Here is a 72,089-nt window from a genome sequence, read left to right as displayed (position 1 = left end):
ACTATGAGTGTCGGGTAGTGCGAGGCTTCTTCCTGCTGTCCAAACTATGTGTAAGTTTGGGAACTTCATTAAAATTAGTCGAAATCTATATATTTTATGGTTTGGGTTTGGTTTTTGTGTAAAAAGAAAAATTATGGGTTTATGATCTGTAAATAAAACTGTTGGATGTTGTGATCCAAGTATTAAAAATTCGTATTCTATGAGTGTATATATTATAAATTTGTGCATTCTCTCATATGGTCAGAGAGTCTAAGTTCAGCTTGTGTGAATAGTCTAGAATTTGCTGAAATGAGGTTCATTTTATTTGTTCCGTTATGAGATAGTTTTTAATGCTGCACCGATGCCAAAGTTAGAGGCGTCGCACATGGCATAAAATTGTTAGTCTGGATCTGGAGTATTATTTGATATTTGTTCAGTGCGAAGAGTTTTGATTTCTTCAAATCGTGTTTGATGTTCTGTTGTCCATTCGAAATTATTCTGTTGTCTAAAGATGTTGTAGAATGGTCTAAAGTATAACTGCATTTTATATACGTTTTTACCTAAGAAGTTTAACATTCCAAGAAATTCTTCTGTTTTCTTTTTAATGGACGGTGGTTGACGTTCTTGGATTGCATCTATGCAAGATTATAATGGAGTTATAGTGTTTCTTTCTATAATATGTCAAAGAAATTTAACACGTGTTAGAAAAAAATGCGTTTTATCCGGGGCTGCTTTCATGTTTTTGTGTAGTAATACCTGATGATATTTTTCTAAGACAAGGAACATTTCGTCTTTTGTTTGTGGTTGCATAAAAACATCGTCTAAATATGTGATTGCATTTTTATTGAGTATGAGTGGTCGGAAAATTTTACTCATGAATGCTGAGAATGCTGCTGGTCCTATCAAATTTCCATAGAATAATCTATAGAACTCTTATTGCTGATTTCCAATAACGAATTGTGTTAATCGTCGTGATTGTTCGCCTAACGGCATTTGATTATAAGCACTAATCATATCTGCTGTTGGGAAATACTTACCGTTTATTTTTGTGAAAAATTATTTGAATTGGTTCAATAGGCCAATTACATTTAGATTCATCAATGTATGAATTGAGGTATCTTGCATCTAGAACTATTTTCAATGATTCTTCTTTTGCTAAGATGATAACGGGGTGTATAATTGTGTTACCTTTTGGCTGTTCTTCTTTATTTACTGGAGAAATGATTTCATATTTTTCTAGTATGTCCAGAAATTGGTTAAATTTGTCTTGTAAGTGAATTGGTACTTTACTTGCTCGTTGTTTTTTGAAAACTGCATCAAGTTTTAGAGGTAAATGTAGTGGTGAATTTACGTAAACTTTTGGCGTAAACTTCTGGGTATTTCAATAGTAAATCAGCTAATTGTTCAAATTCTTTTTGTGTTATCTGAGAGTGTTGAAAATTGAACATTGTTAGGAATTTTGGTTGTTCTTCTGTGTATTTTGATATTTGAAATGTTTATTTAAAGTAAGGTGTTTTCGTGAAATAGTCTGTGTTTCGTTTTTCATTGCTTATTAGATTATTTATCGATAATTCTTTGTCAAGAATTGTTGATTGACATATATCTAATAAATGTAAAATATTATTTACTCTATACGCTACATTACGTCGCCAATCCGTGTTATTTGGTTTTTGCGGAATCGGTGCCAAAAAGCTAGAAATCGTGTGTCCCGGATTCCGGAACACACACATTTTCTTTGATAATTTTAGATTCCGTGGATTCCTAATTCAAACCAGTTTGTATGTGACCAGCTTTTGTCATAGATTCCGGGACAGCTAAAACCACCGATTTTGTGGCCAATCCCGGAATCCATGACAAAAACCATGGAATCCGATACCATATTAAAACGCATTAAAAAACGGTTTTACCATGGGTTCCTGGGCTTTTGGCTTCTGCGTGTTCTGGAATCCGGGACTTTACCAAGATGAAAGGGACCGGATTTCATGACATTTTACAACAATTATCAATACACAAAATTAGAAATGTTTAGTGTTTTGCCATGGATTCCATGGTTAACACAACTGTTAATGATACCATGATTAACAAAAGAAATCTTTTAGTGACTTAAGTGACTTCTTTCGAAAAGAAAGAGGTTAAAAAACTATTGTATACTCTATACAGTTCAACTGTATCACTCTATACTGTATACTATATACTCTATACTGTATACTGTATATACAGATTTTTCAATTAGTTTAGTTTCACTAGTTTTACATGTATTTGATGTTCATGTTGTAGAACAACAATATTCATTCTTCTAGAACATTTAAAATGTACAGGATTTCGGCATGCATTTTTTCAAAACAGGTAATTGTAACCGTTACCGTAACGTGACAATGGGGACCATTTGTCATTTACAGGATTTCAGCATTCTAGCAAATTTTATAATTAGTTTAGTTTAACTAGTTTCATTTGATGTTCAACATTTGAAGTTCAGAAAAACAGCCTGTGAGTTGAAAATGAATACTACTCATGATTATTCAACACTAAAACTTGAGTCTCATAAACTATTCAACACTTAAGCTTGAGTCTCATAATAGGATAAGTTAGTAACTTGTTGTCAGAAAAAGTTTGCACGCGCGTGCGCTTAACTCAGTGTCAAGATTCACACTATATCATATAGTAACTATGATAGTTACTTTAAATCACCATTGCATAAATTCAATTCATCATTGTTTTGAAAAAAGTCCTTCATCAAAAGATTCAATAAAAGTTACTCACAATTGTCAACAATGGAATTATGGAATAATTTTTTAATTTCTGGCGCCGACTCGGACATTAACCGTCAGTTTGTTGACTGTAACATTCTGGATGCAATTGCGGAAAAGTTTATCCAAAAAAATTACGACAAGTTATCAAAGATTCTTGAAGAGATGCTCGCAGGTACGGATAAGTGGATCGTTTCTGATGTTCTTCGTCAGATATCTGTGCGGGGACAATCAAAAAAAGCTACAATTTTAGCAGTAAGTAACTCTTCACAAATTTATCGTTTTCAGTCACCAAACATTCTTTACGTTGATTAATTCAACTTCAATTACGTTCAATTACGTTCATCTTTACGTTCAATTAAAATTCAACTTTCAATAAAATTTATATCCAATTGGGACAACACAACACTGTTTAGGCTCGCGTAATGCAACTCGTAATTCTTCGTGGTTCAAGAGAAATGCCTTGGACCAAGACTCGGAAGGAGCTAGTAAAATGTTTCTTCGGTCCAATGTTCATACCTGACGAAGTTGATCCTTATAAAGCGCTCAAAGCAACCGAAACTTCATTTTCATTTGAACAGTGCGGCACTCAATCAAACCTACCTCAAACATTGGAAGAGTCAAGACACGTTTCCAGGATAATGAAACGATCAAAATTTATGTCTATAACAGCTGACAACTCCAAACAACTATGGGGACAAGTGTTGAAACTGATCCGACAAAAAAATTCAAATAAGCACATTTGTTAAATTGATTCGACAATCCGCATTCAGCCGTAAAATGACGTATTCTGGGTATAGAAAGAATGACACAAATGTCTTACGAGTTTTGGCGATGGAACTATTTTCTAAAAGAGGTTCAACGAAGGATTTTGAGTTTTGCTTGGGCATCGCTTGTAAAACTGGAAACGTAGAAGAAGTGATCAACATTATCCGGAATAGACTACAACTGATTGGCCTCGGACATAATTTAGTACCCTCAATGAGAAATGTCCAACGATCAACTGCAAGCCTTGTAAATCACTTTTTGGCCTTGTGCAAACCACAGAAGTCCTTCTCTGGATTCAGAACGGACTTGGTTGCATGTATACAACTAGCTGTTTTTCTATTGTTTAAAACAGAAAACATCAACAACGTTAAAGTCGATATTTGGGGTGACGGTTGTGAAATTGGTGGCACAGAAGTTACGAGAATGGCTTTTAGACTACTTTCTGAAGATATTAGCGCCCAATCTGCTACGAGCGTCTTCTGCTTCGTAGGTACTCCTTTTTCTAAAATCATTTTAAAATCATTTCTTCACAAGTTTTTTTCTCAACTTGAGTCTAAATTGATTTTTTTTAGCTTATCGAGGAAAAGACTCAAGGTTTGCGATGGAGTTGAACTTGGGACCGAGTGTTGTCGGATGTCAAGAGTCAGGGTGGTTATTCCAGCAAACAAATCAGTTGAAAAATTTGGGAGCAAAATTGACGTACAGTGGAGATACCCCGTTTCTCCATCGACTGATACTGGGCTCCGGAAACGACCTGTCTACAGATTATCCTTCTAAGATGGCACTTTATGTAGAAGAATCGGGGACAATTTCATGGAATCGGGGACAATAAAAATTCGGAATGTTTCATTAAAAAAAACTTTACCTTGAGGTAGTCTTCACAAGCTAGCTGAACCAAGAGTGCAGGCATCCTTATAGAAATGTCCTTGTTATTTATGCATGTCAACTGTGCAAAGGCCTTTTTTGTCCTTCCTTCAAACTCCAAGCTGTCTACTCTGCAATTTTCCCCTCCATAGAAAGCAGTTGATCCAACCTGAGAAACAAAGAATTGAATTTTATACAAAATATTTTGATCGGGCGCTGAGACATATATTCCTAACTTTATGACATCTGAAAAAATTGCGGCACACACTTCCAATGCTTGTAATAATTTTGTTAACAAACCATGAGGACACCGTTGGAACAAGGGACAAAGGTCAAAGGCACTATGTCTTCTGTGGCTTCGAGAAGTGTCAGCATGTCAATTTCTTTTTCGTCTTTTTTAGCTCTTTTTGTAGGATTACGTTGATGATCCTGAACCTCACATGGCTCCAAAACTAAAGTAGCCGTGTCACAAAAAGATGTCTGAAACAATTCACGATTTCAAACAGATTATGAATGAAGTTAAAATATGTTTTTCAATTTCAGCTATTCAAAAAAACTTCTTTTGAAGTTGAACTTCTTTCCGAATGATGTTTTGAAAGATGTTTTTTAAAGCGAATAAGTACCTCAGATGTAAGCGTATCTTCAAAGAGCCCTTGATTTCGAAGTTGATTGTATTTTACAACCAATATGTTAGCCTCTGTTTCTTCTCGGGGGTTTTCATCGTGCTCCGAGTCCAAAATTCTCAATGTACATTCCCGTTTGAAAGGATCGTTGTACAGTACAACCCCTGTCATCAGAATGCATTTGTCAACGCAATCTGTTTCACAAGCAGCACAGAAAAAAACATCTGTATTGCGAGTTAAACGTCTTGGGTTGAACAGAAGTGGATCTTTTTTGTTTCTTCTTTTAGCCCTATCTGGCTCTTCAACAACTTTGATTGTCTTTCTTATTTTCCAATGTTTCATCCTCCGATTGTCGCGAAGGTCTTCTGGAATTGTTATCTGTACGGGTGGACCCTTCCATTCAGTCCATTTGACACTCACACCCCAGTTACTAATGAAACCCAGTATTCTAGCGGCTTCCCAAATGTACGTCACAGCATCAAGAACTTGCACTTCTTCTTTTTCCTTGAACAATGATGGAAGCATCTTGTAGGAGCGATTTTATCTAAATGAATAATATTTAGTACAATCATTGTACTCATGATGAGTAATTGTCATGATGAGTATATTTTTTAACAACCAATTTAAACCTTTATTTTAACCGCATAAAACGACTATTGAAACGATAATTGAAGTTCAATTGGTGTTCAATTGGTACTCAAATTGGTTGTGATAATATGCCATATTATACTATATTATATTATTGCAGTAATTCAGCAATTAAGAGTCAATTATACACTGTATAATATAATATAGTATAATATGGCATATTATCACAACCAATTTGAGTACCAATTGAACACCAATTGAACTTCAATTATTGAAAAAAAAACTATTATTAGTAAGTTGTTAGTAACACCCTCCGAGGGTGATTCATTCGATTCTGCAATCCTTTCTAGTCACTTCTCATTTCATTCCAAGTTTCGTTAACCTGAACTATGGACTCCGAACTTCCTGCTGTGAATACTGCGCAACTTGAAACTCCTGTTTTCCATAGAGATCATAATGAACCTCCATCTAGTCAACAGTCTGTTACTAACAGATGTAGTACATCTCGGAGTTTCGACCAAATTTTTGCACAGCTCCCATCTGTGGAAGTTCCTTTAGGAACCCCCATCCGATTCGGCCCTATGCCCTATGCTGAACCTTGTACAATTATTACAGATGTTAATCATAATGACAATACTTACCACACATTGGAGACTCCGCAGCAAGTGTCTTCTCGAAGTGAAGGGTATTCAAACTTCATTAGCCCAATGCCAGTGGTGTACCCACACTTTGATCCCGCGTTTTTTCATAGAAATCAAATTGCCAGCCAGCCCACTGATCATCATGATGATTACACTGCCAATGGAACAGAACTCAGTCGTTTTTTTTCTCAACCTTCAGAATCAACTCCTTCAAACCAGCATTCATCAACTTTGTCAAGGGGAAATACCTCTGTTCACGCCGCAGTCGGCGACTGCTACTCAGGCTGGCAGTTCAAGTACAGAGCCTCCGACTGAGTCTTCATCTGAGAATATGGCAAAACGAGTTATTCCAACGAACAATGACTCGCAAACCGAGGTAAAATTCCTTTTGTTTTGAAACAAAAAGCATTTTTGCTGCTCAAACCGTGAAGAGTTGGAAACCTTCAGCTAATATTTTTGTTCACTTTTGTAGTTCAACTAAAGGTTTTTGTTTTGAGTTTAGATAGCTGCAAAACTTGCACGCGTTCAAGAACAACTTGAAGCTGCTTCGTCCAAAGACGACCAAAATGAACATTGCGAGAGGCAAGAAATCGAAACACTTGTTAAAGAGCACTTGGATGTTTTCCAAGAATCGGGTTTTTTAACCCATTAACAACGTGTTTCGTTATTTCAACTTGTGACAGCCTTCTTATACTGTTATGTCGTGCCATCAATAATAGAAAAAACCATAAGCTGCATGTCTGTTCATGCAGTTGCACAAGCGTTTGTGGCATTGTCAGATGAGGACGATACTTGTATAACGGTTTCAATTGAACCAAGTGAAAGTGAGTCATCTTGAATTTCTTCCGTATAACTTTTTTTCAAAATTGTGAAACTTTGTTTAGTGTCTACTGAACGTTCGAATCACATTTTGCCGCGATGGCTCGTACAGGGTTTGAAACTTTATCACACTGAAGTTAGACCACATTTCTTACCTCAGAGTGTCCCGGAAGAAAAGATTTTTTTCACCCGATCTTTCCCTGAGCAACCAATCCAAGTCAAAACAGAACTTTTTTTTGTGAACTCCAGTGGAAACACCAAGTTTCGTGTGAATAGAATTGCCGCCACAGTTTCTGACATGGTACGTTTCAACTTTTAACTTATAAGTCTGTGGAAGTTGAACTTCCTAATATGATTTGAACACAACGGGGAATATTCGTTCTAGAAGGATCTGTTTAGATTTCTGCTCAAATGGAGCCTGCTAAGCGACCCAAGACATTGCTCGATCGTCAAGTGGCAAAATTCATGCCTTTGTCAAAAGATCCTGCATTTCAACTGGTGAAACACAAAACGCAGGAAATTCACAAGGTACTACTTTGATTTTCCAAGAATTTTTTCAATTTAAAAAACGTTTCGACTCGGAATTTTTCGGAAAGTTTCGACTGTTTCAGCTGATTTGTACTTCACATTTTTTTTATACAGTATCACAATTTATCAATTGAATGTATGAAACAATACGCTCACGTTTTTCCAGATTGTCAATCACACCTACAAAGATGTTGAAAAAGCTGTGCGATGTAGACAAGATCAACAAAGATACATTAGACAGACAATTAGAGCACAAGCTTTTGTGAAACAGTATCCAAACTTTGTTGTATCGGAGACGCGCGTGTCGGGTTTTTTCCAGCGAAACAAATGGGAAACTCATCACGACCTAAAGAAAGTCATGTCCCAAATCGCCATGCTGCAGAAAGAGAAAAGCAAGCGACAACAAAAGCCGCTTTCTGATTCCAGCGGCATTAGTTATAAAGGCACTGGAAACTTTCTTTCATTGGAAGCACAAACGCTTCTGGCCCACAGATGTGATACGCAAGAATGGGTTGGCATTTGTGATGTTGTTTTCCCTACCTTCGGAAGAGGTAATCTTGCGTTTCTTGAAAACGTTGACGACAAGTTTCCAAAACTTTCAAAAGTTTCTTTTTCAAAAAAATTTCTTTTTTGATTCAAACGTTATAGTTTAAAGTTTTAAAAAGTCATAAAGTTTTCAACCAATACAGTTTTTTGAATTCCATTCAAAAATGCCATGTAACAGTGTTACATAATATAGAGTAAACTTTAAATGTTTAACATTTTCTGATTCAGGCGTTGTCAGCACACAGGCCTTCCAGAAGGATGATATTATCATGGACTACCATGGGGTTGCTGTGACAGATAAAACATATCAAGATTTGATAAGGAACCGTTCTGTTCCGACTGAATTTGTGCTGGAAATTGGCGCGCCTGTGAAGCGTTTCATCGATGCTTCTTCAGAAGTGTGTGTTGAACATCCAACCAACCGCTGTCTTGGTCGACTGGCTAATCACAGCACGCTAAACTCCAAGAAGAATTTGGATGCGAATATGAAGATCATAGAAGTTGTTCTTAATGCCTTCGATCCGCCAAAACGATTAGCTGTATTCAAAGCCCGAAGAAACATTGAGCCTTTCGAACAGCTACGATACGATTATGGCGATAAAGTTGCTCGATATATGTTCAACATGTGAAGTTCACAAGCTCAGCTTTTTTACCTTAGAAACTTTTCAAGTTGTGTTACACCCATTCAATTGAAGTTCCATATATTTTATGTTCAACATACTGTATGTTACATACGTGTAGTTACTACTAGTAGTAGTTCAAACATTTGCACCCACAACTTTTTTCATACGAAGTACATGTACAGTATTTCGGCACGCTCGAAATTACTAATTACTTAGTAACTAATTAGTTAGTAGTTGCAACTACAAGAAGCCTACTTATAACAAAGTTTGATCAAACAAGTTCAGACACTGGCAGTGTCTTAACCTCAGTGCAGTATTTCGGCACGCTCGAAATTAACTAATTAGTTAGTAGTTGCAACTACAAGTAGTTATAACTAAGTTTGATCAAACGATTGTACCCACAACTTTTTTCATCGGAATACAGTATTTTAGCACGTAAGTTAATAGTTGCAGTTATAATAACTTGTAGGACAAACTAAACAAAAAAGATGGAATAAAATTGCTTAAAAACTGTAAACTTCTGCCAGATAAATTCAAAAATATAAAAGTCTTGGATTCCATGCCATTTTTCTCACTGGATTCCAACGTCTTGGATTCCATGGTTATAGTGTATTGAATTTATCAACTATTTGTTTAGCAACTATTTGTTTAGTGGTTGAGTAAAAATGGCTCGGTTTCCGGGACCATGTCCTAGATTCCGAATTCAAGTAATTGTTCGCTATACCATGGATTCCGGGATTTTGCCAATTTTCGGTGGTTTAATTGATTGTCCCGGATTCCGGGATTTTGCGTTTATGCCTGTTCGTGCCGCCATGCGAGTATTTGAACGCGGAATCCATGGCATGTGCATGTTATATCATTTGAATTCGGAATCCATGTACACTAATAGTCAAATCTGACTATTGAAATAACACGGATTGGCGACGTAATGTACTTCCTTTGTGAGAGAAATTGTTGCGTTAGTTTCACAATAACCTAAGAGTCCTAGAGGTAGGGTTATTTTATATGGAGAATTGTTATTTACGGAATGGTTAGTTAAGGAAATCATGTCTGAGTTTGAGTTTTTCATGTATTTGATAGATGAAATTGTTACTCGGAAAAATTTATGAATTGGTCTGAATTCAAGGTCAGACATATAGAGATGTTGTATATTTTGTTCTTTATTGTATTGGTGAACTTGTTTGATTGAGAAGTTATAAATAAAACCCGCTAGTGATTTCAGGTGTTTTCGTTCCTGATTGTATATAGGGTAAAATTTGGAGAAAATGGTGGTTGATTGTTTTTTCTTTAAAAAAATGTTAGAGCTGTGTTTTTCCTTCTTGTGTATTTATCTTTTGAATGGGTTCTGCTGTTTAAGATATTTATAGTTGGTATATATTAAGTAATAAATGGGATTCCAATGATATTATGTTTTATATCTGTGGTATAGAAGGTTTGTTTAAATGGCTTGCTCAAAAGTTTACTCTGTTCCATTGTTCGAGTGGGAACACGGAAAAGTTGGATTTTTCAATAATTTGTTAGGGTTGATCCTTGTGCTGCTGCTAGCCTGCATGTTGTTTTGAAGGGTATTATTTTCATTCCAAGTGGGGATGTTAATGATGTTTGGATCCGCTTCGGAATCTATTACAAATTCAATTTCGAGGTCTGGTGTTTGAAGTTCATTGCATTTTGGACTTTTTAAAATGAGTGGTATTGTCCAAGTTTTTTTTTGGTAATTGCGTTTCTTTAGGTATATGTTGGTAAATGTTACTTGTGCTTGAATATTCTGTGGGTTTTTTTTTTCTGTTATTTCTTCTACTGTTTTTTCTATTGTCTTGTTACTGCTTATAGGTCTTGTATAATAATTTAAGAGGAAGTGATCATGATTTTGATAGATATGGGAACGTATTGGTTGTTCGTATATAATAGGTTCGTAGCCATTTTCAACATGTATCATGTTAATTGAAATTGTATTGTCTGTGTCACTTTCACTGTCTGTGGATTCGCAATTTATTTGATTTAATTGCAGTTCTGTGCTTTCAGTATTATCAATACCAGGGGGGTCTGGTTGAGTTTCTTCAGTTGTTTGTACTTGATTGATTGGCCTTTGATGTTTAGGTGTATTACTACTACATTTTTGTTGTGAAATTTGATAACGTGTGTTATTCCTATGTGGTGACTGAGAGTAGTTTCCTTGTCTGTCATATAACTTGAATTTCTGTTCTGTGAATTGTTGCGTGATCTATTTTGATATTTATGATTTCGATCATTTGAATAGTTTCTCTTCCTATCGTTAGAATAATTTCTATTTCTATTATTTGAAGAGTTTCTAGGTCGATCATTTGAATAATATCTATTTCTAGAATTTGAATGGGAACTGGTATCAAACAAAAATTCAGGTCGGTTTGAATTTGATCTTGTATAGCTATTTTGATACTGATTATTTCAACTGTTTGATCGACTATATCTGTTTTGTAAGAAATTTTGTGAATTTCTGTAGTTTGCTGATCGTCCTCGATAATTCAGATTAAAAGGTGATTGTTGTCTAGAGTAGATTGAGTTATTTGGAAGTCGTTTTTCTGAACTATTATTTCTATGAAAATTTTTCTTGGGTAAATTTTGATCTTTTTTCATGTACTGACGAAATAATTTATTTGGTTCTCTATACTTTTGTGGCTTATTTTGATTGTCTTGTTGTTTTTGTCTGCATACGGCAATGATCTGTAGGTATCTTCAGCAAAAATTGCACCATTTTTTTGAATGATGGTTTACCTTTGAAATTTTGGTTTTTCTCGTAGGTGTTTAAAATTTCATTGATTTTTTCAGATAATTCTGTATCGGAGTCATGAATATTGTTTATTTGTGAAGTAGTGGTTTGGATGTTGTTGACATATTGTAGCTTTAGGTTTTCTGTTTCTTCTAGTTTCATAGTGATTTCTGCGCGTTCCAGTTTATCTACTAGTTTCCTAAAATCTAAATCTGGTTCTCGGATTGAGGAAGGATGTGATGCTCTCTTTTTTATTGCTTCTATTTTTAATTGAGGTGTTAGAGTCACCATTAAGATTTTTGTCATCTTTGTGTTTTTATAATCATGGTTATTTAGTGAAACTGCCTTTTCTGACTAAAGTATCAATTCTTATTGCAAGTTGTTGAATTTTTTCATTTGATAGTCTACGAATTTCATTGCATAAAACTCTTTGATGTTGCTTATTTCTTTCAGAATCAAACATTTTTGAGAAATCTTGTGTGAATTTTTTCCAATCTGATTTTATTTCTATAGATAAAACTGAAAACCATTTGAAATTAAATTTGCTGTGACTGCATTTAGATAATCTTCTACAGAGTATTCAGGATCTGTGCCTGTAAATACCATTAGTGGCTTAATCGATGATATTGATGTTTCACCCATAAGGTATGGATTAATAGTCATTTGTAGTGATTCTGCGGCATTTGGTAATTGGGAAAGTTTGTAAGTTGACTTTTTGTTATTTCATTTTGTTGTAAAAAATATGGCAGTGGGATTTCGTTATGCATTTGGTTGGTAAGATTGTGTGTTGACTGGGTTTTGTGGTTGAAAAATTTTATTGTATGATGTTGGACTATTTCTAGGTTGTCGTATTTGTTCATCTCGTGTGTATGGTTCGAAAATATCTGGTTGATCAAAACTGTAAGATCGATGTCTTTGGCCTAAATTAAATCTTTGATGACTTTGATTATAATATGCCTCATCATCTGATGGGAAATAATTAGCTGTATAAAAAATAGGTTGATTTCTAGTATGGTATCTATTTGTATTTTTTTTATTTTGTTGAAAAAATGGGTAATTTTTACTTTGATCTTGTGAATATCGTGGTTGATCATTAAAATTTACTGAGTTTGAAGTTGATTGTGGTATATTTTGACTTTGTGAATAGGAGTAGTTCTGAGTATTCAAATTAGAAGGTTTTGTTGTTTTTGATCTATTTACATAATTATAATAATGTTCTGCGAAATTATTTCTATAAGATGTTTTTTGTTTATATGATGAATTTTTTTTACTGATCGAAACGTTTGGTACTCCATTTGTGAAGGTTTTTGAGCAACATAGTGTTTTACTGTGGATTGTATAATTGTTTGTTGTAACGTTGGGTTTTTTTGGTTTGGAGTTGTAAATTTGTGTTGAATAGGTGAAATGCTTTGTTTTGCTTCTGTTGTTATTGTTTCCTTTATTTCTTCATTTACAAAATATGATGGGGTTTCTATATCTTATTGGTAGGGTTTCTTGTTCCGTTTAAGTTATCCTGATCTATAGAAGTAGAGTTTAGACTATTTTTTCCTGCTGTTTCAGGAAAGGATGAAATATAGTTTAAATGTGTTGTGTCAATTGTAAGTGGGTATATTTTAACATAATCTTTGTGAATAGAGATTTTGTTTTTTGCTTGGCTTGATATATCTGTCGGTATATCAATAATTGATTCATGAGGCCATTCAGGGTCCCAAACATAATCTGTTTGTTCTGCTAATATGGTTTTGTCGTCTGTATTTTTTGGTCTAAAACTTTTTCTTGCTAGTGCGAGAAGATCAATATTATGATCAAAATAATTGAATATGAACCATGCTAAGATTTTTTGTGAATCGTGTTTAATGTGTTGTGTTATTTCGTTACTAGTTAGATTTTCACTGATTGCATTTCAAAAATTTGGAAAATAATTGTATTTCTTGGCGTACGGTTGTATATCGAGAGTTTTGAGTTGGTGAATCGCCTTGAGGTTCTTTCAATTCTATTATAGATAAATACCGATAGATAAGTGAAATTACATCGTTTGTGAATATTGAATTTGCTCTTTGTGAGTTTTGATGTTGTATATTTTTCATGTATTCTGTAAAAACTTGTGAAGTTTCAATATCTACGTCATCAGTTTGATGAGATAATTGTCATGAAATGCGTTTGGCGAACTGATTTATTTTGTGTAGATTCCATATTGAGACTAAATGTAGACTCCTTTTTCGAATAATTTTATGATCAAATTTGGGCAAAATTGTACCTGTCCTCGAGCTTCAGCTTGTGGATGTATTAAAAACGGGAGTGTTGAATCTTCTAGGTTTTCTTCATTTCGAGTCATTTTTGTATTGTATCACTGTTTTGCGCTTGTTTTGCGCTTGTTTCTGATTATGAGAATGCGTTTCTTCGTTTTTGAAAATTGTTTCCTAATAATTTGTTTTTAGTTGTTAAAAATTTTTTTTCTTAGTGTTTGTCTTTTGTTCTTATGTATCCTATTGTTTCTCTGTGGTGGTGTGATTACGAGGTCGTATCTTTCGTCATTTATTATACAGTTGTGTAATACAATTGTTTGTTCGTTTTTTAAATTGTCTCTTGACATAAGGCTTAGGATGATAGATGCAGAATTGGGGTTAGTGATTTCTAGTGTCTTAAACTGTTAGTCCTTACAATTTTTTGTGGTTAGGTTAATTTGGGGCGTATTTGTCGGCTTGGAGAAAAAAGTATATATGGATTCGTGAGAATGATTGTTACTTTCTCGTGAATAATTCTAAGTTAACATAGACTTACCTAATCTTACTTAGGGGTTGTGATTTGTGATCAAGGGTTGGAGAATAGAAATCGATCAACAAGGTTCAGGTATAATTAGAACGCAAGTAGTTCGTTAGATACTTTTTTATGACTTATTAAGTTTAAGTTTAAGTGTTTTAGCCTGGATCATTTAAGAGGAAGGGGATCGAGTGAAGGATGAGTAACCGATGTTCTTCATTGTTTATCCTAATTAAAATGTTTAGCTATTTCAAAAATTTCTGTTAATTCTGGGTCTTTAATAAGGGTTGGGTAGTGAATCGACGTTTGAGATCGTTAGACACTAATTAATATGTGAGGGGGAGAACAAAATTGTTATATTTGATCCAAGGATAAACCTTGATGATCAGAAATTTAGATTTAGCTTAAGTTAAATTAATGATCCAAGTGAAGCCTTGATGATCTGCAATTTTAAATGAAATTAATTCGAGTGAAAACAATTATAAGCCTTGATAGTTTTTCGATAAAAGCTTAAGTTAAAAAGGTTAAGTTTTTAGTTTTGATGTTTGATAGTTTTTGAGATTTGCTGTTGTTTTAGATGATGAAGCTGTGATGAAGGAATTATTTATAAATAATAACAATTTACGCTTTATACTAACTAATTTTTGTACTTTTTTATTCAATAAACATTTTTTTTTCGAGATGTTTTTAATTTCCTGCAGATTTTTCAAGGAGAACGACTAGTGATGTTTTCACGGTCGTTATTGTATAATTATTAGGTTTAGCGCCATGAAAAGTTATTGAAGTTGTTCCTTCAAAATTTTATGTCAGTAAATGAAAACTTAAATTTACTGCTGAAAGTATTCTAAATGTAAAAGTGTTTGATCTAGTTTTTGTCGTACAATCATGAAATTGATTGGTAGATTTCTTTCTAGTCGTACCTCGTCTCTTGTCCGAGGTCTTCTTTCAATACCGGGTAGTTCTCGTTCTGTTCGGAAAACTGGCTCTGATCTATTGAGTCGTAGGGACATTTCTACTAAATTTTGTCGTATAAAATTTTTTTAAGTGTTGTATTTGTCTAATTCTAATCTGATGTTCTGGTTATTTTTTCTAATCTAAGTTGGTTAAGGTCTTGTTTGAGACTTTTGGTGGCACCAGATGAGTTTATATGTTATTTGGTAAACTCATAGAGTAATTTCAGATAAGGTACACCGTCTGCTCGTCACGCTATCTTTTTTTTGTCCGGATAGATTCGTGCAAGTCTAATACCAATCTTAATCTTACTCTTACTTCTCCCAGTTTCAATAGATCTAGTGTACACCGGTTTATGCGAGTTAGTTTCCAGAATGAGAACAACTGTATTCTAAGTTTAATTCAAATTGCTCTGGTGCTGAAAGTAGTTTCAGCACTTACAAATAAGTGGGTTGTTAGTTTGATGGAGTTTGATTGGTTAGTATTCAATAATTTATAAAGATAAAATATCAGAATAATATCCATTAATAAATTCTAGTTTAGATCTGGTTCCAATACCGCACCTAAAAGATATTTGAAAAGTTTTTTTTTCGCTGTCTTGTATTTTTCAGATCACGCGTGCGTTACACAGAAAAATGCAGTTGTTATTTTGCTCTTGAGGCTTCCTTGATGGGCTCACTGCCTTTTGACGCCCTCTCACGCGTGCTAACTCTGAGATACTTGGAAACGAATTTATTTTGACTGTTATAGATATCGGATATTTGTCTCGAACATAGTCTAAAAAATACAAATGATCTTTGAAAAAGTCACAAAAACCTTGCTACAATGATCCAATTTTGACTAAAATTTAGCACCAAAAGCAAATTTTTTGCAAAAAAGCAGGTCAAAAACGAAAAATTAAGACAGTTTCTGGGTATTTTCATCTTTGAAAAAAACTTTAAGAGCCAAAGGTGACCTTCGAAAAGTTTCAGGGTCGGGAGGTCGTAAATAGTAGCAAGAGGTATCCTCTGGGTCGTTAAATAGATACCTCAAATTCCTTCTCGCCCCACCGCCTTCAGTTAGATACATCAAGACATCAGTTAGATTTATATCATAGAAGCTCAAGCAAAATTCCTGCAAAATTCTAGAACTGAAAAATGAGTAACAATCAATTTTAATGTAATTCCCTTCATGGATTTACTGTTTTCTGCTGAAACTATTAGACATCCAAAACTTAAGTTCAAGTTTCGTCATAAAAATAATTCAATTGTTTGACTCTTAATTGCTAAAGCTTTTGTTGTTAACCACTAAATTCAAATCTGAAGGCAAATATGTTTGAACACAGATAAAAATTAATGGAGAAGGATTAAAAAGAGATACTAATAGCATCATCAATCAATTTAAAAATGGTCCCGTCTCGATCAGCAGAGACAATGTTGTGCAGAAAAAGAATTAGTTGGTTTTAATGATGATCATATTTTATGATTATTTTTTTATGACATCTCTGATTGAATGTCACATTTCTGTCCCAGAACTGAAACTCAAAACTGGTTTTGTTTTTGTTTATAATACATTTCAAAGGCTAGCTTTCAGTTCAGTACTAGCGCTGACCGAGCAACTGCAGTTTAAGGTCAAAAGTTTTACACAATTTGCACACTTTTCCCAACGTTTACACATTTTTACTTTATTATCCAGAAAAATAAGTTCCCAGGTAAGCTTTATTTTCAAAATGTAACGAAAAAGAATAAAATTAGTGTTGAGAAAATTTTCATGACTAAGCTCAGTTCCAGGTACAGGGTGGCGTGAACTTCGAGTTACCCCGTTTCAATCATCTTAAAACTTTTATTGCGTCAAAAAACAAAAATTACAAGTCGTTAAAGAACATAGTCGTTATTGTAAAATTATTAGGTTAAGCGCCATGAAAAGTTATTGATGATGTTTCCTCAAAATTTGATGTCAGCAAATGCAAATTTAACTTTACTGCTGGAAGTATTTTAAAATAAAATTTGATCTTGTTTTTGTCGTACAATCATGAAATCGATTGGTAGATTTCTTTCTAGTCGTTTGTCAATTTGATGGTTTTTTTTATTGAGTCTTCTAAATTGTGAAGTTATTGTTTTGCGCTTGTTTCTGATTATGAGACTGCGTTTCTTCGTTTTTGAAAATTGTTTCCTAATAATTTGTTTTTGTTTGTTAAAATTTTTTTTTCTTAGTGTTTGTCTTTTGTTCTTATGTATCCTATTGTTTCTCTGTGGTGGTGTGTTTACGAGGTCGTATCTTTCGTCATTTATTATACAGTTGAGTAATACAATTGTTTGTTCAATTTCTAAATTTTGTCTTGACATAAGGCTTAGGATGATAGATGCAGAATTGGGGTTAGTGATTTCTAGTGTCTTAAACTGTTAGTCCTTACGATTTTTTGCGGTTAGGTTAATTTGGGGCGTATTTGTCGGCTTGGAGAAAAAAGCATATATGGATTCGTGAGAATGATTGTTACTTTCTCGTGAATAATTCTAAGTTAACATAGACTTACCTAATCTTACTTAGGGGTTGTGATTTGTGATCAAGGGTTGGAGAATAGAAATCGATCCACAAGGTTCAGGTATAATTAGAACGCAAGTAGTTCGTTAGATACTTTTTTATGACTTATTAAGTTTAAGTTTAAGTGTTTTAGCCTGGATCATTTAAATGGAAGGGGATCGAGTGAAGGATGAGTAACCGATGTTCTTCATTGTTTATCCTAATTAAAATGTTTAGCTATTTAAAAAGTTTCTGTTAATTCTGGGTCTTTAATAAGGGTTGTGTGGTGAATCGACGTTTGAGATCGTTAGACACTAATTAATATGTGAGGGGGAGAACAAAATTGTTATATTTGATCCAAGGATAAACCTTGATGATCAGAAATTTAGATTTATTTTAAGTTAATTTAATGATCCAAGTGAAGCCTTGATGATCTGCAATTTTAAATGAAATTAATTCGAGTGAAAACAATAATAAGCCTTGATAGTTTTTGGATAAAAGTTTAAGTTAAAAAAGGTTAAGTTTTTAGTTTTGATGTTTGATAGTTTTTGAGATTTGCTGTTGTTTTAGATGATGAAGCTGAGACGAAGGAATTATTTATAAATAATAACAATTTATGCTTTATACTAACTAATTTTTGTACTTTTTTATTCAATAAACATTTTTTTTTTCGAGATGTTTTTAATTTACTGCAGATTTTTCATGGAGAATGACTAGTGTTGTTTTCACGGTCGTTATTGTATAATTATTAGGTTTAGCGCCATGAAAAGTTATTGAAGTTGTTCCTTCAAAATTTTATATCAGTAAATGAAAACTTAAATTTACTGCTGAAAGTATTCTAAATGTAAAAGTTTGATCTAGTTTTTGTCGTACAATCATGAAATTGATTGGTAGATTTCTTTCTAGTCGTACCTCGTCTCTTGTCCGAGGTCTTCTTTCAATACCGGGTAGAACTCGTATTGTTCGGAAAATTGGCTCTGATCTATTGAGTCATAGGGACATTTCTACTAAATTTTGTCATATAAAATTTTTTAAAGTGTTGTATTTGTCTAATTCTAATCTGATGTTCTGGTTATTTTTTCTAATCAAAGTTGGTTAAGGTCTTGTTTGAGACTTTTGGTAGCACCAGATGAGTTTATATGTTATTTGGTAAACTCATAGAGTAATTTCAGATAAAGTACACCGTCTGCTCGTCACGCTATCTTTTTTTCGTCCGGATAGATTTGTGCAAGTCTAATACCAATCTTAATCTTACTCTTATATCTCCCAGTTTCAATAGATCTAGTGTACACCGGTTTATGCGAGTTAGTTTCCAGAATGAGAACAACTGTATTCTAAGTTAAAGCAAATTGCTCTGGTGCTGGTCTTGTTTTTTTCAGATCACGAGTGCGTTACACAGAAAAATGCAGTCGTTAGTTTGCTCTTGAGGCTTCCTTGATGGGCTCACTGCCTTTTGACGCTCTCTCACGCGTGCTAACTCTGAGATACTGAGATACTTCGATATCGGATATTACTCTCGAAGATAGTCTGAAAAGTACAAATGATCTTCGAAAAAGTCACAAAAACCTTGATACAATGATCCAATATTGACTAAAATTTAGCACCGAAAGCAAATTTTTTGCAAAAAAGCAGGTCAAAAACGAAAATTTAAGACAGTTTCTGGATATTTTCATCTTTGAAAAAAACTTTTAGAGCCAAAGGTGACCTTCGAAAAGTTTCAGGGTCGGGAGGTCGTAAATAGTAGCAAGAGGTATCTTCTGGGTCGTTAAATAGAAATCTCAAATCCTTTCTCGCCCCACCGCCTTCAGGTAGAGACATCAAGACATCAGTTAGAGTTATATCATAGAAGCGCAAGCAAAACTCCTGCAAAATTCTGGAACTGAAAAATGAGTTACAATCAATTTTAATGTAATTCCCTTCATGGATTTACTGTTTTCTGCTGAAACTATTACACATCCAAAACTTAAGTTCAAATTTCGTGATAAAAATAATTCAATTGTTTTGACTCTTAATTGCTAAAACTTTTGTTGTTAACCACTAAATTAAAATCTGAAGGCAAATATGTTTGAACACAGATAAAAATTAATGGAGAAGGATTAAAAAGAGATACTAATAGCATCATCAATCAATTTAAAAATGGTCTCGTCTCGATCAGCAGAGACAATGTTGTGCAGAAAAAGAATTAGTTGGTTTTAATGATGATCATATTTTATGATTATTTTTTTATGACATCTCTGATTGAATGTCAAATTTCTGTCCAAGAACTGAAACTCAAAACTGGTTTTGTTTTTGTTTATAATACATTTCAAAGGCTAGCTTTCACTTCAGTACTAGCGCTGACCGAGCAACTGCAGTTTAAGGTCAAAAGTTCCACACAATTTGCACACTTTTCCCAACGTTTACACATTTTTACTTTATTATCCAGAAAAATAAGTTCCCAGGTAAGCTTTAATTTCAAAATGTAATGAAAAAGAATAAAATTAGTGTTGAGAAAATTTTCATGACTAAGCTCAGTTCCAGATACAGGGTGGCGTGAACTTCGAGTTACCCCGATTCAATCATCTTAAAACTTTTATTGCGTCAAAAAACAAAAATTACAAGTCGTTAAAGAACATAGTCGTTATTGTATAATTATTAGGTTAAGCGCCATGAAAAGTTATTGAAGCTGTTTCCTCAAAATTTGATGTCAGCAAATGAAAATTTAACTTTACTGCTGGAAGTATTCTAAAAATAAAATTTGATCTTGTTTTTGTCGTACAATCATGAAATCGATTGGTAGATTTCTTTCTAGTCGTACGTCGTCTCTTGTCCGAGGGAGGTCCTCTTCCAATACCGGGTAGTTCTCGTATTGTTCGGAAAAATGGCTCTGATCTATTGAGTCGTAGAGACATTTCTACTAAATTTTTGTCATGTAACATTTTTTAAAATGTTGTATTTGTCTAACTCTAATCTAATTTTTGTCTAATTCTAGGTTAGTTAAGGTCTGTTTGAGACTTTTGGTCGCACCAGATGAGTTATTAGTCTTGTACTATACTCATAGAGTAATTTCAGATAGGGTACACCGTCTGATCACCACGCTATCTTATTTTCGGCCGGATAGATTCGTGCAATTTCTTTGTCTAATACCAATCTTAATCCTACTCTTATATCTCCTAGTCTCAAAAGATCTAGTGTACACCGGTTTATGCGAGTTAGTTTCCAGAATGAGAACAACTGTATTCTAAGTTTAATTCAAATCGCTCTGGTGCTGAAACTACAAGTAGTTTCACCACTTACAAATAAGTGGGTTGTTAGTTTGATGGAGTTTGATTGGTTAGTATTCAAAAATTCAAAAAGATAAAATATCAGAATAATATCCATTATTAAATTCTAGTTTAGATCTGGTTCCAATACCGCACCTAAAAGATATTTGAAACGTTTTTTTTCGCTGTCTTGTTTTTTTCCGATCACGAGTGCGTTACACAGAAAAATGCAGTCGTTAGTTTGCTCTTGAGGCTTCCTTGATGGGCTCACTGCCTTTTGACGCTCTCTCACGCGTGCTAACTCTGAGATACTGAGATACTTCGATATCGGATATTACTCTCGAAGATAGTCTGAAAAGTACAAATGATCTTCGAAAAAGTCACAAAAACCTTGCTACAATGATCCAATATTGACTAAAATTTAGCACCGAAAGCAAATTTTTTGCAAAAAAGCAGGTCAAAAACGAAATTTTAAGACAGTTTCTGGATATTTTCATCTTTGAAGAAAACTTTTAGAGCCAAAAGTGACCTTCGAAAAGTTTCAGGGTCGGGAGGTCGTAAATAGTAGCAAGAGGTATCCTCTGGGTCGTTAAATAGAAACCTCAAATCCTTTCTCGCCCCACCGCCTTCAGGTAGAGACATCAAGACATCAGTTAGAGTTATATCATAGAAGCGCAAGCAAAATTCCTGCAAAATTCTGGAACTGAAAAATGAGTTACAATCAATTTTAATGTAATTCCCTTCATGGATTTACTGTTTTCTGCTGAAACTATTACACATCCAAAACTTAAGTTCAATTTTCGTGATAAAAATAATTCAATTGTTTTGACTCTTAATTGCTAAAGCTTTTGTTGTTAACCACTAAATTAAAATCTGAAGGCAAATATGTTTGAACACAGATAAAAATTAATGGAGAAGGATTAAAAAGAGATACTAATAGCATCATCAATCAATTTAAAAATGGTCTCGTCTCGATCAGCAGAGACAATGTTGTGAAGAAAAAGAATTAGTTGGTTTTAATGATGATCATATTTTATAATTATTTTTTTATGACATCTCTGATTGAATGTCAAATTTCTGTCCCAGAACTGAAACTCAAAACTGGTTTTGTTTTTGTTTATAATACATTTCAAAGGCTAGCTTTCACTTCAGTACTAGCGCTGACCGAGCAACTGCAGTTTAAGGTCAAAAGTTCTACACAATTTGCACACTTTTCCCAACGTTTACACATTTTTACTTTATTATCCAGAAAAATAAGTTCCCAGGTAAGCTTTATTTTCAAAATGTAATGAAAAAGAATAAAATTAGTGTTGAGAAAATTTCCATGACTAAGCTCAGTTCTAGATACAGGGTGGCGTGAACTTCGAATTACCCCGTTTCAATCATCTTAAAACTTTTATTGCGTCAAAAACAAAAATTACAAGTCGTTAAAGAACATAGTCGTTATTGTATAATTATTAGGTTAAGCGCCATGAAAAGTTATTGAAGATGTTTCCTCCAAATTTGATGTCAGCAAATGAAAATTTAACTTTACTGCTGGAAGTATTCTAAAAATAAAATTTGATCTTGTTTTTGTCGTACAGTCATGAAATCGATTGGTAGATTTCTTTCTAGTCGTACGTCGTCTCTTGTCCGAGGGAGGTCTTCTTCCAATACCGCGTAGTTCTCGTATTGGTCGGAAAAATGGCTCTGATCTATTGAGTCGTAGAGACATTTCTACTAAATTTTTGTCATGTAACATTTTTTAAAATGTTGTATTTGTCTAACTTTAATCTAATTTTTGTCTAATTCTAGGTTATTTAAGTTCTGTTTGAGACTTTTGGTCGCACCAGATGAGTTATTAGTCTTGTACTATACTCATAGAGTAATTTCAGATAGGGTACACCGTCTGATCGTCACGCTATCTTATTTTCGGCCGGATAGATTCGTGCAATTTCTTAGTCTAATACCAATCTTAATCCTACTCTTATATCTCCTAGTCTCAAAAGATCTAGTGTACACCGGTTTATGCGAGTTAGTTTCCAGAATGAGAACAACTGTATTCTAAGTTTAATTCAAATCGCTCTGGTGCTGAAACTACAAGTAGTTTCACCACTTACAAATAAGTGGGTTGTTAGTTTGATGGAGTTTGATTGGTTAGTATTCAAAAATTTAAAAAGATAAAATATGAGGATAATAATCAGTAATAAATTCTAGTTTAGATCTGGTTAGAATACCACACCTAAAAGATATTTGAAACGTTTTTTTTTTCGCTGTCTTGTTTGTTTTTCAGATCACGCGTGCGTTACACAGAAAAATGCAGTTGTTATTTTGCTCTTGAGGCTTCCTTGATGGGCTCACTGCCTTTTGACGCCCTCTCACGCGTGCTAACTCTGAGATACTTGGAAACGAATTTATTTTGACTGTTATAGATATCGGATATTTGTCTCGAACATAGTCTAAAAAATACAAATGATCTTTGAAAAAGTCACAAAAACCTTGCTACAATGATCCAATTTTGACTAAAATTTGGCTCCGAAAGCAAATTTTTTGCAAAAAAGCAGGTCAACAACGAAAATTTAAGACAGTTTCTGGATATTTTCATCTTTGAAAAAAACTTTTAGAGCCAAAGGTGACCTTCGAAAAGTTTCAGGGTCGGGAGGTCGTAAATAGTAGCAAGAGGTATCCTCTGGGTCGTTAAATAGAAACCTCAAATCCCTTCTCGCCCCACCGCCTTCAGTTAGAGACATCAAGACATCAGTTAGATTTACATCATAGAAGCTCAAGCAAAATTCCTGCAAAATTCTAGAACTGAAAAATGAGTAACAATCAAAAGTTCTACACAATTTGCACACTTTTCCCAACGTTTACACATTTTTACTTTTTTATCCAGAAAAATAAGTTCCCAGGTAAGCTTTATTATCAAAATGTAACGAAAAAGAATAAAATTAGTGTAGAGAAAATTTTCATGACTAAGCTCAGTTCCAGATACAGGGTGGCGTGAACTTCGAGTTACCCCGTTTCAATCATCTTAAAACTTTTATTGCGTCAAAAAACAAAAATTACAAGTCGTTAAAGAACAAAGTCGTTATTGTATAATTATTAGGTTAAGCGCCATGAAAAGTTTTAAAGATGTTTCCTCAAAATTTGATGTCAGCAAATGAAAATTTAACTTTACTGCTGGAAGTATTCTAAAAATAAAATTTGATCTTGTTTTTGTCGTACAATCATGAAATCGATTGGTAGATTTCTTTCTAGTCGTACGTCGTCTCTTGTCCGAGCGAGGTCTTCTTCCAATACCGGGTAGTTCTCGTATTGGTCGGAAAAATGGCTCTGATCTATTGAGTCGTAGAGACATTTCTACTAAATTTTTGTCATGTAACATTTTTTAAAATGTTGTATTTGTCTAACTCTAATCTAATTTTTGTCTAATTCTAGGTTATTTAAGTTCTGTTTGAGACTTTTGGTCGCACCAGATGAGTTATTAGTCTTGTACTATACTCATAGAGTAATTTCAGATAGGGTACACCGTCTGATCGTCACGCTATCTTATTTTCGGCCGGATAGATTCGTGCAATTTCTTAGTCTAATACCAATCTTAATCCTACTCTTATATCTCCTAGTCTCAAAAGATCTAGTGTACACCGGTTTATGCGAGTTAGTTTCCAGAATGAGAACAACTGTATTCTAAGTTTAATTCAAATCGCTCTGGTGCTGAAACTACAAGTAGTTTCACCACTTACAAATAAGTGGGTTGTTAGTTTGATGGAGTTTGATTGGTTAGTATTCAAAAATTTAAAAAGATAAAATATCAGAATAATAATCAATAATAAATTCTAGTTTAGATCTGGTTAGAATACCACACCTAAAAGATATTTGAAACGTTTTTTTTTTCGCTGTCTTGTTTGTTTTTCAGATCACGCGTGCGTTACACAGAAAAATGCAGTTGTTATTTTGCTCTTGAGGCTTCCTTGATGGGCTCACTGCCTTTTGACGCCCTCTCACGCGTGCTAACTCTGAGATACTTGGAAACGAATTTATTTTGACTGTTATAGATATCGGATATTTGTCTCGAACATAGTCTAAAAAATACAAATGATCTTTGAAAAAGTCACAAAAACCTTGCTACAATGATCCAATTTTGACTAAAATTTGGCTCCGAAAGCAAATTTTTTGCAAAAAAGCAGGTCAACAACGAAAATTTAAGACAGTTTCTGGATATTTTCATCTTTGAAAAAAACTTTTAGAGCCAAAGGTGACCTTCGAAAAGTTTCAGGGTCGGGAGGTCGTAAATAGTAGCAAGAGGTATCCTCTGGGTCGTTAAATAGAAACCTCAAATCCCTTATCGCCCCACCGCCTTCAGTTAGAGACATCAAGACATCAGTTAGATTTATATCATAGAAGCTCAAGCAAAATTCCTGCAAAATTCTAGAACTGAAAAATGAGTAACAATCAATTTTAATGTAATTCCCTTCATGGAATTACTGTTTTCTGCTGAAACTATTACACATCCAAAACTTAAGTTCAAATTTCGTGATAAAAATAATTCAATTGTTTTGACTCTTAATTGCTAAAGCTTTTGTTGTTAACCACTAAAGTCAAATTTGAAGGCAAATATGTTTGAACACAGATTAAAATTAATGGAGAAGGATTAAAAAGAGATAGTAATAGCATCATCAATCGATTTAAAAATGGTCTTGTCTCGATCAGCAGAGGCAATGTTGTGCAGAAAAAGAATTAGTTGATTTTAATGATGATGATATTTTATGATTATTTTTTTATCACATCTCTGGTTGAATGTCACATTTCTGTCCCAGAACTGAAACTCAAAACTGGTTTTGTTTTTGTTTATAATACATTTCAAAGGCTAGCTTCCAGTTCAGTACTAGCGCTGACCGAGCAACTGCAGTTTAAGGTCAAAAGTTTTACACGATTTGCACACTTTTCCAAACGTTTTATACATTTTTACTTTATTGTCCAGAGAAAAAAGTTCCCAGGTAAGCTTTATTTTCAAAATGTAACGAAAATGAATAAAATTAGTGTTGAGAAAATTTTCATGACTAAGCTCAGTTCCAGATACAGGGTGGCGTGAACTTCGAGTTACCTCGTTTCAATCATCTTAAAATTTTTATTGCGTGAAGAATTCAGTTACTAAATTTCTTACAAAATTTGAAAAAATTAAGAATACCGCTGAAATAATTATCAGGCTCTGGATTTATTTCGTTAAACTAAGTTGTTACGTTACTAAATAAGTTTGAGAAAATGGAAGAAAGCAACTGATCGGAAAGTTTGCGCTTTATTTTGTTTCTGTAAAAATTCTTCCAAAATTAACGAATACTATTTCAAAATTAATAGAGTTAGCTTACTGTATCCTTTGGTATTATTTCATGACATCCATTTTTGACGGCCAACCCTGAAATTTTTCTGAAGGCGCCTTTGGCACCGATATATATTAATTTTGAAGGGGAGCTCACGTCAAAAAATAGCGTTTTTTGGTCAAAAAATTACCAAAACGAGCCCATAAACTGCATTGACATGCTTTTCCAAACATTTGCCTTTGACGCAGCACAATTTGTCATAATAGGCTCTTTATAATGTTCCGGGAGCTCTCGCAAAATTAATTTTGAGTTTTGGGAGCGCTCGGAAAATCAATTTTGGAAAATCAATGACCTGAACAAAGGTCGACAAATTTTCAACTTTTTAAAACTCCGCTCCTCCCTCTTCGAGAAAATCTAAGATCCGCCCCTGCTCGCTTGCCATAGTTTTTGAATTTCTTTCTGACTAAAAAATTAATTTTTTGATCCATGGTTATACCTTTGTTTGTTGCTAGATCAATTATTCAAACAGGTTGGGCGTGATTTTACGCAGTAATGCCAAATAAATAAATTGCTCAGCCTTATGGCGCCTGCTAGTGGCTACTGACACCAGTGATTGCAATTTTAGTACACTCAAAATCGACAGCAGGTGCTCGAAAGCCGGAACAAGGCCATTAATATTGCAAATCATTTTTTAAAATTTAAACAAGGAAAAGTTTCTGGAGATGAAAACAGTCAAGTTTTTTGAACTTTTGTTGGTCAGAACCACGGATAAAAACTTAAAAATTTGGTAGTAAATTCATATGCAGAATGCGAGCATTTTAAAATCTTCGATTTGTGCTCGGGATATTTTTTTCTCCAGACAAATTTCGACCTTTAAACTTGCCATTTTAATCAAATTTTTTTCTACATAATCCAAAATTAAGGGGAGCGGTGGTGAAGTGGTTACGTCTCCGCCTCTCAATCGAAAGGTCGGATGTTCGAGGCCCACCATGATCCGTGCTCGTTGCTTGAGGGTGAAGCAACATTACCCAGCCCAGAAAAATAACCAAAAAATTGCATGTAGTTCTTGAACAGGGGCACAACAGCGGTTCGCCGTGATGAGCTGTACAGCTCTTGTGTTGGTCCTTTCCCCCGTGGATAAATGGTCTTAATTATAAAAATAAATAACTATTGTTGTCCTGAGCTCAAATTTTAAAAGATATTTTTAGCTGTGATCATTTTTCGTAAAATTAAGGGGGTTCAAATGTTGCCAATATGGTGAACTTGGTATCATTAACGCGCAATAACTTTTGCGCTATTAACGCGTAAGCGGAGATTTAATCTCTTTTAGAAACTGTTTTAAATTAAAATTGAGGCATGCTTTTTGGTCTGTATAATTCTTTGTTTTTTTTTGCAATTTATATCACTATGCTATTTAAATGTTTTTTCATTTTTTTGCTGAAAATTTTATCATTTTTTAAAAGGGAACTTGACTTCATAGAGCTTAGATGGCCGTCGGAACATTCAGGGCTCGCCCTGATGCGAGCAGTGTCGTTTGCATTTTCGTTTCATAGATTTCAAAGATGAATCATGGCACTGTACAGTAAAAGTTTTGTGGATGCAATTTCAACCCGGGTTTTGCTCAAAATTTTGGGTCTTCAAAACCTTTTGGGTCGATGAACAAATTCAACTATTTTGTCATTTTTCAAATAAATTTTCTAAAACTGAATTTCGTTTCAAAACAATATTTCACTAAATATATTTTAGCCCGACCAATCTACCAAAGTTCGTTTTAATGAATATGATAATTTAATTTGTTACAAAAAATTAGTGCAATTTAGATTCAAACTTAACAATTTGGTAAACACAGCTGCCGTAAAGCCAAAAAACTATACTGAAATTGCACTCGAAAGCACATAATAAATTATTCACCACAAAGACATCTGTTTATTTTTTCTGTTAAATTCCAGCTTGAACTCTGACAGTTTGTTGGTTGCCAAAAGTTTAACGAAGAAATCACTTTTGAGTTTTTTTTGGATCTTTGGATCTCGATGTGTTCCATTTTTGACCTGACAATTGACAAAATGCTGATTATCCTTTCAACTCTGTTTGATTTTGAACTGTTTTACAATGTCTTCGCATCACCGGCTAAAGTTCCAACAGCGATCAGGTAATTCTTGCTTGATAGGGCTTTATCCCTGTCGCCGCAAAAAAGGAGGATAGCGAAAATTTTAAGGTTTTCAATTTTTTTATGATTCGCATAAAGTTTGTCGCAGAACGAGAGTATATTTTCTTGGTTATATACTTGGCCAAGTTATATAGGGTGTTTGGCCAAGTGTTTGGCCTAGTTATATAAGGTGACGGGATTGCTCTTCCAGAACCTTAATATTTTTTTATCTACGATCAATCTCAATTTAAATTTCTTTCTAACATGAATCATATTTTACCATTTTGATATTACTTTGCTTCTGAAATAGAACAATGCCCTTTGACGACATGAGGTCCAGAATCAGAATAGTGGGGCACATTGCAGAACTCAAATTAGCCGATAGGATATCCAAATGTTCAATGCACTGCACTAGAGCATCAGGGTGCATATCGTACAATTTCTGCCAAGGGAGGATCTGCGAGTTGAACTCTGTGGATATGCATGGGGCGGAGGTGCAACAAGAGGGGGTTGTGGTATTTGATGAGAATTGTGTCTATGGAGGGATGAAGAATGGGACCAAACCGAAGTGCAAGGAGGAGGATGCATTCAGCGGAGGTAAAAAACTATTAAAAAATGAGATTTGGTGAAAGAAAGTGTGTTGTTATAACACTTTGCAAACAATTTGTTTTGCCATTTGTTATTTCGTTGCCAAAGTTTCTGGGAAACACTCTGAGTTCGAGCGTGTTTTTACAAACTGGTTGGTGACTGCAGCAAGGTAGCTTTTTGTTGCGACCATTTGAAAAACGGGAACATTGTATTCGGGTGTATTTTAGTTTTTCTAATTTTTTTGCGTGTTTTCCATGCAAAATCAGACACCACAAATGATCATCGGAGAAAGTCAAGTGATATATTGACATAGGGGTACAATTTATATAGTTTATGTTTAGATAAAGTTTTGGTAAAGTTCTTGAATGTCTGGCGACCGGTCTCTATTCTTATCACTGTTCTTTCTACGTCTGGACTTACGTCTGGACCTGAAATAAAAAGTGCAGTTTGCCTTACATTTCGATATAATACAGATAATCTTTACGATAATTAAACTTCTACCTTCTATGCATTCTACTCTTTTTCCTAGTTTAAGATGGCACAGCCAGCACAAAAAAAAGCGGGAAAGAACCCTTTCAATATTGTTTCTGTTTGGGACTCTAAAACACTTGACCCACCAATTTACTGGGAGGAGTGGATCGTGAAATTCCATTGGGGATGACATCGAAAAACAAAATTGATCCGGATGACTTCTAATTCGCTGCCACGTTAACAGCTCCCCAAATCGCCGCATTGACGGAGGAAGTAAACGGAAAAAATTGGACGGAGTCGGAGAAGAAACTTAAATCGAACCTTTATCCATGTATTGGACACGAAGGGATTTTTAAAGCCAGGCAACCAGGAGTGGCTTTCAAAACGGAACGTATCCTCGAGTGTTGGACTACATGGACCGCGTTTTTAAAAGAAAACGTAACGTGACGCCAGAAAGGGGTTTGTTTTATGGACGTAAAAGACGAGAGCACGAAACGTTCGAAAAATTCAACGCGGAACTCAGCACCCTGACGGGACGGCGCGATTTCTCAAAAAAGGTGAAAAAACGAGATAATGAAGACATCTTTATAATGATAACGAGATAATGAAAAAACTGGATTGCCAGCGGTAATTATCGCATTCAACGAAAACGCCGGAAGATATATGTAGGATCGCCTTATCCTATGAACGGTGGGGATAGAGCTTACAGGTCGTACACAAAAATTCCACAGGGAGCAGGATATTTCCGAAACCGATGGCGTGGCAAACGCGGAAATATACCGGGGGGTCAAACCCCCGAAGATGCTACAATTGCGATGCTCCTAATTTTACGTTGGAACATATCAAAGTTTGCCCAGCAAAGAAAGCTACTTGTAAAACATAAAAAGTACAAAAAACGGAAGAAAAAGAAAATTTGCAAACAGAACGCGCCAAAACTGAACGGCAGAGGGCGAAAAAACATGCAATTACTATTCAGCCAATAGCAGCACAATATTCCGTGAATATACAAATTCATCAGGTATAGAAACGAACCGGCCGACAAGTATAGAAAACGAACCGGTTGAGTCATGCGAGAGAAATTCAGCCGTGGCAGGACAGATATTTGCATATCGCGTTATGTATGCACGAGCGGAAAACAGAAAAACAGACTTCGTTCTCAAGATTTAAAAGCAAGTTGCTCTATTTCTTCTCAATTCATCAGTTTTTTCAATAATTTCAACTGCGAGGATATGGCCCAAAATTTTTAATTTCAACCCCAGATTAGCCGGATAAGAGTACAGCAATAGAAAGCACCTCAACTCAGGCAGTAAACATCTAACTAATCCAGTCTCAACCCTGGGCTCAAGTAGCTCCGATTCCGATATTGAAGTACTTACACAGGAAAACTACCCCAAAAAGCCTGTGGATGGATCGGAGACCCGCAATAGCGAGGGCGCTGGCAACACCAATAATGAACCGACTACACTACTACCACCATGGCCATGACAAGATGTATGCCGCCTCCAAGAAAATCTGGATGCCCATGATGTACATGAATCTGGCAGTGACGGCCAAATTATGCAAGCACTGCTTAGAAGTAGGTAAAAGTCTGAGACCAGACATAGCTAAGGGTAATTTAGGTGAAACATATATACCGACGGAACCTAACGAAATAGTCCAATTGGATCTTTTGGGGCCGGTTAACTACGTAAAAGGTCGAAGAAAAAACGGCTTTATGGTCGTCTATGTTTTTTCTCACCGGCCGTCGGATTCTGTTTGTTCTAGCAATAACTCAAGGAAAGTTTTAAAATTCCATAAAAATATATAGCCACTATCGGAAACCCAAGAAATCTTCACATAGAACAAACTTCCCAGTTCTTCTCCAATAAAATACAAAATTTTTGCGAAAAAAAGAACATCGAATTGTTAAAGTCGCCGGTTTGAGACCATCGGCAACTGGTATGGTAGAAAGTACAATCGGTTCTCTACAAAACATTTTGTCATTACATGCCTGAAGGAACGGGGGGAACAGCGATTCGAACCGCTCCTGCTCTGAGCATTGGGCACCTCATAATTTGCCTTTCACAGTAAAACAAACGTTACTCCATTCGAAGCACACCATGGGAGAGAAACCAACACGGTGCTGAGAAATCTAGCGAAACGTCCAAGTTTGAAAAACTCAATTCGAATAAAAATTTTAACCAAAAAAAATTCTTTAGACGAGAAGAGCGGGAGATCAATCGAATAGTTTTTCAGGACAGGGATAAGCGAAGCGGCCTCACAATGGAACCACAAAATTGACGCGGCCCCCGGATACCCGACGAACATTGAACTTCACAACCCCAAAACACCATCAAATTGCGGCACAAAGCAGCCAAGCCACCTAAGAAAGCGTACACAATAAACCAGCAAACAAGCCTTACAGATCCAAATAACCCAGCCAGGTACTAAAAAAAACTTGACCAAAAAATCGAAAAATTAACTCCGCATACTGTAAAAATCGAAAAAGGCAATTTATTACTAAGAAACGGTGTCGCGTTTAGATACGAGCCAGAAACCGAGAACATGGTCGCATCATCAGAAACTAACTGGACAGCTCAGCAACGGTCAATGTTGCCAACGGTCTGCCCATTGGGGCGGGTAAGCCAAAGGAGCAAAGTGAAAGACGGGCACGAGCCAAGCGAGCGGCGAGGACAACGATTAGAAAAAACGAATTGCTGAATCGAGCAGTGACTCAGGCGACACGGCAGACGAAGCAAGCACGCCAACGGCGAAAGCAGAAAGTCAACCGGAAACACAAACGGCGACGGAAAGTGATCCACGCGGAAGCGAGGACACGGTCGAATGGATCCAGAAACGAGTACAAAGGACAAAACGCCGCCACGCCAATCAACGCGAACACGTAAAGCTGTCACAAAATTGGGCGTAGTGTTGACGCGACGGATCCAAAAACGTGAGGGAACCAAATACAAACCGAACTAGAAACAGGAGAGCTGAGAAAAGCCTATCAAACTCAAAAGTAAAACTGACAGACACAAAAATTAGTTTTCTATGATAAACATATGTACAGCAACTTGAAGTTGCAATTTGAATTCTTGAAAAATCAAAAAGAGTGTTTAAATTTCGTTGGTGACCTTATATAATTGGGGTACAATTGATACAGTTTATGTTAATGTAAAGTTATGGTAAAGTCCTTTAATGTATGGCCACCGGTCTTTATTCTAATCACTGTTCTTTCTACGTCTGTACTCGACTGAAATAACAAAAGCAGCTTGCTTTATATTTCGATGTAGTACAGTTGATATTTACTATAACTTATCTTTGAAACCTTCTACTCTTTTTCCTACTTTAACATTATCATATTGAAGCCCTTAAAGTCGTGATTCTAGGTTTTTCGTCTTCTTCGAACGAATAAAGCATGCGAGCAGGCTTACAGTAGCTTATTTTGAAACAAAAAACTTAGTTTTACTCGAGTAACGTTAGTTTTTCGGTACTTTAGCGCTCTTTTGTAAACTTAAAACTCAAAGTTTCAAGAAATTGCAAAAACCTTTGAAAAAGTTTTCGATTTTTTTTTTGATTTTTTTTCTCGTTTTTATTGTCATTTTTCGACAAAATTTGTTTTCCGTTGTGCTTATTTTACAAAGACTGTCAAATATGCCTAGTTTCTAGTTTTTCTTTTAGCTCATATTATCACACAGCGCCGAAAAAACAACATTTTAAAAAAAAAATGTTATTTGTTGTACTTTCTAAGACGATGGTCAGAACATTCTCTGCTACTTTCACAGTAACCAGCTATCCTTTTTTATTTGAATTAAATCGACGCGGTATAAAAAAAACGTGCAGTTTAAAAAAAGTTCGACATTCAAAACCATTTAAAACTAAATCTAAAACTATTTATTAGTGTTCGTGGAGAAAGATATAACAGATGATTCTTCGCCTGGACTGTGTCAGATCAACCAAAAGAGAGTAGACGGGCTCATAGATGGGGAAGGGGAGACAGTGCTAATCGACAGCTCCACAGAGTACAAATCCGAGACATCAGGGACGTGCATCGGACCAGCTCATGGAGGTCAAAACTAGTGCATGAGTCTTTGTAGAAAACTAAATTAGCAAAAGGCGCTCCAGCGTTTTTAGTTGTAATTTTTGCAAAAGCTGGTTGGAATCATTCTAGCAAAATATACATAAAGGGAACCTATTTATGAAACTGAATGAATTCAGCTTTACCAAAAAACAAACTCTATGTATAAACATAGAAATCTGTGGGATTGTCTCTTTTTTATCAATTTTGACTGATTTTCAAACTCAACGACTTTTTTCTAGGTGACATTAATGATGTTTTGGTTCGAGCTGGAGTACTAGGAAAACAAAACACATTTTGTTAATGAAACTCAAAAAAATATGCCTATCATAGCTCAGCTTAACGTAAGATGTCGACCCCTAAGATTCATCAGTAAAACCTTTCATCTGCCCAGAAGTTATGAATAAACAGGAATAAATTGCATTCAAGAAGAATCACGTTTAACAATGCTTTGAAAAAGAAGTAGACACCGAATAGAATAAAAAATGTAACTGGAATTTTTAAAGTTAAAATAGGATATTTTTACTGTATTCAATTCATTCAATCAAAATAGTAGTTCTTTTTCATCTGAAAGTGCTGATAATTGTTTTAGAATATACTTTTTCTAGTCATTTTATTTTTTTTGTTCATTTCAATTAGATATACTAATGATTTGCACTAATATTCAGGTCATGACTGCGTGAATGGAATTTCCCATTGGTTCAGGTGGGGACGCTTCGATTCAGGAACTTACGAAGCGAACAAAGCAACATGCGAGTCGTTCAGCGGCCACTCCGAACTATACTGGAACCCTCGGAACTTTCGAAAAGAGTTCGACTTGATAGCCGAGAAGTTCAGTGAAGCCACAAGATTTAACTTCGGACTTCACGACCAGTCCGGAACAGGAGTGTACGAGAATCCTGATGGTGAAGACAAAACTGACTTCCTGTGCTGGTATGTCGGATCAGGAGGCCCTGTATACCCATGTGTGGCTGCTAGTGTCGCTGAGTATCAACGAACCAATGGTACTTGTGTGTTCCAAACATACGTTTGTACCGACAATTTTTACTACATCTGCGACAGGAGACCGAAACTATGAGCTAAATATGACACGAAATTATTATGTTATCCGCATTATAGTTATTTAATTAACGCAAATTAACTTTTAAAGTTTTTGCATCAGACAATTTTTGAAGATTCTAATCAAAGTTTTTTGATATAAAGTTATTTCAGACGAAGCTTCCGGCTGAAAAAATTTCTAAACTTTCCTCATTTTAAATTGAATTTTAATGTTGAAAATTTTAAAATTGAATGAAAGTCCTTTTGGACCGGACCGACCACTACTTCATATTGTTTGAATAGAACAAATATAGTAATATTAGTTTTTAAATCGGAAAAACTGTCGTCTGTTGACGCTTTAAAGCTTTAAGTAACGAAGTTTAAAGCCACACCCAAATCGTCCCGGAGCTTCTTTTTCAAGAAAATAATGTATTGAAAAAAAAATTCACTACGTTTTTTCACGATCCATCATACTTGGAAAAAGGATCAAGGCCTCTAAAATCGAGTGATGGCAGCTACGTAAATCAATTTATGATTTGCTTCAACTGGAAATCCAAAGTTTGATCTACAATTTGCACTAGAGCAGTAATAATAATCATAATAAATTGTTTTGAAGCCAAATATATACACAAAATTAAGGTCAGTATTTTGTGATTAAAGTAGGTTTGAGAAGATATCCTAAAGATTTCAAACGAAGCCTGCCACGGGTTGCCTCGAAAAACAGAGCACTTGCGAGGAATATCTCAGTCTTTTAACTAAAAAGTTTTTTTTATAGTCTTAGAAATTTTTGTTTCCTAAGAATCTAATGGCCCATGCCTCGGGAAAACAGCACTACAATTAAATTCAAAACAATCAGACTTTTTTCGGGAAATCTGTTTCTGAAGCTACCGAATACATTGAAACAGAAGCGGATTTAGAGGAAGGGGCAGGTGACGCTTCTCTCTCAATGATTCGACCCACTGCCGCCCTAAAGCGATTGTACTATTTTGAGATATATATTGTCAAATAACTGACCCTGATGTTTATCAAAAACTATTGTTTCAAAATTTCATTGTTGAAAGTCTGCAAGCATTGATAAAAAATTGAAGTGAATTCATCAAAAACAAAATTATAAGAGATTCTAGGAAGATTAATTTTGAAAAGCTCACTCCTGGGCCCTCGCTGAATAACTTTTTTTGCTGCAAAACACTTTTCGTGCTCAAGCGCAACAAGGACAGTGCTGATTTAAAATATAAAACAAAACGCATAAAACTAGAAATTTAAAACGCGTTTTTCTATAATTGGGTTGACTTTAAGTCAAAAATGATGCAGACTGTATCATTGAAAGCGTAAACCACTGTATGTTTCACCGTGGGTTGCAATGGGTCCCGCCAAAACTTAGCTTTTTGTGGATCACTTTCACTTCGCTACCAAAACCATGTGTTCGTTTTTCCACCAGTCAGAAACCAAGTTAAAGCTTCAGGAAAAAATTATTATTTAACCTTTTGACAAGCGGTCGATTTTTAGGCCAACGGTCAATTTTTTTTGTTCGTATTATTTTTCAAAATGTTCTACCTTTCATCGCCATTTTAAACAATTTTTTTCAAAAAAATTTTTTAATGTTAATTAGAACTTTTTTGTCCAACATTTGCAGCATTCAGCATTGGAAAAAAGAAACTGAACGTTTCTTCTCGGGTCGAGGTGTTCACTTTATGTTTCGACTTTCAAAGTCGAGCACATGTCAGTGCTCAACCGTAAAATAAAAGTCGAGACAGGATGGGTCAGCACAAATTCGAAAAATACCTCGAGCACGGTCTAGCACGATTAGAACACTTCTCGAGCACGGTCGAAAAAAATCGATTTTCCCGCGGTAATTCGGAGTCCAAAAAATCTTTTTCTTCAAATAAACATATTTTCTGAACTTTTTCTACTCAAATTACAAACCAGTATTCCAAAGGATTTTTTGAAAAAATAGCTCAAAAACAGTTCATCTCTGCAAAGGAGTTATACTAAATTGCAAATAACTCAAACGATCATTCTGATAAAAAACATCAACAAAAATTACCCGAAAAGCATAAACTAAAACGCTTAAACTTGAATAATTCATAATGTTTGAAACTGAATTCATAATGTTTGAAATTGGTCAAGCATGGTCAAAACATATATTGCTTCGATCAAGCACATATTTTTTGGTCGAGCACGGTCAAAAATACCTAATTTTCGTCGAGCACAGTCGAAACTAGTGAGTTTTGGTCGAGACGGTCGAAACTTACTAATTTTCATTTGAGACGGTCGAAACTTAAAATGAGCACTTCGACCCGGGTAGTTACAAAGTTTTCAATGGACAGCTGAATCTTTTTTGGGGATCAAAGTTCCCAAATTGTGCCCAGGCTTAGAGGGTTGCACTGCATGTCAACCTCACACCAAATTGTAAAGTCACGACCGGATGTTTAGTTGTGAAAGTCAAAACATAATGTTGCAAAATAGAAGCCGGGTCATGAAACTCTAGACATGCCAAATATAGGTAGCAAAATTCTGAAACAAATTTGCAAAAGTCTGTATATCAATAAGTTTATTGCAGAACCTGTGCATACCTACCGACTTTTTATTGCAAAACCTTGGACACAGTCGTAGAAATCTGAAACTGTCGTCAAAACTTTTGGTTATATAAATCGAGCAACGCAAAATGGCAAGATAGTTAAAACTGAGACAGTAATCTGGACACAAAATTTTGAATAAAAGAAAGAATCAGTAACCAAATTTATAGATAATCAACGAAACACTGAGAAAATCTGAAACTGATGTTAAACTATCAGCAATGCCCTTCTTCGAAAAAGTTCTTTACTTAGCAAGATATCAAAGTTTTGGCTTGCACAAGATGAAGCGCATTGAAAAAAAAAACATCTTTTTTTTCAAAAATCGATCTCACCATTTTAAGATTCAGAGTTAGAGCAACTAGGATTAAGAGCTGGGTTTAGATACTGAGAGTAATTCTGAGGTTTCAACTGAGACGGTTGAGAAGAAGTAGTGACTGTTGTAGAATGAATTGAGAAAATGAATTTAATTGATTGGACAAACGAAGAATCAAAGAAGTACTATTTATTTTAAAAATTGACTAATTAATTATTTTGTTTTTAGTGGCTGACCTTATCTGAGTTTATTCATTTTTGATTTCTGTAATCAATTTTGATCTCACATCTGAATCTCTCAAGTAATCAGTCTGACCTTGAAAAGAACTAACCCCAATCAGGCTGAAATGGCTTTGTCCAAAATCAGGCTGCAATCATCAACTTTCGACAAAATTGATCCATTTTAGACTGGCTCAGGTTTTTTTTCAACTAATCAGTTACACAATTTTGGTAGTTCAAAACTGGAGTTCAACTGTCTCATCTTCCGCTCGTACTCAAACTAAGTGGTATTTCACAACTACGTGCTTTGTTTGCTTTTCTTGCGAGATTCTTGCACATCTTCCATGCAGCTCTGGTTCTTTTCCTGAGTGATGTTCGTCATTCGCAACGCTCACCTCAGCGAAAAGTGATCGCACACATAGAGTCTCTTGAAATGCTGATACCAGCGCTTGCTATTCAGTTTGATTGTTAGATATGGCCGCAGTTGGTTGCTTCTTGGTGCTCTAACCGATTGCTGCCCCTGTCTTCTACAACTGATACCAGTCGTTGGCCTTCTACCACCCATGTCTCCCACCCGGTCAGCATCTGCAGATCCATAGAGTCTTACACCATCAGCTTCCTTGGTGTAGCACAGCTCCAGGTTTTTGTCCTCTTCAGGTAGCAAAGAACCCTCTATGCAGCAACCCAGTGCAATCTTCTTGGATTCTTCACTGTAGTGAGACATCGGGCCTTCTTTGCTTAGATTTGTTCAGTAAAGAGCCCACAATGCCTCTGCAGTCCTCAGCTTTCATAGACACTGCCTCTGCTGAGCAAGCTTCAGGGCAGTCATTTTTAGATAGTTGTGCGCTGATCTCCACTGGTTTGAAGTCATCAACTCTAAAGCGCTGTCAATGTTGAGCCTGATTAGTTCACAGACACTGACCCAGGCGACTGCATCATCAGGAACTAGGTTGATCAACCTCTAGTACCCATCACAAATCTTTCTGAGAAACGGCTTTTCAATTTCGTCTTGACATCTGCACGCAAGGTTGATGTCATCTAACCAAACCAGCTCAAGTATCAATGCATCATCTGTTCGCCTCGCTGAACAAACAAGAGTTATTGCTGCTTCTACAGAAATCGTCTTCAAATAGGAGCCACTGCTGCTGAACAACTTTGGCTCCTCCATATACACTGTCTCTACTGGAAAGTTGAGATAAGCTCATCGTTTGCCCACAAGAGCCTTCGTTTCGGGCTTACAGATCTGACAGGTCGGAGCAAACGTATCAATGAAATAACGTCATTCCACTTGCATGAACCCTTTCACCATCCATTTGCTCCACTTGTCCAATCAACTTTTCTTTCTTAGCAAGATCTCATCGTCCAGGAGAAATCATGCGAGATCGTGATCTTTCAATAAGTGTCTAAGTTCCCATGGCTTCTAGAGACTTCAACTCCGAAGCTATGGCTGCCAGCCTTTGCTCATTTTCCGCTCCAGACACGGCTTATGAATAGCCCACTGGCTATTGGTCTCTTATTGCTGAAGCATGGTTAATTTTCAGTCTGTATCGAATGGGAGGGTTCCTCGTCCTAACTGACCTCCTCACTGGATGCTCAGTAGAACTTGAATCTAAGGGTTCCTCCTCTACCTGATTCACTTTAGTAGCGCTAACCGAAACTGCAGTAACTCCTATGTTGGTGCGCTTGGTATTTTGTTGGCGAAAGTCGTGCTCGGTTGCTCAATATCAATTTATCCATGGCTGAATGGCTCCACGGTTTGAAAAAAGTCACTGTCAACCAAGGGGTTGTCTTGAATAATGTCCTCCTTGAAAGTCAGTCTTCAAACTTGCACCACCTGTATTGTCTTAAGGTTCATCAGCAATAAGGCTTTGCTCCCTCGTCTAAGCCGATGAATTTTTTTTATTGCCCGTTAGATCCAATTTCAGCGTGTTGCCTGGATCAAGATAGTACGCCAAGCAGCTAAACACGCGAAAACAGCTCACTTTTGATGGTTTTCCTGTCGCCCCTCAGTCGGTGAGGAGCATTTCTCTTTGTTGGTTGGGGGACACAAGTTGCGAAACCTCAAAGCTGATGAGATTCCTCGGACCCAGAACATTTTCGATAGATTTGCTTCGATCAGTGACCAGCAGACATCGATTCATCTTGGTAATTGCTCTGTTGTAACGCTCTGCTAGACCATGTTGATGAGTATTAGAAACAGTGAACTCTTGCTTCAATTGGGTTTCTCTACAAAATCTCCAGCTTTTTGGTGCTCCATGCACTACCACATTTTTCTGGAACTTCAGTAGAGCACTACTCTTCTTCACCAGGTATTTGCCCATGTCAGCCGACTGAAGTCATCGATGAAACTCGAGGCATGTTCTGTAGTTCGAAACGTCACAGGATGTCACTGAAGACCCGTTGCCTCACTGCTGATGTACTGCTGTCAGATTTTCTTGGTAGTACTGCAACAGCATGAAACTTGAAAGCTCTAGCTCTCACATTGACAAGTAATAAAAGATGCTGCTAGTTGAAGTGACCCAGTCGTCAGTGCCAAAGCATTGCATTACTAATCTTGCTTTTTGTCTTCGTCACTGGACTCATTGGTTTCTCCTGAATTTGTATCCAGAAAAAAATTGCCCTACTGCTTCACAGGAAGTTTCCCCCAATCTGGTGCTAATAGCAGAAAATCTTCTGCATCAAAACTGGAGATTAATCATCCAGCTACCACTGAGCTCTCACTCATCAAGCGGCAAGTTCACCCTGTAGATCGGCACAAACAGCACGTTGTGGAAAATGTAACTACTCACAGCATCTTGGCAGTCTTTGATCTCTACTTCCACAGATCCTTTGCTCTGAATCATTGACGGCGCGCCATTTTTGGGCCCAATACGCCCAAAAAAAACCTCCGAAAAGCGAAAAATTCAAGTTTCTTGCTTTTTTTAAAATTTTTTGTGTAGTCTACGTTTCCTTTAGTTTACTTTGAAAAGTTGGCGGAATTAACTTTAACAAGGCACGAAAGTAACTTTAACAATGCATGAAGTAATAATAGCTACAGTATTGGTTAATATCTATTAGTGGTAAATCGTATCGTTTCAATTTAGTCTGTAAACAAAAAAAAATTCAGACCACGTTTTCTACATACTGAGACAATTTCTTGAAAAACTACCGAGCTTCCGCAACTACAAACTGTTTTTGATGTACTCAAAATCGGGAAAAAAAACTACACACCGCCAAGGTACCTTCACATGTCTCTGTTGGCGGATGATCGGAACAAAAACAATTAAAATTTCGTTAGAATAAATTTCTGTTTCAGCATATTTCATATGACCAGCAAATGAATAACATATGATTAATTAAAATTTCAGTGGCAAAATTTGAAAGTGATTGAATGATGATAAGCTAGACTGACGAATGAACCGAATTTCATCCAAATGTCTAACTGCTGATTTCGTACCGATAAAGCTTTCATTATTTTTGGATATTTTGCGCAATCACCCTTTAAATTTAGGGATGGAGATTCTGTTGTAGTTACCCAAAATGTGGAGAGAAGAATCGATAAGTTTTTGATTTAAATCATGGGACAAAAGCTCCTGGTATATTTAAACAGGACCACATGTCAATTTTTTGTAGGAAGAAATCTACAGCATATTATACATACGTTAAAAAAGCATGTTAGTCATATTAACCTCAGCCTATCTTTCAATCATATTATTCTATCGATCAATTTGACTTTAAAAGGTTTCGGTGCTATCCCAACAAACCCAAGAATTGGAACCAGCGAGGGTTTTCCATCCCCGACAGCCTCAACTTTGAACTTCCGAACGATAGACGCAAAGGAAACGAAAACTTCCATTCGAGCCATATTTTCTGCGATGCATGAACGAGGGCCTGAACCAAATGGAATCAAGCATGGATGCTTCTGGTACTCCCCTTTCTCGTTCAAAAAGTTTTCTAGACTAAAGTTTTCTATATCAATGTTTCCAAAGAGTCTAGAACCTTTCGGTATCCGGAACCCATGCAAATTGTCGACGTCTTCCAAGCCGTGTGATCCAGAGTCGAATATACGACGGTACATGCGCATGGTTTCAGAAATTGTTGCCAACGTATAATGGCAATCGCCTGGAGTACAGAACGAGACTAGGGGATGATTTATGTCGGTTTTTGATGACAGCTCCTGGAAAATCTTTTCTTGGACTTCTGGATAATGAATCATAACTAGTAAAAGCCAACATAAATTGTTAGTTACAGTTTCTTGGCCAGTGAAAACAAGGTCAGCCATGATCGCTACTACTGAAGTTTCAGTGATGATCGAGTCATTATCGATCAAAACTTTATTCCATAAATAGTCAGAAACACACTCCGGTTCTCGGTTCCGAGCGGCTTCGACTGAAGGCGGCTTTCGGCGAAAGAACTCGGCTCGCAGCTTTTCGATGAAGTTTTTCTGCATGCTTATTACTTCCTCAAGCACAGACATACGCTTGGCTATGCATAAAGGTAACCAGTAGTGAAGTGCTCGTGGATTTTGAAGTCAAAAACTTGCTGTAAGTAGTATTAAAATTCAAGGTACAAGGGGTCATCATAATCGAACGTCTTGTCAAATAGAAGGTTGAAAACGATATTGCTGGACATGTAGCCAACGTACTTTTGAAACAAAACACCTGTAAACATAATGGTTAGCTGGTTTTTTCCGCCTTAGTGTGAAATTTTTTCGACAATTAGGTAAGATTAATAGATTTCGAAGTTTGTTGGTGTACTATCACTTTTATTTCGAATACTAATAGCTGAAACGTACAGATCTCCAATGTGTGAGCTTCTGCTTAAAGATTTTTGCGGGAAGGATTTTAAGGGTTCATGTAATGAGTTTTTTGTCCGGTTTTTATAAGTCGACCAAACTGATTTTCTACCTTCACTCAAAAAAAATAGCTTTGTTTGACCAAAAGTTTCTGCAGCGCAGGAAAATTTTAGAAAAACTGGGCCTATTTTGGCTCATTTTCTTGGTGTGTTCCCCTGTCAAAGTAAAAGTTTTTGCTGCTAATTGCCCATTTGGAAAATTTTAGAGTTATCCACTAAAAATTTCAGCTCTATCCTTTTATTTATATCCACTTATGCTCCGAGCCAAAAAACAGCTTTATGTGAAACATATAACTCATACTCATCCTGATATCAGCCTCATCTTTTTCCAGCTTTTCAAAATGCAACATAAACTTTACCGCTTCTTATTCAATCATCTAACTGAGAGAACTGCGCCCAATGCCCATACTTCGGAAAATTTGGTTCATCACTTTTCTCTTGGCCTTCCACCTCTCACCAGTGTCAAAAAAAGGCTGTTTTGAACTCCGAAAAGCTCGAAGAAGCCGCTAATATTACGATTGTTGAACCGTGGATCATTCAGAATCTGTGTTTAGGGGCGGACTTAGGATTTTCTCGAGGGGAAGGGCGGATTTTCAAAAAATTTAGAAAATTTTGTCAACCATTTTTTCGATTAGATTTTTTTAGCTCTTCTAAAGTTCTAAAAAGCCCCCGGATTCGCCAAATGTTCTGCGCCGCAGGCAAAATTTTGACAAAACATGCCAAAAAAAGAGTTTTTAGGCACTTTTTGGAAATTTTTGACCAAAAAATCGCGTTTTTTTTGGTGCGCGCTACCCCCTCAAAATTAGTATATATTGGCGCCTAAGCCGCTTTTTAAAAAAAATTTGGGGTCCAACAGCCAAAAAGGATATCTCAAAATAGCCGTACTGAAATCTCAAAATAGCCCTCTAAAATGGATATCTCAAAATTTGCCCTACTGCTTCACAGGAAGTTTCCCCCCTTCTGGTGCTAATAGCAGAAAAGCTTCTGCATCAAAACTGGAGCTTAATCATCTAACTATCTCTGAGCTCTCACTCATCAAGCGGCAAGTTCACCCTGTAGATCGGCACAGACAGCACGTTGTGGAAAATGTAACTCCTCACAGCATCTTGGCAGTCTTTGATCTCTACTTCCACAGATCCTTTGCTCTGAATCATTGACGGCGCGCCATTTTGGGATTATTTTAATGAGTTTTGCAATTGGTTAATGAGAGACGGAGAATTAAGTAGAAAAGAATGTTCAAAAAAGTTTCTGTGGGAAAAAAAATTGAAGGTTGTTTTTTTAAAAATAAGCCCAAAAAAAAAACTTCCGAAAAGCGAAAAATTCAAGTTTCTTGCTTTTTTAAAAATTTTTTGTAGTCTACGTTTCCTTTAGTTTACTTTAAAAAGTTGGCGGAATTAACTTTAACAAGGCACGAAAGTAACTTTAACAATGCATGAAGTAATAATAGCTACAGTGTTGGTTAATATCTATTAGTGGTAAATCGTATCGCTTCAATTTAGTCTGTAAACAAAAAAAGTTCAGACCACGTTTTCTACACACTGAGAAACTGAGACACTTTCTTGAAAATATTCCGCGCTTCCGCAACTACAAACTGTTTTTGAGGTACTCAAAATCGGGAAGAAAAAACACACAACACACCGCCAAAGTACCTTCACATGTCTCGGCGGATGATCGGAACAAAAACAATTAAAATTTCGTTAGAATAAATTTCTGTTTCAGCATATTTCATATGACCAGCAAATGAATAACATATGATTAATTAAAATTTCAGTGGCAAAATTTGAAAGTGATTGAATGATGATAAGCTAGACTGACGAATGAACCGAATTTCGTCCAAATGTCTAACTGCTGATTTCGTACCGATAAAGCTTTCATTATTTTTGGATATTTTGCGCAATCACCCTTTAAATTTAGGGATGGAGATTCTGTTGTAGTTACCAAAAATGTGGAGGGGAGAATCGATAAGCTTTTGATTTAAATCATGGGACAAAAGCTCCTGGTATATTTAAACAGGACCACATGTCAATTTTTTGTAGGAAGAAATCTACAGCATATTATACATACGTTAAAAAAGCATGTTAGTCATATTAACCTCAGCCTATCTTTCAATCATATTATTCTATTGATCAATTTGACTTTAAAAGGTTTCGGCGCTATCCCAACAAACCCAAGAATTGGAACCAGCGAGGGTTTTCCATCCCCGACAGCCTCAACTTTGAACTTCCGAACGATAGACGCAAAGGAAACTAAAACTTCCATTCGAGCCATATTTTCTGCGATGCATGAACGAGGGCCTGAACCAAATGGAATCAAGCATGGATGCTTCTGGTACTCCCCTTTCTCGTTCAAAAAATTTTCTAGACTAAAGTTTTATACATCCTTCCAATATTTCTTGTCTTTGTAGATACAAACTATGTTTCCAAAGAGTCTAATACCTTTCGGTATCCGGAACCCATGCAAATTGTCGACATCTTCCGAGGCCGTGTGATCCAGAGTCGAATATACGACTGGGTACATGCGCATGGTTTCAGAAATTGTTGCCAACGTATAATGGCAATCGCCTTGAGTACAGAACGAGACTAGGGGATGATTTATGTCGGTTTTTGATGACAGCTCCTGGAATATCTTTTCTTGGACTTCTGGATAATGAATCATAACTAGTAAAAGCCAACACAAATTGTTAGTTACAGTTTCTTGACCAGTTAAAACAAGGTCGGCCATGATCGCTACTGCTGAAGTTTCAGTGATGATCGAGTCATTATCGATCAAAACTTTATTCCATAAATAGTCAGAAACACACTCCGGTTCTCGGTTCCGAGCGGCTTCGAGTGAGGGCGGCTTTCGGCGAAAGAACTCGGCTCGCAACTTTTCGATGAAGTTTTTCCGCTTGCTTATTACTTCCTTAGGCACAGACATACGCTTGGCTATGCATAAAGGTAACCAGTAGTGAAGTGCTCGTGGATTTTGAAAGTCAAAAACTCGCTGTAAGTAGTAGTAAAATTCAAGGTACAAGGGGTCATCATAATCGAACGTTTTGCCAAACAGAAGGTTGAAAACGATATTGCTGGACATGTATCCAACTTACTTCTGAAACAAAATACCTATAAACATAATGGTTAGCTGGTTTTTTCCGCCTTAGTGTGAAATTTTTTCGACAATTAGGTAAGATTAATAGGTTTCGAAGTTTGTTGGTGTACTATCTTTTCTATTTCGAATACTAATAGCTGAAACGTACAGATCTCTAATAAGTGAGCTTCTGCTTAAAGATTTTTGCGGGGAGGATTTTAAAGGTTCATACTATTGAAGTTTTTGTCCGGTTTTTATAAGTCGACCAAACTGATTTTCTACCTTCACTCAAAGCAAATAGCTTTATTTGACCAAAAGTTTCTTAGAAAATTTTGGCCTATTTTAGCGCATTTTCTTGGCGCGTTCCCCTGTCAAAGTAATAGTTTTTGCTGCTAATTGCCCGTTTCGAAAATTTTAGAGTTATCCACTAAAAATTTCAGCCCTCTCCTTCTATTTATATCCATTTATGCTCCAAGCCAAAAAACAGTTTTATGTAAAACATATAACTCACCCTGATATCAACCTCATTTTTGTCCAGCTTTTCAAAATGCGACATAAACTTTTCCACTTTTGATTCAATCATGTGACTGAGAGAACTGCGCCCAATGCCCATACTTCGGAAAATTTGGTTCATCACTTTTCTCTTGGCCTTCCACCTCTCACCAGTGTCAAAAGAAAGACCGTTTTGAACTCCGAAAAGCTCGAAGAAGCCGCTAATATTACGATTGTTGAACCGTGGATCATTCAGAGCCTGTGTTTAGGGGCGGATTTAGGACTTTCTCGAGGGGGAAGGGCGGATTTTCAAAAAGTTTACGAAAATTTTGTCGACCATTTTTTAGTTTTGGTTTTCTGAGCTCTTTTCTAAAGTTCTAAAAAGGCCCTGGATTGGCCAAATGTTCTGCGCCGCAGGCAAAATTTTGACAAAGCAGGCCAAAAATTGAGTTTTTATGAATTTTTTGGAAATTTTTGACCAAAAAGCTGCGTTTTTTCGGCGCGCGCTACCTCCTCAAAATTAGTATACATTGGCGCCTAAGCCACTTTTTTTAAAAATTTTGAGGTCCAACAGCCAAAAATGGATATCTCAAAATAGTGCAAAGGAAGGAATCTGTGGGTCGGCTCGGCAGGGGGTCGAATCCCTGAGAGAAAAAAAGCGTCCGTCCCCTCCGCCCATACCCCTAAACCCATGCCTGTGTTACTAAATGGTTGAAATTTAATTGATTATTCGCAGAAGTGGCCTAAAATGTGCAACAGAATAGTTTGCTTTCAGTTTTTAACTCCTTAGTTCCATTGTAAATATAGATAGCGGCCCAATTTTTGGAATTGGCTGAGAGCTACATTAAATGTCATAGTGTTTTTATCCTATCTCTGCAAAGTTCAAAATAAAAGCTCTCTTTGTTATTTTTCAACCTCAAAAATTTTGGACAAAAAGATTTTTTTTTAAGCGATCATCTTTCCTGTACCCTGGTCATACGAACTATTTTCTTCTAATTACCTATCAAAAATTGGTTAATGAAAATTCTGAATATCTGGTTGTTTATAATTAAACTAGCTAGCTGGTTGCTGTGCAAGAAGCACAGAATTTTACGACCATTAAAGTTTATAAATAAAGGGAAAAGTAATTATAAAGAATGAAAAGAAAACTTTTCCAATTCAAAAATAAATTGATAATTTCTATAAGCCAAAAGCAATTAAGTCAGGTAGAAAACTGCAAAAATGTAAATTTGGCGGAAAAAAATACATTATTCTTAAATTGGATGTCAGCGAAGTTGAGATCGGTGCAAGGGCTGGGCAACGCTGAAAATAATTATACTAAAGTCCGCGCTGCCCTGCCCTTGCACTGATCTCAATTTTGTTGGTATTCAAATTAACAATGTAAATTTTTATTTATTTTAGCTGTTAAAATCCGAGACTTTCTGTATACATCTCTACATCTGTATACTTGGCTTGTTTTTGTACTCTGAAGTCTCATTGAGACAGTGATCGGTATTCACAGAAACTTAAAAAAGAACATTGTATTCAGTACCAAGACAAGCATTGTTCGAACAATTTAGCTTGGGTCCAGTTGTTAACATGGTAGCTGGACGCAATTCTCCAAAATCTAGCAAAGGTCAGCAGCTGTTTTGTATTTGGAGATTCTTAATTTCACCATTTATTGTTTTTTCAGAAATATTAAACCCTACTCAACTCAGCCAGAATTGAATAACCAACAAAAAAAGGACGAACACGCTAGTTGCCAAGATGAGCCCCAGTCAAAAGGTGAAAAAATTACTTATGAGGGAGAAGAACGCCAACCTCTGCCGACTTTTCGATTGTTTTTTAACCCCAAAAAAAAAAGAAAAGAGACAAGAATAGAAAGGAATACAAAAGAAGATAAATTTAGCTGAAAAACTCAGGAAAAAAAACGAATTGAGCATGTCGGAAGAAGTCGCATATCTAGACAGAGGTAGAAGAACAATACTGAACTAAAAAAAAATTACGTTAACACAAGGATAAACAATCAGATAGATGCAATCAGTTGGTGAAATAAGAACATCAATGAAAGGAGAAAGTGAACTCAAAATCCAAAAGAAAGGTAGGCAGTTTACTAAGAGAACCAATTATCGATAACAGTTTCCTTTCAGTCAGTAACAAAAGAGCAATTCAAACTTGGAAATCGGTCGGTTGACCTTGCAAATGTTCTAAACGTTTTTTTTCTCGCGTGTTTCGAAACGACAAAAAAATGATCAAACAATAAAAAATTTGAATGACAAAATACGAATCTAACCCCTCAAATTGAATCAAGCCTCAAATAAATTCAAAACTACGGCAAATTCGGTAGCCTTGATAAATTGATAAGCCCTGATTGTTACCAAAAGTTCTCAGATTTTTTCCCATACTGAGTAATTATTTCAGACGTTTTAAAAAAAAAGCGATTCTTCCTTGATTTTTTTTGTTATCAATTTGAGTATTTGTTATTATGATGGAAACCGACAGTGGAACTGAGCTTCAGGTTTCTGCAACCCAAGAGGTATCCGTGAGTAAAAATACGGGAGATAAAAAAGTGAGTAATATGGAAACGGAACTGTTATTATTGCGAGAAAAAGTTGAAAAACAAGAATGTGAAATTACGGGTCTTAAACTTAAGCAGTTAAACATAGATACCAGGCTGCGAGCTCAGGAAAGGTATACTAGCAAGGATAGTGTGCTTGTATGGAATCCGCCGTTCGATGCAAGGGCAGTAGATGACGTTACGGATGCAATAATTGACTTTTTCAGGACAAGTCTGAAAGTTAACATTTCTCGTGGGGGAATTAAAGCTTGTCACATGTATATGGGAAATTACGGAAATATTATGCCCACTATCAATTGCAAGTTTGTATACTTTGACGATAAGCACGCTGTATACAAGGCCAGGAGGAATCTGAAATATCAGAAAAACATTTTAAACAAGCGTAACATATATATTACGGAACTAATTAAGAAAGCGGCCAATGATATGGACTTAATAACTACCACTCGTAACTGCATCGTATCAGTGCTTGTCCATGATGAAAAGCGTCGGGGCGAAACAAAGTTTATGCGAGTTGACGCAGTAGATGAATTGCAAACGATTAATGCTGTTAAGCGAAAAAAACGAATCTACACCGACTCTCTTCATGACAACAACGAATGGGAATCCCCTGCAAACAAAAAACCAACCCATTGATTGGATTTTGAACGGATAATGTGTGCCGCCTGTTAAACTTTGACAGAAAAACACAAAATGAATTGAGTTAAACTGTAAAGCATATGAACTGCTATTCTAGCCTTGAGTGGTTACGTTTGTGACAAAACATGTTGATTTCCGCACTGCTGGTCTCATACCTAATAAAGAAGAACAGTCCAATTAGTCTTCCATTAAAAAACAAAAACCAATAACAAGTTGGTGCGATTTCAGCGCTGCTTTGTGGTTATTTAAACTAAATTATGTTTCATTTTCTTTTAAAACAAAACTAGAATAAAACCAAAAAAAAATTCATCCTGCTCTTTTAGTTCTCAGAGCTTGCGTGATTTCCGCGCTGCTCTTGCGATCTTTAATTGTAGATGCTGAAAATGAGGAAAACAATGAAAACAAAATAGAAAAAGTCAGGAAAAAGGAAAATTATGTAAGCTGAAAAAGGAAAAGAAGGAGGCGAGGGATTGGAGGGGAAATTAAAGAACCCTATACGGGTATAAAATTGAAAGCTAGCAATACTCGTATTTTTGCGAAGAAAAAGTATATTCTAGACAAGGAGTAGAAACTACCTAGAGTTTGTGCGATTTCCGCACTGCCCTGGGTGGCTTCTGATTTCTGACAAATCATTGATCTTCAAAAATTGGTTAAATTATCAACTAGTTAAGAAACCACGCGAGAATTATACTGTACACAGAAAATATGGTTAACAGAGACATGGAGGAAACAAATTCTAAAACTTTTTCAGTGTTTTTACAAAACATCAGATCACTGCCCCGAAACTTTGAAGAATTTGAATTAGAAATAGAACAGTTGGCCCAACGTCCAGATATCATTTGTTTAACTGAAACCTGGCTCAAAAATAACTCTGACAATGATATTTTCCAAATTCAAGGATACGAACCTCTCTAACGAGGAGGAGGTATTGGCATATATGTTAACACTGGGTCAGATCATAGGATAATAAAAGAAAAAAAAGATAACAATATCCAAATCTTGTCAGTTGTCATAAAAAATTACAAAAAAAACAGAAAATTGTAGTAACCTGTGTTTACATTCCACCAAATTCTCTAAACAACGCTACCTTCGAAAGCCTGCAAAATTGTTTGGATGGATTAACGCTAGGGCCTGAAACTGATCACATAGTTTGTGGTGATTTTAACGTAAATTTTCTGTTAAACTCGACAAAGCGGGAAAAAATTGAGGATATTATGATAGGAAATGGCATGTTAGAAAACAAAATGAGCTGCCTCCCAACAAGAGTGACAGAACGTAGTAGCACTTTGATTGACTTATTTTTCTGTACATCAAGTTTCTCAACCAAAACTATCAAAAATTCAGTGTCTGATCATTTTGGTCTTCAGTTTTTTTCAAATTTTCTAGAGAAACTAGAACAAGTTGAAAAAAAGGGATATAAGTGAGAAGTTAATTTTTTATTTGCAACTTGAGATTGGCAAATGTATGCAGTTATGGAATCCCGAAGACCCTCAAATGTCTTCTAGGATTTTAGAAAAAATAAATTCGATCCTTATGAAGGCAGTTGATACTTTTTTTCCAAAGCGTTTACTAGTACAAGCAGAAAGATATCCATGGATTGACAATCAAGTAAAAAATGCAGCAGCAAAAAAGCGACGGTTACAACAGGAGTTTTTGAATATTAAAACAACGGATGCACGGAATAAAAATAGTTCCCAAAATTAAATTGTCAAAAACCTAATCATCCGTAAAAAACGAAAAAACTATCAAAATAAACTAATGCTTGTGTCTAATTGTAAAACGAAAACTTTTTCGAAACTTTTAAGGAAATGAGTGGTAAAGGGAAAAAATCTAAATCTTTAAATCTATCTAACGGGGACGCTGAGCATTTTAACGAATACTTCGCAAATATTGGCGCCAGACTCACACAGAGCAAACCAAACTGCATGGAAAATAATGTTATACGTCAGCAGCAATCGTTGTTTTTGAAAAAAATTGATTTAATTGAAGTCATTGAAGTCATCGAAAGTTTAAAAAATAAATATAGTACAGATTGCTATGATATCAACACTGTTCTTGTCAAGCATTTGAAAACTATACTAGCAGGCCCTTTGACTGAAATTTTTAATGACTGCCTAACCTCAGGAATCTACCCAAATTGTTTACAAATTGCAAAAATTGTTCCAATTTTCAAGGAGGGAGACATCGATGACCCCTCAGACTATAGACCAATTTCGCTTCTTCCAGTTCTGGGCAAAATTTTTGAGCGTATAATTTTTAAACGAGCCCAATCATATGTAGACAAGTTTAATATCATCCGAAACACTCAGTTTGGCTTCAGATCAGATAGAAGCACTGTTGAAGCCATCCTTACATTGTTGGAAGAAGTTTCAACATCGCTATCGAACAAAAACTAACTGTTCAGAATACGTTTTTAGACCTAACAAAGGCTTTTGACACAGTTGATCACTCTTGTCTGTTAATAAAATTGGAACAAATGGGATTCAGAGGGCCTGTCTTAAATCTATTGGAATCTTACCTTGACAATCGCTATCAGTACATTGAAACTAACCCTTTTAAGACCGAACTTAAACTGGTATCCTTTGGTGTACCTCAAGGATCTATCCTTGGCCCACTTTTGTTCATATTATCCATAAACGATCTACAAATAGCCACAAAAAACACAGGGGTACTTTTGTATGCTGATGACACTGTTCTGAAATCCACAAACAACAAAGACTATATTGCTTTTGCACATAGATCAGCTTTGCTTGAAGTAAATGATTGGTTGGACAAGAACAAACTGACACTGAATGTCAAAAAAACCAAGACCATGAGATACTGTCGGAGCACGAAAACTGAAGAACGACCAGTAAATTATTTTTTAAATGACACCCAAATAGAAGATGTTGAATGTTTTAAATACCTTGGAATTCTCCTTGACTGTAAATTGAATTTTCATCAGCATATTGATAAGGTAAAGAAGAAAATTTTGCAATTCTGTGGAGTGTTTTTTCAATTGAGAAAGTTTCTAACTGGACAGCAATTAATATTTGCGTATAAAAGTTACGTGCAACCAATCATCCAATATGGAGTTTTAGTTTATGCAAATACCGACAAAACCAAACTGTTGGAACTGGAAATGAAAATCAGAAGGCTAATCAGAATAATTTTTTATAAACACAGGATGGATTCAATCACTGAAATAATGCATGATAATAAAATATATACCGTAAGAGAATTGTTTGCTTACGAAGTTCTGAAATTAACCGGAAAAATTATTCGAAAAGAGTGCCAAGTTGAAACCTTGAGATATTCTATTACTGAGCAAGAATTGAACGTGATATTTTCAAAGCGAAAAACAAATCAAAAGTTAGCTATAAACAGAAATAAATTCAACAGAGGGTCAATTACACCTAAAATTAGAAAAATGTTCAACTTCGTAATATATTTTTTCCCACCTGGGTCAATTTCTTGAAAGGGGCTTCTCGGTTTCAATTAAATAGTTTTAATCATAAATTTTTGGATAATTACATTCTAGGGAATACGATTTTACTTTGCGACTTTTTTGATCAATAAGTAGAACTTGTTTCTGTTGGTTTCTAAGTTATGGGTAGAAAAGACTACCTGAGAAAACTAAATTAATTTTTTTTTATAGAGAATGGTTTTAAGGTGGGTGCGAATAAAGAGGTTTTACGTTTAAAAAATGGTTACCGGTAGAAAATCCTTTGCATTGGATTAAAGAATTTAAGTACTTTTTTTTGTTCTCCGCTTAATGAGACACCTGAAAATGGGCCTTGTTGGCTTAATGGTGTTCTCCCGAACGATTCTAATTTGTATTTATAAATTTTTATAATTAACTTTGTAACTAGATATTGTTTGAAAACAATTTATTATGATTATTATTATTAAATTAAAGCAAACGTGTCAGATCTAATGTTATCATAGATAATAGTCAATCTTTTCTTAGTAGTGAATGGATATTAGTATAGACAGACAAGTTAAAAATGACAATGAAAAAGAATAAAGGAGTTGAAAATATTTGAACAACTGTTTTAAATACTAAAATGGGAATGGGGTATTTATGTTCAATTGTAAAAAAAAATTAGGTGAAAGAAAACAAAAAAACCTTAGCTCTGTCAGTTTTGTAGCGTCAAATTACAAAAATTTACCTTGAATGGAAAACAATTATGAATAGAAAATAAGAAAAAGGAATCAACTCAAGCGGACTGAAATCAACTGTTTTTCGAGTATACCACTACTTTAAAGCTTGGAAAAATAATTTAAGCTTAAAGTTGATGTAGCATATGACATGCAAAATTATAACTCACTCCCCTTTTTTAGATAGTTAGTTGTTCGATACACGTAGGTATCAGTTTACAGTTTATGTGTTTCTATAATCAAAAGTTTTAAAGTTAATATTTAATTAACAAGTTGATACTTAAAATTCAAAAAATCTTCGGTTTTTTTGAATGATTGGAATTGTCTTTAACTTTTGTTTCATTTTCTCACAAAGTCTCTATTTTTTTTAAGCGAAATTTTTTTTTGTCTTTTGAGGTTTTTCTTGATACTCCCTTCCCAAATTGTATTCTTCATGATTGTTATGCTTCTTCTACGGTATGTTTCAAATTTTGTTAATCCAAAATTTTCAAACTTTTCTCCTTTAACTTATTATAAGTTAATTTTTTCATTTCTACTGCATTGGAGATCCATTTTACAAAACTTAAGCACATTTTTTTTCTTAATTTCTTGTTAAAGGTCAAAACTATTTCATCCAAAAATTGTTCCAGTGTTTATTGAAAGCTTGGTTTCAAGACTGTTCTTTCTTATTTTGTCCCAACGACAAATTGGTATCAACAGATATATATTTGGGGGTTTGAGCCGACTGGAGACTGTTTTAGTTTCAAAAAATTTTTCCTTCATCAGCATTCTTCTAATTTTCTTGTTCATTGGTAATTCTTTTCTTTTGAGTTCTCTTGACCTGGTTTTTGAATTCAAATCCTGATGAGTGCTATAATTCACTTCAAAACTGAAAAAAGTTCATTTCAAACAATTTTTTTATGGGAGCTGTTGTTCTTAAAAGCCAAATAAGAGCGAAGCAATAATTAGTTTTCGTGGTATGTAAACCTTTATTTTGAATATTTATTTGCGTAAATAGTTTATTTTGAATTAACTTTTTAGTGTTAATAATCTAGCATATTGTATGTGACTTTGATTCCTACTTTGAGTTGCAAATTTAGTGTGCAAACAGTAATTTTCGAGTGTGTTGATTTTAGTTTTTAGACTGGTCTTGCTCTCAATTTTTTTTAGTCGTTGCGAGAATAATCAAAAAAACATTTTGTTAAAAATTGCTGATAAAAACTCGACATGGACTCTCTTTTGTTACGAAATGACCCTAAAAGTTGATAAACGTCTTTTGAACGGAGTAATAACTATTTAAAGATTTTGAAAAGTTGATTTGTTTTGCTGCTCAAACCACGCGGCTAATACATAAGTTTTCTCACTCATAGACAAAGTTTGACTTTAATTAACAAAAGCTGGCTAAAAATTTTACATTTGAGACACAAATACTGCATTTTTAGCTGAAAAACCTGTAGTTATTTAAAACTGAAGGAAAATTCAAGAAACTGAAACCACAAACCTAAAACACTCAGCAACTCCGAAACCATTTTAATTCAGTCTTGTTGTGACTACTGGACAATTGTATTCCAGGCTCGAAATTTTTATTTTTGGTTCAAAACTTGTTTTAGAAATGTTAACTTTTCAGGCTGAAAACTCTTAAACTTGAATTATGATACCACACCTTAGAGTTAGGGTCTTTACAATTTCAACCCAAAAATTAAATTTTTGGGCTGAAATTGTAATATGTATCCATAGAAGTGTTAAAATTGCTTTAAAAGTTTTCAAAAATATCTAAAACAAAAACATTTTTCAACTGAGCATACTAACTAAGGAGCTCGAACTAGTATTATATTTGGTTGCAGATATACAAAAAAAAATTTTTGGCTTAGAAGTTTTATTTATCGTTATTCTACAAAATCATGACTTGAAACCATTAACTTTGGTACCGAAAACAAGTTTCAAGCCCTGAAACGTAATTTTTAGACTGGGAAAACAAATTTAAAAACTGGTGATGGGGGTTTTCAGGGGTATTCAGAGTGATGGGTGTTTTCACTCATCTTTTGTGCTCTCGAACCAAAAAATTAAGGAAAATTTCCAATTAGTACCAGCTTGTAGATGTGTTAACTTAATTTTTTTCTGTTAAGTATACTTCTTGATTTTTACCAGAAACAGCAAACATATTATCAATTTTAACCAGAATTTAGACCTTTTTTAACCAAAAATGTTGACTCTATAGCTCAAACACAGTTCCAAACCTAACGTTTTTTGGCTCAAAATTCATTTGTCTTTAGTCTAAACTGTCATGTGACTCCTAATTTTTTTTGGGCTGAAATTGTAAAATGTATCCATAGAAGTGTTTAAATTGCTTTAAAAGTTTTCAAAAATATCTAAAACAAAAACATTTTTAAAATGAGCATACTAACTAAGGAGCTCGAACTAGTAACATATTTGGTTGCAGATATACAAAAATAATTTGTGGCTTAGAAGTTTTATTTATCGTTATTCTACAAAATCATGACTTGAAACCATTAACTTTGGTACCGAAAACAAGTTTAAGACCTGAAACGTAATTTTTAGATTGAGAAAACAAATTTAAAAACTGGTGATGGGGGTTTTCAGAGTGTTAGTTTTCTTTACAAATTTTCAAAAAACAAAGCTAAATGTTGAGCGCAAAAACTCATCTTTTGTGTTCTCAAACCAGAAAATTAAGGAAAATTTCCAAATAGAACCAGCTTGTAGATGTTTCGTCTTAAATTTTTTCTGTTAAGTATACTTCTGGATTTTTGCCAGGAACGGCAAACAGGTTATCAATTTTAACCAGAAATTAGACCTTTTTTAACTCATAATAACGTTTTTTGGCTCAAAATTCAATTGTCTTTAGTCTAAACTGTCATGTGACTCCTAATTTGTTCTCTAGTTTGAAACACCGATATTGTATTATTATGAGCAAAATTTTGCTCTGAACCTTTGTTTTGAAGCTGAAGTTTTAATATTTTGTGGTCTTCCGTATACAACATATTACTTTCGAGTCTCAATCTTTACACCTCAAATATGATAACCGAGTCTAAACATTGACCCCACTTTTGAAAGTTATAGGTTAAAAATCTCGCAATTAAATTCAAACGGGGTTGTTTATATGTTTAACCCACAAACGAATTTTTCTGAGAATAAATGTTTCTTAAGTTTTTTTCAATTTATTAATCTTAATGAAAGATTTTTTAATGTGTATAATGGGTTAACTAATTTATTAGTTAATTAAGGGTACCCTTAGATGGGATTATTGAACCTTTAAGCCACTGTCAGGACAATGGCCGCCTAATTTAACGCGAGTTAGGATCGTGGGCGACTTATGAGCGTAAAGAAAATTAATCATTAAAGCCCAGCTAAAAAACCTGGCCGAAGAGCGGCAAGTGGATTGCCGACCTAAAGTTAGGTACAATTCTCTGTTTTATTAAGTTGGAAACTTCAACACAAAATAGCAGTTCTATATTTTTGTGTAGAACTGCAGTACTTTTGTGTAGAAAAAAGCAGTTCTATATCATGGTCGACTAATGAGCGTAAAAAAAATTAATAATTAAAACTCAGCCGAAAACTAATTTAAAAATCTGGACGAAGAGCGGCAAGTGGATTGCAGACCTAAAGATAGGTACAATTCTCTGTTTTATTAGGGTGGAAACATCAACACAAAATAGCAGTTCTATATTTTTTGATAGTCTTCAAAAGTGCTTCGTTCTTGATTCAGTTGATTCTAAGGCATTAGGCCTTGTTATCACTAGTCATGGTAAATCAATTTGTAGAGTTGAATTGATATTTATGAAAAAAGATTAAAAACAAATTGTATGGTTGCATGAATACAAATGAGTTAATAAAGATTGAAGAAAGGTCGTAAAACCAAAATAGGGTTGAGATGTTTAGGATAAATTATAAAATACTAAGATGAAAGAAAACAATGAAATCTAGTGGCTTTTGTTACGACATGGAGTGTCCTTTGTTACGAAATGACCCTAAAAGTTGATGAACGTCTTTTGAACGGAGTAATAATTGTTTAAAGATTTTGAAAAATTGATTTGTTTTGCTGGTCAAACCATGCGGCTAAAACATAAAATTTCTCACTCATAGACAAAATTTGACATTAATTAACAAAAGCTGGCTCAAAATTTTACATTTGAGACACGAATCCTGCATTTTTAGCTGAAAAACTTGTAGTTATTTAAAACTGAAGCAAAAATTCAAGAAACTGAAACCACAAACCTAAAACACTCAGCAACTCCGAAATCATTTTAATTCAGTCTTGTTGTGACTACTGGACAAGTGTATTCCAGGCTCGAAACTTTTGTTTTTGGTTCAAAACTTGTTTTAGAAATGTTAACTTTTCAGGCTGAAAACTCTTAAACTTGAATTATGATGCCACACCTTAGAGTTAGGGTCTTTACAATTTCAACCCAAAAATTAAATTTTTGGGCTGAAATTGTAATATGTATCCATAGAAGTGTTAAAATTGCTTTAAAATTTTTCAAAAATATCTAAAACAAAAACATTTTTCAACTGAGCATACTAACTAAGGAGCTCGAACTAGTATTATATTTGGTTGCAGATATACAAAAAAAAAATTTTTGGCTTAGAAGTTTTATTTATCGTTATTCTACAAAATCATGACTTGAAACCATTAACTTTGGTACCAAAACAAGTTTCAAGCCCTGAAACGTAATTTTTAGACTGGGAAAATAAATTTAAAAACTGGTGATGGGGGTTTTCAGGGGTATTCAGAGTGATGGGTGTTTTCACTCATCTTTTGTGCTCTCGTACCAAAAAATTAAGGAAAATTTCCATTTAGTACCAGCTTGTAGATGTGTTAACTTAATGTTTTTCTGTTAAGTATACTTCTTGATTTTTACCAGAAATAGCAAACAAATTATCAATTTTAACCAGAATTTAGACCTTTTTTAACCAAAAATGTTGACTCTATAGGTCAAACACAGTTCCAAACCTAACGTTTTTTGGCTCCAAATTCAATTGTCTTTAGTCTAAACTGTCATGTGACTCCTAATTTGTTCTCTATTTTGAAACACCGATATTGTAATATTATGAGCAAAAATGTGCTCTGAACCTTTATTTTGAAGCTGAAGTTTTAATATTTTGTGGTCTTCCGTATACAACATATTACTTTCTAGTCTCAATCTTTACACCTCAAATATGATAACCGAATCTAAACGTTGACCCCACATTTGAAAATTATAGGTTAAAAATCTCGCAATTAAATTCAAACGGGGTTGTTTATATGTTTAACCCAAAAACAAATTTTTCTGAGAATAAATGTTTCTTAAGTTTTTTTCAATTTATCAATCTTAATGAAAGATTTGTTTATGTGTATAGTGGATTAACTAATTTATGAGTTAATTAGGGGTACTCTTAGATGGGACTATTGAACCTTTAAGCCAGTGTCAGGACAATAGCCGCCTAATTTAACGCGAGTTGGGATCATGGGCGACTGATGAGCGTAAAAAAATTAATCATTAAAACCCAGCTAAAAAATCTGGCCGAAGAGAGGCAAGTGGATTGCCGACCTAAAGATAGGTACAATTCTCTGTTTTTATTAAGGTGGAAACTTCAACACAAAATAGCAGTTCTAAATTTTTTGATAGTCTTCAAAAGTGCTTCGTTCTTGATTCAGTTGATTCTAAGGCATTAGGCCTTGTTATCATAAGTCATGGTCAATCGGTTTGTAGAGTTGAACTGATATTTATGAAAAAAAATTAAAAACAAAATGTATGGTGCATGAATACAAATGAGTTAATAATGATTGAAGAAAGGTCCTAAATACCAAAATAGGGTTGAGATGTTTAGGATAAATTATAAAATACTAAGATGAAAGAAAACAATGAAATCTAGTGGCTTTTGTTATGACATGGAGTGTCCTTTGTTACGAAATGACCCTAAAAGTTGATGAACGTCTTTTGAACGGAGTAAAAATTGTTTAAAGATTTTGAAAAATTGATTTGTTTTGCTGGTCAAACCATGCGGCTAAAACATAAAATTTCTCACTCATAGACAAAATTTGACATTAATTAACAAAAGCTGGCTAAAAATTTTACATTTGAGACACGAATCCTGCATTTTTAGCTGAAAAACCTGTATTTCTTTAAAACTGAAGCAAAAATTCAAGAAACTGAAACCACAAATCTAAAACACTCAGCAACTCCGAAATCATTTTAATTCAGTCTTGTTGTGACTACTGGACAAGTGTATTCCAGGCTCGAAATTTTTATTTTTGGTTCAAAACTTGTTTTAGAAATGTTAACTTTTCAGGCTGAAAACTCTTAAACTTGAATTATGATACCACACCTTAGAGTTAGGGTCTTTACAATTACAACCCAAAAATTAAATTTTTGGGCTGAAATTGTAATATGTATCCATAGAAGTGTTAAAATTGCTTTAAAAGTTTTCAAAAATATCTAAAACAAAAACATTTTTCAACTGAGCATACTAACTAAGGAGCTCGAACTAGTAACATATTTGGTTGCAGATATACAAAAATAATTTTTTGGCTTAGAATTTTTATTCATCGTTATTCTACAAAATCTTGACTTGAAACCATTAACTTTGGTACCGAAAACAAGTTTCAAGCCCTGAAACGTAATTTTTAGATTGGGAAAACAAATTTAAAAACTGGTGATGGGGGTTTTCAGAGTGTTAGTTTTTTTTACAAATTTCCAAAAAACAAAGCTAAATTTTGAGCGCAAAAACTCATCTTTTGTGTTCTCAAACCGATAAATTAAGGAAAATTTCCATTTAGAACCAGCTTGTAGATGTTTTGTCTTAATTTTTTTCCGTTAAGTATACTTCTGGATTTTTAACAGGAACGGCAAACAGATTATCAATTTTAACCAGAAATTAGACCTTTTTCAACCAAAAGTTCTGACTCTATAGCTCAAACACAGTTCCAAACCTAACGTTTTTTGGCTCAAAATTCAATTGTCTATAGTTCAAAGTATCATGTGACTCCTAATTTGTTCTCTATTTTGAAACACCGATATTGTAAAATTATGAGCAAAAATGTGCTCTGAACCTTTATTTTGAAGCTGAAGTTTTAATATTTTGTGGTCTTCCGTATACAACATATTACTTTCTAGTCTCAATCTTTACACCTCAAATATGAAAACCGAATCTAAACATTGACCCCACATTTGAAAACTATAGATTAAAAATCTCGCAATTAAATTCAAACGGTGTTGTTTATGTTTAACCCAAAAACGAATTTTCTGAGAATAAATGTTTCTTAAGTTTTTTTCAATTTATCAATCTTAATGAAAGATTTGTTTATGTGTATAATGGGTTAACTAATTTATTAGTTAATTAGGGGTACTCTTAGATGGGACTATTGAACCTTTAATCCAGTGTCAGGACAATAGCCGCCTAATTTAACGCGAGTTGGGATCATGGGCGACTGATGAGCGTAAAGAAAATTAATCATTACAACCCATAGCTAAAAAATTTGGCCGAAGAGCGGCAAGTGGATTGCCGACCTAAAGATAGGTACAATTCTCTGTTTTATTAGGGTGGAAACTTCAACACAAAATAGCAGTTCTAAGTTTTTTGATAGTCTTCAAAAGTGCTTCGTTCATGATTCAGTTGATTCTAAGGCATTAGGCCTCGTTATCATAAGTCATGGTCAATCGGTTTGTGTTGGATTGATATTTATGAAAAAAAAATTAAAAAAAAAAACAAATTGTATGTTGCATGAAAACAAATGAATTAATAATGATTGAAGAAAGGTCATTAATACCAAAATAGAGTTGAGATATTTAGGATAAATTATAAAATACTAAGATGAAAGAAAACAACGAAATCGTCTCACTGTGAATTCTGGAACGTTAGTTTTTCAAAAAAAAGAAGGTCTTTTAAGAAAACAACTATTATAAACAAAGAACAGAACATTGTTGCAACTCGCCCGACTTAAAATTCATTATTTAAACAATTCTTCGTGGGCAAGCTGTGCGATTGTGGAAAAAGTTTTATGGGCAAATGAACGAAACAAATCTATAAAAGAAGCGTCTTGTAAAAAAATTAGTACTTTTTAACTTATCTGCAATTTTTTATGAATTTACTACATTGAAAAATTAACTTTATTGCTTTTGCGAGATTTAATTTATGAATTTACTGCTTTGAGGATTATTTTTTAATTTACTGCGATTTGGGGGAACATTTTACTGCTTTTCAAATATACTGCGATTTGTTAATACGAGTCTAGAATTTCGAGAAAGTAGTTTTCATTTTTTTTATTTGTTTTTGTTTGTTTTAGATGATTGTGTGATGAGATCTAAAAAAGTAAGTAAACCCTTTAAAAAGAATGATTAGTTGTGTTTTGAAATTATTAGTGTAAGATACATAATTATACTTACTTGATCGTCAGCAAAAAAATCCATTTGGGAAAAAATCGTGAATGACGTTCGATGATGTTAGAACATTAGCAAGCAAGCGGGTGATATATTTCGTTCGCAGTAGAGGCCAAAGCAGTTCAAGTGCTTTGATGATCTTGTGCTCTTCACTACTTGGTAAGAATTCATGCGGTGTGTTTTGGATCAGATTGAAAAGCTTATGATTTTATTTAGTGATGTCAATGTATTCTAGGATTGGGATTTCAGCGGACTGTATATATTCGTGAGATACAATTAGTGGACGGGATTCATTTCGGGTTAGTGGGCAGAATATATACATTTGTCGGATAGGGTCGTAGTTTCTAATGATTCCCTGCATTTAAGTGTTTTTTATACATTATGTGAAGTTTAAGAAGAATGGTGAAGTGTATTCGGAGATTAAATTGAAATCGATGGGTTTTGTGATGGTGTATTAGTTGTGTAATGTTGTTGTATGAATTTATAATAAGTGTTTGTGTGAGTTTGTTTTGTGCGTAACGTTATTTGATGCGAGCAGTGTAAGTCACGTTCTTTTAGTGTTAGGAAAATAAAGGCTAGTGAAAAAAGGTTAAATTTTGTGAAATAGGATTCGTGGGCTTTTGTGTCGCGAAGTGCTGTGGATATAATGTGATCATAATTTTTTCAAGCAGTTTATAGGAAACACATATTGTGATTTGAAGAAAAATTTTTCAGCTAGTTGGGGGTTAGCGTTAGTATCATCATCTAAAAAGTTATCTTCATTGGGTAGTGCAATGGCGTGATCATAATGTTTATTGGAAAATCGGTTAGCTTTTTGTACAGTGAATCTATTTAGTGTTTGGTTTAATCCGATTGTTGTGAATTGTTTTTCATGAAGTGCTGTGGCTAAGTGATATAGTCTAATGTGACATAAATCCTTCTTGTCTGGATTATTACATAGTGGAAGTGATAAAGGATTACTGAAATGATAATGTGAGGTCCATGAAAGTGTGGGATTTAAGGCATTTTCGATAACGTAATTTGGTTGATCGTCGTTAGGATTTGAGTGATAGTAAGTATATTGTGGAAACAGTGGTAAGCACACTTGGAGAAACTCTTTTTTGTTAGTATGAAGTGAATGATTCCAAGTTGTTTGAGCTGGTCGAGAGTTAGAAGGGACTGCGGTATTGGGGAGTTTTCGTTTAAATACTCGGTGGGCTCAGGTTTCTCCAGTAGCGGATGCGGGGTTGGAGGATTCTGAGGATGTCATGATTTGTGAGAGGTGATGAATGGTTAGTGTGTTAGGGGGTTGTAGCTGTTGTTTGAAAGTTATGAAGTTGTCTAGTTAGTTTTCGAGTTCTGTATCAACGGGGCTAAAGTGGTCTGGTGGGCCGCTAGTCATTGGGGAGTAAATTGGGGTGGCATCAGGGTAGGAAGAAGGGGCTGAGGAAGGCTCATCGGGAATTTGTGTATGGAGTGGTTGAAAGAGGGGTTGGCAAAAAGTGGATGGGTTAGGCTCGGAGTCTGCGAATTCATCTGGGGTTTCAATATCAGAGTTGTTAAATTGTGAGATTGTGTGAAAAACTGTGTTTGTCGAAGTGTCATCTGAATCCATGCTTGGTGAATTATTAATATAGAATGATTCATGGTAGGGAGTGAAACCAAAAAATGGTAAGATCTGAGAGTGACGTTGGAGGTTGGATGGGTATGAAAGGGAAAGGGAACCGTTGAGGGATCCAATCTTGCGGCTCATCATGGGCTAAACAGATGATTGTTCTAAGAACGGAAGTTAATGGTATGTGGCTGTTCGATACTTTGTTCAAACGTTTCTTCTACATTTGGTTATTGTGTTATAATTTGAGTAACTGGGCGTTCTGAATAACTATGACTTGTAGAGATGTGCTCTCTTAGGACTATATTCCTGTAATTTCGTGGTACTAAAGATAATGGATGGTTATTATGTAAAGTGTATAATTGTAGTGCAATAGGTGTTGTTCTTGTTTTGTCTTGTGAATTTTCAAATGCATTAGGTGTAGTTGATAGTTTTTTGTTAAATTAATTTATTTGAGCGTCTAAAAATTTTTAGTTAATTGAGGTTGAAGAGTATGCGTGCTACACTTGCTGGTTTGTTTACTTGTGTGTGCATTGCGCATGTATTATAGATTCTTTTCTATAATGAAAAGAGAGAACCAGAAAAGTTAAGCATTGCACATAAAATAGTCAATCTTTCTAAGATATAGTAGGGCCATCCTAGCAAGGCGATTAGTTCACTTTTCAATTTTACAAAACTAAAGATATTGATGGGCGATATATCTTGTGGACGGTATTTTTCATCATTTAAATAAATGTACCCTTTTATATCTTTAAAGTATCCACTGTAGTCTTGTTTATAGATGTCTGAAAATCCTGCGGTTTCTGCAAGTTTCCTTAAGTTCTGATCAATGGATTGTCTTTGTATTGTATCCAATTTTGTGAGGATTTCTTGTGCTGATCTAATATTGTATATCTGATCTAGAGTATATACCTATTGATTGTAAATCTATTTTTGGGTTTCTAGCAATAGCTTTGATACTTTCTGGTGAAAACTTCTTGAATGGTTGCATAAGTGTAGGATATGGTGTGTGAAGATAATATTTATCTTCATCGGGATTTAACTGTACAACCTTGTGGCTATTTTCAGATCCACATGGGACAGCTGTATTCCAAAAATATGTTCTTCTAGAAAGTGTGTCAACAAAATGTACTTTTTTTTGTAGAATATGGGGATTATTTTGCTGCAAAATGTACTTTTTTTGTAGAATATGGGGATTATTTTGCTGTAAACTTGTATCCTGTTTAAGTTGTAGCTAATTTGCTTGAGGTTTTAGAGGGTATTAATTTTGGATGTAATTTTTGTATTTTTTTCCATGTGGGAATTTTTATTATAATTAATTCTGCTCCTGAGTCTATTAAAAAATCTTTTCGAGGTCTGGTGATTGATAATTTTTACTTTTTGGACTTTCTAAGAGAAGTGGGATTGTCCAAAGTTTTTTTTGGTTATTTGTATAGTATTCAATGTATTCTGATATATATTGTTTGTGCTTGAACTTCCGTTCAGTTCTTGTTCAGTATAAACTGTTTTTTCTTGAATATTATAGGGGTTTTGGAAATGATTATTATTGTTTTGACAATAATTTGATTCTAATGGTGTTTCGTATTCGTTTTCAATCTGAAGCATGATTATTGAAAGCATGGTTTCTGTTTTGCTCTCATCGTCAGTGGATTCGTAAATTACATGATTTAGTTGTAGTTCTGTGGTTTCTGTGTTATCAATAGCGGGAGGGTCTAATTGAGTTTTTTCAGTTGATTGTACTTGCTTAATTTGTCTTTGATGTTTACGTGTACTACTTCTATAGTTTTGTTGTGAATTTTGATATTGTGTGTTATTTCTGTTTAAAATCCATTCGGTATGTGTGCCGGAGGCTATTTTTAAAATTTGTGGGTGATGAAAATTGTCTTCATCGTGTGTATGTAATGGTAGATTATAACACATTAATTCTTTTGTAGGTTGGCCATAACCTGGTGTATTGGTTGAGGAGTTTTTTGTGAGTATTATTAGTTTCCGTGGTTTTTGATTAGAAACCATGTCATAAGGTGTTGTATTTTTGAAAGTTTCAAAATGATAATTAGTTTGAAAGAGGGTTTTTGAAATTCAATTTTCTTTATTTTTTTAGATTGCGGAATGAAGGTTTTTGTAATCTTTTTGTGGTTGATTTCGAAGTCGCGTTGATTGTCGTTGTTGAGATTTTTTTATCTCATGTGGTAAAATTTTTTTAATTTTAGGGTTTTTTTTGTTTAAAAGAGTAATGACTTCATGGAGAAAGGAGAAGTGTGGCTGTATGTGTTTGACGGGAAAAAATTGTTATGTTTGTAACTCTAGATGAGTCTCGTTGATTGTGGTAGTCTTGGGTGATTGTGTCAAGACTTCTGATCGATGCAATGATGTATCGTTTTCGTTAAGTTTAGAGCGAGACTACGTGCAGGGTGAAGTTCGACATTTCCGTGTAAAGTGCCAAGTGACTAGGATTTGTAAGTCTAGTCAACATCAAGATGGCCATTGGTCTGGTTCAATGGTTTTCCTTTGCTGCGATGCTGAGTCGCTACTTTAAATCCTTTGAGGGTAGTGAGTTTAGGCAGCAAATCGAATAGATTTGCCATTCCGGAGTTGGAATGAATGTGATTGGGTTGTCGTCTCCTTTGCTGCTCGTCTTTTGGGCTTTAAAAAACCTATACATACTGCGTTTATCGTTTTTATATATAATTTTCTTTGATAATTTAGTTTTAATTATGATTTGTTATTAATGATTTTTTTCTGAGCTATGTACTTGGTTCTGTATTCATAGGGTATTTTCAGATAAAGTACTCCGTCTGTTCGTCACGCTATATTATTTTTGCCGGATAGTTTTGTGCAACTTCTTAGTCTAATACCAATCTTAATCTTACTCTTTTATCTCCTAGTCTCAATAGATCTAGTGTATACTGGTTTATGCTAGTTAGTTTCCAGAAAAAGAACAACTGTATTCTAAGTATAATTCAAATTGCTCTATTGCTGAAACTACAAGTAGTTTCAGCACTTACAATTAAGTGTAAATATTAGAGATGGAATACGATTGGTCAGCCAGGAATATTTTATAGAAATAGAGAATTAAATTTATAATCAATTAGAACTTTTAGTTTACAACTGGTTCTAATGGGATAGTCACAACGGGCGCGTCCAGAATTAGCTTAGCGCTAAAACGATGTCATCAGCACTTCAAACACGAGAGCGACCCTGAGCGTTTGACAAGTAACAGGTTTTTGTAATCTTTTTGTGGTTGATTTCGAAGTCGCGTTGATTGTCGTTGTTGAGATTTTTTTATCTCATGTGGTAAAATTTTTTTAATTTTAGGGTTTTTTTTGTTTAAAAGAGTAATGACTTCATGGAGAAAGGAGAAGTGTGGCTGTATGTGTTTGACGGGAAAAGATTGTTATGTTTGTAACTCTAGATGAGTCTCGTTGATTGTGGTAGTCTTGGGTGATTGTGTCAAGACTTCTGATCGATGCAATGATGTATCGTTTTCGTTAAGTTTAGAGCGAGACTACGTGCAGGGTGAAGTTCGACATTTCCGTGTAAAGTGCCAAGTGACTAGGATTTGTAAGTCTAGTCAACATCAAGATGGCCATTGGTCTGGTTCAATGGTTTTCCTTTGCTGCGATGCTGAGTCGCTACTTTAAATCCTTTGAGGGTAGTGAGTTTAGGCAGCAAATCGAATAGATTTGCCATTCCGGAGTTGGAATGAATGTGATTGGGTTGTCGTCTCCTTTGCTGCTCGTCTTTTGGGCTTTAAAAAACCTATACATACTGCGTTTATCGTTTTTATATATAATTTTCTTTGTTAATTTAGTTTTAATTATGATTTGTTATTAATGATTTTTTTCTGAGCTATGTACTTGGTTCTGTATTCATAGGGTATTTTCAGATAAACTACTCCGTCTGTTCGTCACGCTATATTATTTTTGGCAGGATAGTTTCGTGCAACTTCTTAGTCTAATACCAATCTTAATCTTACTCTTATATCTCCTAGTCTCAATAGATCTAGTGTATACTGGTTTATGCTAGTTAGTTTCCAGAAAGAGAACAACTGTATTCTAAGTTTAATTCAAATTGCTCTAGTGCTGAAACTACAAGTAGTTTCAGCACTTACAATTAAGAGTAAATGTTAGAGATGGAATGCGATTGGTCAGCCAGGAATATTTTATAGAAATAGAGAATTAAATTTATAATCAATTAGAACTTTTAGTTTACAACTGGTTCTAATGGGATAGTCACAACGGGCGCGTCCAGAATTAGCTTAGCGCTAAAACGATGTCATCAGCACTTCAAACACGAGAGCGACCCTGAGCGTTTGACAAGTATTGGAAACAGCATACTTTGTTTGCACAAACGAAAACCAAGTGAATCAAAAAATGAAATTATAGGCGCTGAATGTTACACTATTATCTGAAAGGGAAACTACAATCCACTTAGGGAAAAGTAGGATTGAATGCGCAGGCTCAAGATGAAAATGTCAAAAATTGTTTGTGCATCGGAGACAATCGGTCGGTTATGATCGTTATTTTTATGTCTAAATGAATATAAGGCCGCTTCCTCCTCCCCCCCCCCCCCCTATTAAAAAATCTTTTCGAGGTCTGGTGATTGATAATTTTTACTTTTTGGACTTTCTAAGAGAAGTGGGATTGTCCAAAGTTTTTTTTGGTTATTTGTATAGTATTCAATGTATTCTGATATATATTGTTTGTGCTTGAACTTCCGTTCAGTTCTTGTTCAGTATAAACTGTTTTTTCTTGAATATTATAGGGGTTTTGGAAATGATTATTATTGTTTTGATAATAATTTGATTCTAATGGTGTTTCGTATTCGTTTTTAATCTGAAGCATGATTATTGAAAGCATACTTTCTGTTTTGCTCTCATCGTCAGTGGATTCGTAAATTACATGATTTAGTTGTAGTTCTGTGGTTTCTGTGTTATAAATAGCGGGAGGGTCTAATTGAGTTTCTTCAGTTGATTGTACTTGCTTAAATTGTCTTTGATGTTTACGTGTACTACTTCTATAGTTTTGTTGTGAATTTTGATATTGTGTGTTATTTCTGTTTAAAATCCTTTCGGTATGTGTGCCGGAGGCTATTTTTAAAATTTGTGGGTGATGAAAATTGTCTTCATCGTGTGTATGTAATGGTAGAATATAACACATTAATTCTTTTGTAGTTTGGCCATAACCTGGTGTATTGGTTGAGGAGTTTTTTGTGAGTATTATTAGTTTCCGTGGTTTTTGATTAGAAACCATGTCATAAGGTGTTGTATTTCTGAAAGTTTCAAAATGATAATTAGTTTGAAAGAGGGTTTTGAAATTCAACTTTCTTTAATTTTTTAGATTGCGGAATGAAGGTTTTTGTAATCTTTTTTTGGTTGATTTCGACGTCGCGTTGATTGTCGTTGTTGAGATTTTTTAAATCTCATGTGGTAAATTTTTTTAATTTTAGGGTTTTTTTTGTTTAAAAGAGTAATTATTTCATGGAGAAAGGAGAAGTGTGGCTGTTTGTGTTTGACGGGAAAAGATTGTTATGTTTGTATCTCTAGATGGGTCTCGTTGATTGTGGTAGTCTTGGGTGATTGTGTCAAGACTTCTGATCGATGCAATGACGTATCGTTTTCGTTAAGTTTAGAGCGAGACTACGTGCAGGGTGAAGTTCGACATTCCCGTGTAAAGTGCCAAGTGACTAGGATTTTTACGTGTAGTCAACATCAAGATGGCCATTGGTCTGGTTCAATGGTTCCCCTTTGCTGCGATGCTGAGTCGCTACTTTAAATCCTTTGAGGGTAGTAAGTTTAGGCAGCAAATCGAATAGATTTGCCATTCCGGAGTTGGAATGAATGTGATTGGGTTGTCGTCTCCTTTGCTGCTCGTCTTTTGGGCTTTAAAAAATCTATACAAACTGCGTTTATTGTTTGTATATATAACTTTCTTTGTTAATTTAGTTTTAATTATGATATGTTATTAATGATTTTTTCTGAGTTATGTACTTGGTTCTGTATTCATAGGGTATTTTCAGATAAAGTACTCCGTCTGTTCGTCACGCTATATTATTTTTGCCGGATAGTTTTGTGCAACTTCTTAGTCTAATACCAATCTTAATCTTACTCTTTTATCTCCTAGTCTCAATAGATCTAGTGTATACTGGTTTATGCTAGTTAGTTTCCAGAAAAAGAACAACTGTATTCTAAGTATAATTCAAATTGCTCTATTGCTGAAACTACAAGTAGTTTCAGCACTTACAATTAAGTGTAAATATTAGAGATGGAATACGATTGGTCAGCCAGGAATATTTTATAGAAATAGAGAATTAAATTTATAATCAATTAGAACTTTTAGTTTACAACTGGTTCTAATGGGATAGTCACAACGGGCGCGTCCAGAATTAGCTTAGCGCTAAAACGATGTCATCAGCACTTCAAACACGAGAGCGACCCTGAGCGTTTGACGAGTATTGGAAAGAGCATACTTTGTTTGCACAAACGAAAACCAAGTGAAATCAAAAATTGAAATTATAGGCGCTGAATGTTCCACTATAATCTGAAAGGGAAACTACAATCCACTTAGGGAAAAGTAGGATTGAATAAAAATGGCAAAAATTGTTTGTGCATCGGAGACAATCGGTCGGTTACCATCGTTATTTTTATGTCTAAATGAATATAAGTCCGCTTCCTCCTCTCCCCCCCTCTCAAGGATTCGATCCCCTGCCGACCCAAAAGGTCCCCCCCTCAATAATATTTTGGGATATTAATTTTTGGCTGACGGACTCCAAAACTTTTCTAAGAGCGCCTCTGGCGCCAATTTGTACTCTAATTTTAATGGAAGAGCGCGCTCCGAAAAAATGCAATTTTTTGTTCAAAGTTTTCTAAAAAGTGCCTAAAAAAGCCATTTATGGCCTGTTTTTCAAAATTTTGCACAAGGTGATGGAAAATTTGGCCAAAACAGGGTCTTTTTAGTACTTTGGGAAAGCTCGGAAACCCATTTTAGCCGATCAATAAAAAAAAGTCGACTAAATTTTTGAAATTTTTTTGAAAATCCGCCCTCCCCCCTCGAGAAAACTCTAGATCCGCCCCTGGTTGTCAATCAATTATTTAAAGTTTCAGACAAATTTCCGAGGCAAATTTTTCAGAGGCATATTCACTTAAAATGACATTGAGCTATATTGTTCTTTGGTAAGCATTCCTTTAAAACATTGATTTTATGCCTTCAAATTTAGCGCTTTCGAATCGATTATATTTTAAAAATGAGTCATGTCTTAAGACTAGAAATTTAGATTTGAATATTAAAAACTCTTCCCTTCGATCTATGTTTTTTAAATAAAAATCTGAATTCAACCTGTTTGACGATGTCGAAATCATTGATCCACACATCCCAAGTGCTGCTTCCAGCGATCGCCAGAGATACCATAGAGCCATATTTTTTGTGGAGTTTTTCCAGTTTACAAGCCAAATTTTCATCCATGGACACGCTGAGGAGGTTGTTGAAAAAAGGCAGTCTCACTGGTCCGGGAGGAAAATTGCGGGGTCTGACTTTAGACCAAGCCCACATTAGCAACGTTAGCAGACCTACAAATCCAGCAACGCAGATCCCAATCATTTTCGAACGAATATTTCAAGTTCAATAACTTTTATAATGTTCAGTGTTCAAATAACGGCTGTAATGTCAGAGAGATGATTACTTCTTCTTTAATAGTCACGTGAAATGAAATATCTTATTTGTTCAGAAAATTGCTATCTCCTCTATCTGCAAACACTACGATAATAAAATGGAAGATCAACGCTCAAATACCAATGAAATGCATTAAGAATTATATACACAAACGTATAATTTTTCTTTGATAAAAGAATATATATGTATATACTTCGATAAAAACTTTTGGGCATTTAAATACGAATATTGTATTGTAGTATTGTATCGTGTCCCGGATCCTAAGGGGTGTCCTTCCTCAGGGGGGGAAGGGCCTCACGTAAAGCAAAATCGTAGGAAAGGGTCCTTAATTTCTTGGAGGACCCTCATCCTAGGATTTTGTAAACGAAAATATTTTCCACCCAAAAACAGAAGACCCCCTACTTATGATCTTGCTCAGCTTAGCTTAGCAACAAGGGACACGATACAAAATTCTTTCTAATTCCTTTTTTGGGGTCCTAATTATTAGTCCTGGTTAATTATATGAATCATGAAAATTGTTATATTTGTTTCGGGCAAAAGAACTTTCAACCTAGTTGAAATTTGTAAGTGAACGGAGAATTGACTTTTATGGTATATAATAAAAATTTGCCGGCGATTTTGGCAGCGTAGCTTAACTGTTGGCTGCAGTAAACTAATTCCTTAACTTGACCCATTTTTTATGAAGAAAACGCAGTAAATTGAAATTACTTTTTAAAGGCGGAGGCCATTTCTGGTCAAAATATACCAAATGATAAATTTGTCAAATTTTGAAATGAGAAAATTGAAGTTAGAGGGAATTTGGTGTACTGAAGATATTGATACTTCCGTGTGTATTTCCGGTGGTTTATTTAATTACTTACCACCGTTAGCTTAATGAGTCTAATTGGTATCTGCAAGGTCACTTTTATTTCCACTGGCTTGAAATTTAGCAGGTTGGACAGGTGTTGCAAAAAAATGAACAATGAAATTGCAAAAAGCAGAGTAACTTCTATTGATTTAAAAATAATTCACGAAAATTATACGACTCTGTCATAAACTTATCCTGATAATTCTAACCGACGAAAAATTTTTCAGGCTGCATTATCTGTTTTTTTGTTAGTTCTGATAATCTTAACTACGACA

At 34.9% G+C, this 72,089-nt stretch overlaps 3 protein-coding genes across 3 annotated transcripts; 1 reads left to right on the top strand and 2 right to left on the bottom strand.

Annotated features, from left to right (window-relative positions):
- Positions 1-28,111: 28,111 nt before the first annotated feature.
- Positions 28,112-34,611, top strand: LOC134840411 (uncharacterized). The gene is made up of 4 exons (XM_063856193.1): positions 28,112-28,370; positions 28,678-28,964; positions 33,307-33,474; positions 34,152-34,611. Exons 1-4 carry the CDS (start codon positions 28,252-28,254, stop codon positions 34,559-34,561), a joined length of 984 nt encoding a protein of 327 aa, XP_063712263.1. The 5' UTR covers positions 28,112-28,251; the 3' UTR covers positions 34,562-34,611.
- Positions 34,612-40,345: 5,734 nt separating this feature from the next.
- LOC134839806 (cytochrome P450 2U1-like) lies at positions 40,346-42,084 on the bottom strand. The gene is made up of 2 exons (XM_063855429.1): positions 41,386-42,084; positions 40,346-40,462 (listed from the first exon to the last, which is right to left on the bottom strand). The coding sequence occupies exons 1-2, from the start codon at positions 42,082-42,084 to the stop codon at positions 40,346-40,348; spliced, it is 816 nt and encodes a 271-aa protein (XP_063711499.1).
- Positions 42,085-44,666: 2,582 nt separating this feature from the next.
- On the bottom strand, positions 44,667-70,682 carry LOC134839569 (cytochrome P450 2D6-like). Its single transcript, XM_063855162.1, has 2 exons — positions 70,635-70,682; positions 44,667-45,548 (listed from the first exon to the last, which is right to left on the bottom strand). Exon 2 carries the CDS (start codon positions 45,531-45,533, stop codon positions 44,832-44,834), a length of 702 nt encoding a protein of 233 aa, XP_063711232.1. The 5' UTR covers positions 45,534-45,548; positions 70,635-70,682; the 3' UTR covers positions 44,667-44,831.
- Positions 70,683-72,089: the final 1,407 nt, after the last annotated feature.

The sequence above is a fragment of the Symsagittifera roscoffensis genome, chromosome 2 (assembly GCF_963678635.1).
Source record: "Symsagittifera roscoffensis chromosome 2, txSymRosc1.1, whole genome shotgun sequence".
Taxonomy (NCBI): domain Eukaryota; kingdom Metazoa; phylum Xenacoelomorpha; order Acoela; family Convolutidae; genus Symsagittifera; species Symsagittifera roscoffensis.
The sequence above is the reverse complement of the archived record's forward strand: the minus strand, read 5'-3'. Positions and strand labels throughout refer to the sequence as shown.

What these genes read in the sequence shown, in the direction of transcription:
- LOC134839569 (XM_063855162.1), bottom strand. Translation starts at nt 45,533, where the DNA reads ATGTCCAGCAATATCGTTTTCAACCTTCTGTTTGGCAAAACGTTCGAT.
- LOC134839806 (XM_063855429.1), bottom strand. Translation starts at nt 42,084, where the DNA reads ATGTCTGTGCTTGAGGAAGTAATAAGCATGCAGAAAAACTTCATCGAA. An exon ending in GGGATGGAAAACCCTCGCTG is followed by an intron (nt 40,463 to 41,385) that starts GTTCCAATTCTT and finishes TCAATGATTCAG; the next exon opens with AGCAAAGGATCTGTGGAAGT.
- LOC134840411 (XM_063856193.1), top strand. Translation starts at nt 28,252, where the DNA reads ATGTGTTCCATTTTTGACCTGACAATTGACAAAATGCTGATTATCCTT. An exon ending in AAAGTTCCAACAGCGATCAG is followed by an intron (nt 28,371 to 28,677) that starts GTAATTCTTGCT and finishes CTTCTGAAATAG; the next exon opens with AACAATGCCCTTTGACGACA. An exon ending in CATCGGACCAGCTCATGGAG is followed by an intron (nt 33,475 to 34,151) that starts GTCAAAACTAGT and finishes ACTAATATTCAG; the next exon opens with GTCATGACTGCGTGAATGGA.